The sequence below is a fragment of the Zingiber officinale genome, chromosome 1B (genome assembly GCF_018446385.1).
Source record: "Zingiber officinale cultivar Zhangliang chromosome 1B, Zo_v1.1, whole genome shotgun sequence".
In the NCBI taxonomy this organism is placed as follows: domain Eukaryota; kingdom Viridiplantae; phylum Streptophyta; class Magnoliopsida; order Zingiberales; family Zingiberaceae; genus Zingiber; species Zingiber officinale.
In genome coordinates this window covers 127778775-127850863 of record NC_055986.1, presented here as the reverse complement: position 1 = coordinate 127850863, position 72089 = coordinate 127778775, and the positions used below count along the sequence as shown (strand labels likewise).

Genomic DNA, 72089 nt, shown 5'->3' with positions numbered 1-72089 from the left:
ATAGTTTTAATATGGTCAACTAAGTTAAGTTAGGTCATGTTATGTTTGATCCTTGTATTTAAGTGTGCAGCAGTGTAGGAGCTTAGGAACACAAGAAATCGAAAGGAGAACACAGCTAGTGAGAAGGATGACACGGGAAAGGAGGCAACAGACTCAGTGCATTCGAGGGGCGAGGTGCTGCAAAAGAGTACACCGATGGATGAGAAGGATATGTGTGACGTTTGAGGGACGATAAGCCGAGAAGGAAACTTGCTAAAGGAGAATGTTAGAGTTGGGTTCGGGTAAGCTCAACTCTAGTAAACTGGAGCATCACCTACGCAAAGAGATCAACTATGGAGTGTTGGGTCACTTTGAGTGCTAGAGGGGGGGGGGGTGAATGGCTGATGTTGTTGCAGCGAAAAACTTGAAACAAGATCCTCCAATGCTAACAAGATGGATTTACTTGGTATCCACCTCAAACGAGGTGACTAATACAATGTGTTGGTGCAGCGTAGACCGGCAAGAGGGGGGTGAATTGCTGAAAACAAAAATGGAAATACCCTCCTCGGATTTCAACTCAGAATAAACGCAGTAGTAAAATAATAAAGACAGAAACTAAAAACAGAAACAGGAATTTAACCTGGTTACAACCAAGGAGGTTGTTAATCCAGGGCAGTGAAAAGCGCACTAAGAAAATTCTCCTTCTCTGAAGGCAGAGAAGCCTTTTACACTCTAATTGCTCAGAACTACTGCTAGCAATTGCTTACAGATTGATTGCTTGAGTTGTTCTCTAATTCCTAGCTCTAGAGGCCTTTAAATAGCCTCTGGAAATTCTATCCCGAGAGTCCAAGGTGCCTCCAATAAGGTTCAAGGCGCCTCCACAGCTCGGTCAGCGGATAGAACTCTATCCGAACGCAAACGGTCATTTTGACCTGTTGAAGGCGCCTCCAGCCTGGCTGAAGGCGCCTCCAGTCAGGTTGGAGGCCCCTCCAAGCTGGCAGCTCAGCTTTTTTGACTTCGTTTCCAGCTTGTTGCGACTTCCGATGCTCCGATCTTTTGGGTGATTGTGGCCAACCGAAATAGGGCTCACCCGAACCCAATTTCCGGCCTTCCTCGAGCAGCCTTCCGTCCCGGCTTAACGTCCCTCGAACGCAGCGCACGCTCTTCACGCCCACCAGAGTACTCTTCCGCAGCTCTCTCGTCCTTCGGACGCACCGAGCCCATCGGCTCCCTTCCCGTGTCATCCTTCTCGCTAGCTGCGTCTTCCGCTCGACTTCCTGTGCTCCTAAGCTCCTACACACTCAGACACAGGGATCAAATACAACGCAGGACCTAACCAACTTGGTTGATCACATCAAAACTACCATGGGATCCAACAATCTCCCCATTTTTGATGTGCATCAACCCAAGTTCAAGTTAGCGACAACATAGACATAAATAGTAATTTTAAAGGTAAGTTAATAAACTGACAAGTTAAACATAATTTTTGCAATTAGTAAAATTGCAACACTTTTTATAAAAATAATAACAGGAATTTTAAATTTTTTCTAACTCCCCCTAAACTTGTACTTCTGTCTCCCCCTTTGATCACAGCAAAAATGGGGTCTTAAGAATTTTCAAGTAAGATTGAAGTTTTTGAAAAATTTCTAAGTTAAAAATGAATTTTTGAAAAAAATTGCTAAGTTAAAATAAATTTTTCTAAAAAAAAATTCTAAGTCAAATTTTTGAATTTTCAGAAAAAATTTTCTACCTCAATATGAATTATTTAAAAAAAATTTCTAAGTCAAAATAAATTTTTCCCAAAAAAAATTCTAAGTCAAATTTTTGAATTTTCAGAAAAAATTTTCTAAGTCAATAAAAAAAATTTCTAAGTCAAATTAATTTTTTTTTTATTTTCACAATCTGACTTTTTAGAATTTTAAAAAGATTTAAAAACTTTTAAAGCATTATTTGTTTCTAGTTTAATGTTTTTTCAGAAAGTTAATTAAACATTTTCTTTCAATATTTTAGCTTCCAGATCGTGGCGAGGCACTAGGCCTTCTTGGTTATTGGAGCAACAACCACTTCCTTAGACAAAGCTTCCATAAAGAATTTCAATGTTTAATTTTCTCACTTTAAGCTTTTAATTTTTGAAAAATTAATTAAGCACAAATTTTGGAACCCAATGGAGGTTCCTTCCTACAGGATTATTCAAAAATCTAGGGGGTACATAGTTTCTTGGTATTTTTCTAAGTTGACCTTGATGCTTCCTTATATACCAATTTAATTTGCCATAAATTCTAATTTTTGACTTTGGAAATTTCTTTAAGCATGCATCATTTTCTAATTTTTCAATTTCTAATTTTAAATTTTCATTCTCTGATTTTAGATGATCATACTGTTGGTGCAACCTTAGGTCAAGGTTGACCTGGTTGACCCGACTCGAGTTGACGTGACTCGAGTTGTATTTTGATGTTTGACTTGGGAAGATTGTCGGTGCAACCTTAGGTCAAGGTTGACCTAGTTGTGTTGCATGTTGATGTTTGACACTCGTGAGAGAGTTCTATTCTTGATGTGGGACAAGAATAGATGTTTGGGAGATTATTGGTGCAACCGTAGGTCAGGGTTGACCTGGTTGACCTGATTCGGGAAAAGTCCAAGTATGGAGACTTGGCACGGAAAAGTCCAAGTAGGGAGCTTGGCACTGGAAAAGTCCAAGTATGGAGACTTGGCACGGAAAAGTCCAAGCAGGGAGCTTGGCACGCGAAAAGTCCAAGTATGGAGACTTTGGAAAAGTCCAAGTATGGAGACTTTGGAAAAGTCCAAGTATGGAGACTTGGCACGGGAAAGTCCCGTGAGTGAAGCTGGGAAAGTCCTAACTGGGATGTTAGGCGGTTGGAAAGTCCGTGAGTGAAGCAAGGGGAAAGTCCTAACGGGATGTTAGGCGGTGTAAAACGTGAGTGAAGCGTGGAAAGTCCGGTGAGTAAAGCCGGGCAAGGAAAATCCAGATGGATCAAGGGTGATCGGACATCCGGTGTTGAGAAGTCCAAGTGAGTGAAGCTTGGCATATGGAATCGGAGAGGGCTCGGTAGCTCGTTCTCCGAACTAGGTTAGAGAGGGCACTCTAAACCTAGGAGTTGGATCGGACTGGTGACCGATCCGGTGATGTGCGTTGCCACGATCGGTGCGGTGACCGATCGAATCGATCGCTGGCTCATCGATTATAATCGATCGGCCCGAGACCGATCGAGGCAACGCAACTGCGAGAAGAAAGCCGTGGATCGGTCCGACCGATCCACCCATGGCTCGATCGGCGCACCGATCGTGCATAGATCGATGGCGTGAGGCGAAGCTCGATCGGTCTATGGACCGATCAGAGGTTCCTGATCGGTCCACGGACCGATCAGGGCTTGATCGCGACACCTGATCGGTCCGGGACCGATCGGTGACAAATGAAGCTTCACGCGCTAGGCGATCGGTGCGCAGATCGATCAGAGTTCTAGCTGCGACGCAACGGCTAGTTTCTTCGCTCTTCGCGGTATAAAGGGGTCGAGAGCTGCACTACTTCTTCTTCCTCTTCTCTTCTTCTCTCAGTGCACTGGTGCTTGAGCTTTGTTGAGCTCTTCTTCACAAGCTTCGCGTGAGCTTCTCGACTGGGATATCCTGCTGTTGTAGGTGTTCTGAGGAGCTGCTGCTTCAACGAATCCAGTTGGCGAGGAGGCAAGAAAACCTGTGTTTTTACATTTATTGTTCTTGTCTTCTTGTATTTCTTGTTGTATTCCTTTCTTGCTGTTGCAAGAATATTGTGGCGAGGTTTCTCCACCCACAAGGAGTATATTGTATTAGCCGGTTTTCCGGGGACTCATCCACCGACGGATTGATAGGCTTCGTCCACCTTACGGACACGCCGAGGAGTAGGAGTTTCATCTCCGAACCTCGTTACATCGACGAGTTGAGGTTTGGTTTGTTTTGTTTTCATTTCCTTTTGTTATTTCCGCTGCTAACCTAATTTGTAGAAAGAAACGAGCAAAGATTTGGGGTCGGCTATTCACACCCCCCCTCTCTAGCCGTACGAGTACAAAGGATCCTAACAAGTGGTATCAGAGCGAAGGTTCGCTCTTCATCGGATCAACACCCGTGGGAGCAAATCTAGAGAATGGATCTCTATGGAGAAGACGTCACCATTCCACCCTTCTACGAATGCGGCGACTTCGCGTATTGGAAGGTAAGGATGAAGTATTTTCTTATGACTAACATAATGAATTGGTTTTGTGTACAAGAAGGATTTACTCCTCCGGTGGATAAGGAAGGAAAACCACTTTAGAAGAAGGAGTGGACAAGAGAACAAATTCACAAATCCGAAATCAACGAAGAGGTAACGAAAATAATTGAATTTTCATTGCCTACTAACATCTTGTGTAAGATAGGTTACAACAATGCCAAGGAATTATGGGATAACTTGGCCAAGTACCATGAAGAGAGCTCCACTTCAAGCCATGAAGAGGAGCCTAGTGAGCCAAGTAGCTCACATCATGAAGGGAGCAAATTGGAAGTTGAGGGTTACTCAACATCTAAAGAAGAAGAGGAAGTGAGTTCTTCTTCAAGATCGGAGCACGAAGAAGAAGCTTCTACCTCCGGGAGGGATGAAGAAGAGAGCATCCATTCATCCTCAACCCTAGGTAACTCAAACACTTTAAGTTCAAGTAAATTGCATATAATGTGTTTTGAGTGTAGGGAATTTGGGCACTACAAGAGTAAGTGTCCAAAGAGGGTTAGAAAGACTCCACCGGCGCCAAAAGTCAAGGGAGCCGGAGTCCCGACACGCAAGGGCAAGGAGCACGTGGTGTGTTTCCAATGCAAGCGAAGGGGACACTATAGGAGCCAATGTCCGAGGGGGAGGCAATCTCACAAGGACAAGAGACCGAGCACATCGATAGGGGGAGCTAAGGCAAACCCTAAGGTAATCTCTAAGGTTCATTATTGCAATTCTAATAAAACTCATGCTAGTAGTTTTGTTGCAATTGTTAATAATGATAAGCATGTTAACTTTAGGAACCAATACATGTGCTTAGGAGCTAAACATGTTAGCCTAGGTAAGGATAACACTAGAAATACCAACCCTAGGATTAACGCTTCTAAAGTTAAGGAAAACCTAGGTAGAAATCCCAAGAAAACAAGACACATGCCTAGGAATATCTCAAGAGAAAATGACAAATCAAAAATTGAGGTATTAGAGAAGGAGAATCAAGTCTTGAGGTCAAGACTTGATACTTTGGAAAAGGCTCTTAAGAACTTGGAGAAGTCATCTCTAGGGTTTAAGGGTCAAAAACCAAAGCCCAAGGACAAGAAAGGTTTGGGTCACAAACCTAAGTCCCAAGTGGTCAAGCCCACTTACCACAATGTTCCATTCGATTATGGAATAAAACCTAGGGCTAGGAAGACCATTACCAAGGTTACAAGGGGAGTCACCCCTATAGTTGACCTTGATGAGACCCAAATGACCAAGGCTTCAAAGCCTAAGAGGGTCATTAGGAGGGTTGCTAGGGAAGTCATCCCTAGTGAATATTTAGTGAACCCAATGAGCTCAAGTAGGTATTGGGTTCCTAGGAGCATCTTCTCTACCCCATAGATGAGTTAGAGAGTGTCAACTCCAATAAGAAGGGTAGTTAACCCAACTTTGAGGAAATTGACACTCAAGGAGCATTTTCAAGGTTTTTGGGAACCTTTGAAAATGAAATGGAATAATCTTTATCATTCACTCCTTGGAAGAGTAAAGTGTGCCAAAGTGAGAATATATTAATCTTACTTTAAATTGACACAATTTGAAAAAACCTAGAGAAATATCAAATTGGGATTTTGATATTCTCTTAGGTAATCAAGGCAATCCGGGCCTTAATTTAGAAATGCTACTCTTGTAGAATTTTAAATGGTATAAATCAAACAAGAGATCAAGAAATGCCAATTTGGGTTTTGACATTTTCTTGGAGCACTTTTGGCAATCTAGGATTAGAATTTAAGTTAGCTAAGTGATTAAGGATACTTAGATAGGTAATCTAGGTATTTTATTTGTGTTAACTTACCATGGTTGTTTGCCATATGTCATGTCATGACATCATATTTAATTTATGATCATTTGAAATGTCATGATAATGCTTAGGTTATTATATGTCATGCTCTAGTTAAGTTTCATACTTTATGCCATGACATCATGACATTGACACATGTTTTCCATTTATGATATCATTTTATGTCATGTCATCATCTCTTGCATTAATAATCAATTGAATTGATTTAAGGATGAAAAACACATTTTGATATTGAGATCAAATTTGTGTTTAGAAAATGCATGAGACCTTAGTCTAAGATACCTAAACCCATATCTCACATCAAAATTGACATGGATGTGTTTGATACACTTTAGATGTGTGTGAGATATTAGGATCATGAGTTAGGATCAAGGTGCATAGTTCTTGTACCTAGATGAGCCTAATTCAAGAAATGGAGGATCATAGGGAAAGCTTGTGTACAAGTCATGTACATTTAGCCCTAAGATTATGGTCCTAAATTAAAAGGTTTAAAATCATTTTGAAATTGATTTGTAAAACCTTGATGAAGCCATCTTAGTGATAGCATTCATCATTGAACATTGTGATACAAAGTTGAGTTAAACTTGAAATATTTCAAAGTTTTTGAACTTTGTATCAAGATTGAAAAATGGAAGTTATTTTCATAGAAAACTATTTTTCCATGATAATATATGATATGAGGAATGTATCCTCAAAATTTTACGATTTTTGGAATTTTCTGAAATTTATTAGGAGTTTCTGAATTTCCGGGAAGGGAAATCAGAAATCTCTGATTTCAGAGTATGGATCGGTCACCGGACCGATCCAGGGAAGTTCTGATCGGTCTGGTGACCGATCAGTGATGATCCAGTGCGATCAGTGAAGGGTGGATCGGTCTGGGGACCGATCCAGGGGGATTCTGATCGGTCTGGGGACCGATCAGTGCATGACTTTCAGCTGTTGGTCTGAAATTTCAGCTGGAAGTTGGGTTTTGTGGATTTCTAAAGGTTTGAAACTCGCCAAGACATTGTTGGTGCAATAGTCAAGGGGGAGTTGACCTTTAGGGGAAGTTTTACCTAATTGTCAAGGGGGAGTTGACTTTTAGGGGGAGTTTTTACTCCAAAAGACTTTTAAGGATTAGTGATATGGGATTATCACTAAGTTGATTGTTGAGTTTAGTATCAAGGGGGAAATTAAGAGTTTCAAATGAAAGGTATGGGACTTTCATTAGGAAGAAACTCTTGACCTTGATACCCTCCTTTTTCTTTTTGATGTGTGTCAAAAAGGGGAGAGTGGTCATTGGAGAATTATTGGGGAACCCAAGTTAGGTTATCGGGTTAACCTAAGCTAGGGGAAGAATGTCAAGGAATGTTCAAGGAAGAATATTGGAATTCTTTTTGATGTGTGTCAAAAAGGGGGAGAATTATTGGGGAACCCAAGTTAGGTTATAGGGTTAACCTAAGTTTGGGGGAGAAACGTTCAAGGGAGAATATTGGAGTTTGGAAAGAATGTTCAAAGAAGAACATTGGAAAACCTGAGTTAAGGTTATCGGTTTAACCTAACTTGATTATGGTTTTGTCAAACATCAAAAAGGGGGAGATTGTTGGTGCAACCTTAGGTCAAGGTTGACCTGGTTGACCCGACTCGAGTTGACGTGACTCGAGTTGTATTTTGATGTTTGACTTGGGAAGATTGTCGGTGCAACCTTAGGTCAAGGTTGACCTAGTTGTGTTGCATGTTGATGTTTGACACTCGTGAGAGAGTTCTATTCTTGATGTGGGACAAGAATAGATGTTTGGGAGATTATTGGTGCAACCGTAGGTCGAGGTTGACCTGGTTGACTGATTGAAAAGTCCAAGTATGGAGACTTGGCACGGAAAAGTCCAAGTAGGGAGCTTTGGAAAAGTCCAAGTATGGAGACTTGCACGGAAAAGTCCAGCAGGGAGCTTGGCACGAAAAGTCCAAGTATGGAGACTTGGCTGGAAAAGTCCAAGTATGGAGACTTGCTGGAAAAGTCCAAGTATGGAGACTTGGCACGGGAAAGTCACATGAGTGAAGCCAGGCAGTGGGAAAGTCCTAACTGGATGTTAGGCAGTTGAAAGTCCCGTGAGTGAAGCCGGGCAGTGGGAAAGTCCTAACTGGGATGTTAGGCGGTGTGGAAATCCTGGTGAGTGAAGGTGGAAAGTCCCGTGAGTAAAGCCGGGCAAGGAAAATCCAGATGGATCAAGGGTGATCGGACATCCGGTGTTGAGAAGTCCAAGTGAGTGAAGCTTGGCATATGGAGTCGGAGAGGGCTTGGTAGCTCGTTCTCCGAACTAGGTTAGAGAGGGCACTCTAAACCTAGGAGTTGGATCGGGCTGGTGACCGATCCGGTGATATGTGTTTCCTGATCGGTCCGGTGACCGATCAGATTCGACTCAGTAGCAGACCGATCAGGAGGCACTCAGTAGCAACTGAGTGCAATCTGATCGGTCTGCGGACCGATCAGGTGATAGATATCGCGTGAGGGAAAGGGAGTTCGATCGGTCTATGGACCGATCGAGATCCTCTGATCGGTCCACGACCGATCAGACCAGCCTCAGACCGATCAGGCTGATGACTGATCGGTCCAAGGGTCTGTGATCGGTCTGCGGACCGATCGAGAGTTAAGCTGACGGCTAGTTTCTTCGCTGTCTTCTTCGCAGGTATAAAGGGGTCGAGGGCTGCTGCTGCGTGTGAACTTCTTCCTCTTCTCTTCTGCTAAAGAGCTGCTGTTCTTGTGCTTGAGCTTTGTTGAGCTCTTCTTCGCAAGCTTCGCGTGAGCTTCTCGACTGGGATATCCTGCTGTTGTAGGTGTTCTGAGGAGCTGCTGCTTCAACGAATCCAGTCGGCGAGGAGGCAAGAAAACCTGTGTTTTTACATTTATTGTTCTTGTCTTCTTGTATTTCTTGTTGTATTCCTTTCTTGCTGTTGCAAGAATATTGTGGCGAGGTTTCTCCACCCACAAGGAGTATATTGTATTAGCCGGTTTTCCGAGGACTCATCCACCGACGGATTGATAGGCTTCGTCCACCTTACGGACACGCCGAGGAGTAGGAGTTTCATCTCCGAACCTCGTTACATCGACGAGTTGAGGTTTGGTTTGTTTTGTTTTCGTTTCCTTTTGTTATTTCCGCTGCTAACCTAATTTGTAGAAAGAAACGAGCAAAGATTTGGGGTCGGCTATTCACACCCCCCCTCTCTAGCCGTACGAGTACAAAGGATCCTAACACATACATTTCTAACGGGCATGCTCTTGCTAAGTTCAACTTTAGTTCAGCATTCTCTTTTTCTAATTGATCTAACTCTTTAGAAATATACTTGATAAATTTGAAAGATTAAGTTGGGGTTAGATTGCGTACCTTACTTACCTGGTCTGGTGACGCTCCCCCTTCACTGCTGCTTTTTTCTTCTGAGGTTTCTCCCCCTTCATCGATGCTCATCTCTGAGCTTGAGTCTTCTTCCGGTTGATGGTTCGCCAATAGCGCTAACCCTGAGAATTCTTCGATGTCCGACTCAGAGGTTGACGAATCTGACCAAGTAGCCTTCAGATTCTTGTGTTTGGAGGGTTCTGGCTTCTTGTATTTTGGCTTTTCCCTTTCTTTCTCCTTTCTCTTTAGCTTCGGACAGTCATCTTTGATGTGCCCCTCTTCGTTGCAGTTATAGCAGCGAACCGTCCTCTTCTTTCGATGATGCCTCTGCGGTTTAAATTTATTAGTACTAAAAAACTTATTGAAGCGTCTTACCAGTAGTGCCGCTTCGGATTCGTCGACTAAGGCTTCGGAGTCAGAACTGTTCTTCTTTGCCTTTAAGGCAATATTCTGACTTGTCTTCTCTGCTCCATTGGGTTCTGAAACTCAAGACTCGTGAAGTTCGAAAGTGGAAAAGAATTGTTCTAACGTACTTACCTCGAGGTCCTTAGAGATGTAGTACGCATCTACTAAGGAAGCCCACTCTGGAGTTCTCGGGAAGGCATTGAGCGCATATCGGATAGAATCCCGGTTGGTTACCTCTTCTCCAAGGTTCGTTAGTTGCGTTATCAGCTCCTTGATTCTCGCCTGGAGTTGCGCTACCTTCTCGCCTTGGTTCATCCGGAGGTTCGTTAACTGGTTTCGGAGGATGTCGCGCTTCGCTAGCTTCGCTTCGGAAGTACCTTCGTGAAGCTCCAGGAATTTCTCCCAGAGATCTTTCGCTGAGTCGTAGCTTCCGATCCGATTTACCTCCTGCGACGGCAGCACACTGAGCAGGTGGAACTCTGCCTTTCCGTTGGCGACGAAATCGGCTTGCTCCTTCTTGCTCCATGTGTTTTCTTCTTTGTCTTTCGGCGCTGCAAAACCATATTTCATTGTAATAAGAATATCAAAATCCGTTTTAAAAAAGACCTCCATTTTGCACTTCCATGTGGCGAAGTCTCCGTCGAACTTCGGGGGATGGATGTTCGCTGCGGCCATCGTCTTGATCGTAGTGCTTCAGTTGGCGATTAGTCCTTTTGAGGCGATCAGACTCTGATACCACTTGTTGGTGCAGCGTAGACCGGCAAGAGGGGGGTAAATTGCTGAAAACAAAAATGAAAATACCCTCCTCGGATTTCAACTCAGAATAAACGCAGTAGTAAAATAATAAAGACAGAAACTAAAAGCAGAAACAGGAATTTAACCTGGTTACAACCAAGGAGGTTGTTAATCCAGGGCAGTGAAAAGCGCACTAAAAAAATTCTCCTTCTCTGAAGGCGGAGAAGCCTTTTACACTCTAATTGCTCAGAACTACTGCTAGGAATTGCTTACAGATTGATTGCTTGAGTTGTTCTCTAATTCCTAGCTCCAGGGGCCTTTAAATAGCCTCTGAAAATTCTATCCCGAGGGTCCAAGGCGCCTCCAATAAGGTTCAAGGCGCCTCCACAGCTCGGTCAGCGGATAGAACTCTATCCGAACGCAAACGGTCATTTTGACCTGTTGAAGGCGCCTCCAATCAGGCTGAAGGCGCCTCCAGCCTGGCTGAAGGCGCCTTCAACCTGGTTGAAGGCGCCTTCAAGCTGGAGGCGCCTCCAAGCTGGCAGCTCAGCTCTTTTGACTTCGTTTCCAGCTTGTTGCGACTTCCGATGCTCCGATCTTTTGGGTGATTGTGGCCAACCGAAATAGGGCTCACCCGAACCCAATTTCCGGCCTTCCTCGAGCAGCCTTCCATCCCGGCTTAACGTCCCTCGAACGCCGTGCACGCTCTTCACGCCCACCGGAGTACTCTTCCGCAGCTCTCTCATCCTTCGGACGCACCGAGCCCGTCGGCTCCCTTCCCGTGTCGTCCTTCTCGCTAGCTGCGTCTTCCGCTCGACTTCCTGTGCTCCTAAGCTCCTACACACTCAGACACAGGGATCAAATACAACGCAGGACCTAACCAACTTGGTTAATCACATCAAAACTACCATAGGGTCCAACACAATGATCCATCCCTCTCTCACACATCCATTATCAAAATATTCCTTCTCTGAAACACTCCGGAGGTGGAGAAACCTCGTACAAGACTCCAATACAAAAAGAAGAAAAAGATAAGCTAACACAAACAAATCTTACAAGATTTACAACATTGAAAACCTAGCTTGCTCATTCTTGCTTGTCCATCTCTTGATCAACCTGGAAATGCAACAACACTTCCCTCTAAGTCTAGTGGTAAGTTGGAGAGAATCATTGAAGAGAGTGGGAGAGTAGAATTGCTTAAACAGTGTTTGTGTCCACCTTTTTCTTTGACTCTTTGGGTGCCTTAATCGATTAAGAATATCTTTAATCAACTACCATGTCAGCAACCTACATAACGGCTATTTTCTAAAGCTTAATCGATTACTCTAATCGACTATGCATATCTAATCGACTAGCTTGATCAATTAGGCATGCTTCTGCGTGTGCGATCACGGTCCGTAACCGATTAAGCAACCTTGCTTAATCGCCTACTAAGGCTTCTGTACATTCATGAATTCTTGGCTTTAAGGGATCAAGGTAATCACTTATCAGGCGTAAGCAATTAGGGTAATATCTTAAGCTATGACAATCAATTAGCTTAATCGATTACCAAATTCTAACTTCCAAACCTAAGTCTAGGTTCCTCTATCCAACATCCAGTCAACCGTGACCTGTTGGGACTCCTCATTGCCTAGCATCTGGTCAACCTTGACCTGTTGGAACTTCTTCATCAAGTGTCTGGTCAATTCTTTAACCTACTTGGACTTTTCTCCTCATGCCAAAGGTCCGGTCCTCCATGACCCACTTGGACTTTCTACCTCGTGCCAAAGGTCCGGTCCTCCATGACCCACTTGGACTTCCAAATACCAAGTGTCCAGTCAACCTTGACCTACCTAGATTTTCTCATATCTGGCTTCACTCACAGGGCTTTTCATCATCTAGCTGTACTCAATTAAGCCTAGTGAGTAATGGCATGGCCAAAGGGTCGTCGGTTGACGACATGAGAGGTCGCCAAATGGATCGACGACATAAGGGCCGCCAGTGGGTCGCCGCAAGGGCTGCCTAAGAGGCCAAAGGGCCGGGTCGTTACAATAAAAAGGCGCCTTTTTATTGTAACGACCCGGCCCTTTGGCCTCTTGGGCTGCCCTTGTGGCGGCCCTTATGTCGTCGGCCCATTTGGCGACCTCTCATGTCGTCGACCGACGACCCTTGGCCGTGTCGTTACTCACTAGGTCTTTCCACCCCTAGCAAGTGGATTTTTGCCTTCCCCAGGATTCGAACTCTAGACCTCCAGGCTTAAGTACTAGAGTTTATGAATCCTGGTAACCAAGTGAGATTATTGTAACGACTCGGCCCTTTGACCTCTTGGGCGGCCCTTGTGGCGGCCCAACTGGCGGCCCTTATGTCGTCGGCCCATTTGGCGACCTCTCATGTCGTCGACTGATGTGAAGCTCGAGTGTCATGCTACGGGAGCTTACATCAAATTACAATTAATGTTTACCGAACCCCTCTACACTAAAGTAGTATAGAGATGACTCGGGTCGTCTCCCCAAAGAATGTAGCGGTAAATGATAAAATTAGGATCAATTATTGCTTTGAGTTTTAACGTGAAAATGGAGGGGTTGGGTTTGAGTTTTAAACTACGATATAAAAAAAAACAAACAAGTATGAAATTACAAACAAGTATGAAATTAAACCTAAATAACAAAAGAGCAATGCAAGTATGAAATCTAATTCTAATTAATAAAAGACATCCTATCTATCCATTAGTAGTGATCTCATAGCGTATTGTCACTCTACGCTACGATTTCACTAATAATAGAATTAAACTAAGGAATGAAATAACAAAACATTAAATGAAACCTATTCTAGTAAATGAAAGACGGTGCATGTAAGAAAACCTAGTCTATCTTAAACTATGATTGCAAAGAAATTACAGACAACTCAAAGTAAGCATCTAAAGAAATTAAGCATAGAACGTAATCTAGAGCATTAAAGAAAGGTAATCTAACCTAATGACATCCAAATGAAAAACAAGCATATGGAAACATAAACCACTAAACTAACAATGCATTGCATGCAACTAACTAATAGAATTACCAATTAAATTCTAAGAAACATTTCAACAAACACGTTGCATACATGATTCAATTCAAAACTAAGTATATGAAATCCTAATCATGGGGAACTTGAATCCAATTACATTTACTCCAACAACTCAAGTAAGCACTCAATCATCAACCAAAGAGTAAAAATTAGCACCATTGTAGACCAATCAACACACGGATGAAGAACAACTTGGAAGATCTGTTGCTGCTCCTCTGCTCTGGATGAAGATATGAACTAGATGGCTGTTGGAACCTAGAAACTGATGTGTTGTGGTGGACGATCGGTGAGGTGCTGTGAGAAGGGATAAATCACCGCCGCTACCTCTCTGTCTCTGCTGCCCGAACCCCAGTAAGAAGAAGCTTTGAAAGGTAGTCGGAAGGTGAGGTCACACCGGAGAAACCCTCTCCAGTGAGGTGAATGATCGGAGCTGAAGTTTGACGCCTGGAATTGCTTGCCGTCGTTGCTGCCCTAACCCGCGCGCCGCTGAAAATCCCGAACAGAGGAGGCCGTGAAGAGGTGGAGGAGAAGTCCGACCGGCGGCGATGGATGAGCAGAGATGGCCGCCGGCCGTCAGTGAAGGAGAAGAAGTGGAGCGAGGTGTTGGCGTCGGCACGTGTGAGAAGTCGCGAGCAGATGGTTACCAGGAGCCGAGAAGAAATCTGTGCTTTGTGGATTTATTTCCCCAAATCTGATCCAATGGTCCTGATCAACCCAAATCTGATGGAGTGACTGAGATCAAATCAGAGTAAATGGTCGAGATCAACTAGAACCCATTGAATGGTCAGGATGGCTAGATCAAGATGAGCGGCTCAGATCATTCCAGATCTACACAGATTGGCCAGAATCAACCAGATCTTGATGAACGGCTAGAATTAATCAGATCTGAATTTCTGCTTCAGATTTGATCCAATGGCTCAGATTTCTTCAGATTAGACTTCTCATTATCTCAAGCCTTTATGTTCAATTTGGTTCAACTTGAGCTCAATCCCTAGAAAATAAAAGTGCACAATTATTAGTAGAAATCCATAAAAATAGGAAGAATTAGAATCTAACTCAATAAACATGATAAGAATCAACAATTAATCATATGAAAGAATTATAACATGAGAATTAAGGGCAGAAATAATGCATCAAAATGATAATTATCATCGACCGACAACCCTTGGCCGTGCCGTTACTCACTAGGTCTTCCCACCCCTGGCCAGTGGATTTTTGCCTCCCCCAGGATTCAAACTCTAAACCTCCAGGCTTAAGTATTAGAGTTTATGAATCCTGGTAACCAAGTGAGATGACTCATTTGGTTACCAGGATTCATAAACTCTAATACTTAAGCCTGGAGGTTTAGAGTCCTAGTGAGTAATGGCACGGTCAAGGGTCGTCGGTCGACGACATGAGAGGTCATCAAATGGGCCGACGACATAAGGACCGCCAGTTGGGCCGCCACAAGGGCCGCCCAAGAGGTCAAAGGCGCCTTTTTATTGTAACGACCCGGCCCTTTGGCCTCTTGGGCGGCCCTTGCGGCGGCCCACTGGCGGCCCCTTATGTCGTCGGCTCATTTGGCAACCTCTCATGTCGTCGACCGACGACCCTTTGGCCGTGTCGTTACTCACTAGGACTTTCCACCCCTGGCAGTGGATTTTTGTCTTCCCCAGGATTCGAACTCTAGACCTCCAGGCTAAGTAGTAGAGTTTATGAATCCTGGTATCCATCTCACTTGGTTACCAGGATTCATAAACTCTAATACTTAAGCCTGGAGGTCTAGAGTTCGAATCGCGACTTCTCATGTCGTCGACCGCCGGCCATAAGGGCCGGCGGTCGACGACATGAGAAGTCGCCAAATGGGCCACCGGCTGGGCCACCCAAGGGGCCGGTCGACGACATAGAGGTCGCCAAATGGGCCGCCCAAAGGGCCTAAAGGGCCGGGTCGTTACAATAAAAAGGCGCCTTTTTATTGTAACGACCCGGCCCTTTGGCCTCTTGGGCGGCCCTTGTGGCGGCCCTTATGTCGTCGGCCCATTTGGCGATCTCTCATGTCGTCGACCGACGACCCTTTGGCCATGCCGTTACTCACCAGAACTTTCCACCCTTGACAGTGGATTTTTGCCTTCCCCAGGATTCGAACTCTAGACCTCCAGGCTTAAGTACTAGAGTTTATGAATCCTGGTAGCCAAGTGAGAGCTCCCCAACTCAGACATAGTTAGGGTCGAAATCCTTCAAGCTGTGGTAACAACCTCCTCTTTGTACGAGGGTCGAGTGCGGACCATATCACCTTATCCTTTTCAGGGCTGAAACTTCATAACACAGTGCCACCTTTCACTTATGGTCAAGTTTAACATTCCTTCCAGCTCCGATGAAACATGCATCTTGCTAGAAAAAGGGAGGCAACTCAAGATTTCATTGAATTCATAAGTTTATTATAGAAAAGGAAATTCAGGATAAATTAAACTTATCACTGAGCTCAAAAGATTTTTTTAATTACATATAGATCAAAAGGATAGTTGAAATAATGTCAAGTTAAATCTACTATGTCCTTCTCGGGGATGTTGTCGGTGATTCTAGATAAGCTAATATGGGAGGGGGACGTCGGCGAAGAGGCGTCCATTCTCCAACAGTTGATGAATGGTGAAGTCCATTCCATATCGAATTATACGAATGAAGTGGGTGCTAATCAAATAATAAAATTCCTTCGAACGAACGAATTCTGCCTTCTTGGTGGCCGAGCGCTTGTTCTTCCCACCTTGATACACTTGGAGCTTTACCATCTTACTCTCCAACTGGTCGCTTTGAGCCACCAAGGCTACTTGCAGTTCAGACTGGGAGACTCCTTGGGCCTCTGCCTTAGTATTGGTTGCCTCCACTTTAGCGTGAGTCGACTCCAGCTCCTGCAACTAGGCATCCGCTAGAGCCCTAGCAGATTCAGCTTCTTTATAGGTAGTTCTTAGCTCTACCTTTAGTAGCTCTCATTCTTTTAGGCTAGCCTCCAGCTCGGCCTTGGTGGTTCCCGCCTCTGCCTTGGCAACATCCAGCTCAGATTTTTGATCCTCCATCGACTTCTTCAACTTATCCACCTCCTTCCACTGCTTCCTCTTCCCCGACTTCAGTTTGTTATTTTTAGGCTCGAGGGAGTCCACCTCCTTCTTCCACAGCTCCAGGTCATGTGTAGCCCAGAGGTGATCTCTCCTACCCACCAAAACTCCCTTCAGTCAGGTGATCTCCACCTACAATGTGTTTGGGTCGGCTTGTAGATTCTTCAGGCGAACAATCTGTTGGATTGTAATGCACGTGAGAGGGGGGAGGGTTAATCACGTGATTTTGAAAAACTCATTTTGTTTTAAAAGTTAAAAGCAAAGTACGCAACGGAAAGTAAGAATTCAAACACAAGAAAAACACAAGCGAGTTTTACTTGGTTCGGAGCCTTCGGCGACTCCTACTCCAAGGTCTAGGTCTTGCGGATCTATCGATAGGCAATCCACTAAAAACCTCTTCCAGTACCCATGGAAGAGAGAGTCAAGTACAAGAGACTTAGGTCAAGTGCAACACACTGTACTTTTCCTTTTATAGAAATTAAATATAGAAAATAAATATTACCAACACTTTTAGAAATCTTAATGGAGCACTTCGTGTTGATGTCTGTCTGTCGGGTGCGATCAGAACTTCTAAGAGCAGTCGTCGGACTCAGCAGCATCACTGTAGAGTAGCAGCAGTAACTGAAAGCAATCGGAAGCTCGAATGTAAGCGTAGTAGATCGAATATTTTTGATGATCCAATGCCTCCTCGAAACTGCCTTATAAAAGGCTTGAAAGGCACCTTCCATAAGCATGGAAGGCGCCTCCAATGAGGCAAAATCAATCCTGAAGTGATCGGTGCTTATCCTTAACTTCAGCCAAATTTCATCCAGTGGAAGGCGCCTTCCATAGCCATGGAAGGCGCCTTCTATGAACAATACTGAGGCGCCTTTCATAGTCATGGAAGGCACCTTCGGGTATTGTTCACCCGAAGGCAACTTTGCTTCTTTGTTTGCTTTCTTGCCCTGTAACAAATGTGTTAGTCCAAAATATCCTGCAAAACAAGTGTTAGCACAATATAAAAAATAGAGTAATTAGTTCCTGTCCTCCTAGGACCAGGAACTAGTCAAGGTCTCAGTCTAGGGATCCCAAATGGACCTAAACTAGACCGACGCTTACTATCCCTCAATTGGGACTCATCCTCACGGTCACTCTCCTCCAATGACTTACCTTCACTTACCTTTTGTCAGACATCTGGTCAACCTGTCAACCAGTATGGACTTCGTGTCAGCTATCCGGTCGGTCCGTTGACCTAGCTGGACTTCCCTGCAACACTGAGTTAGCACAATAGATACAATAGTAAAGTAAAACAGTATTAACAGAATTCAAGATTCGCTGGTCCGGTCGACTGACGAATGGAGGTATTTCTTAAAATAGATTTTAATATTTTATTAATAATGAAATATGGTTATGAAGCTCCAAAGAACACAAACAGAGAAGAAATTGAAAAATACCTTTGGACCAAAAAGTAGCACGACGACTTTACGTCAAACGGTAAGGCTGAATATCATCTAATAAGCGTACTACCGGTGGAGGATCTCGACAAAATTGGCAACTACCAAAGTGTGAAAGAACTTTAGGAAAAGTTCTTGAAGCTACATGAAGAGCCAATTGAAGCCAAACCCAACTCCTCGATGGACACCGAGTCGTTGTCAGAAGAATCTGAGACCGAAGAAATTGTCGGGATAACCCTTATAGCCGAATTCCTTCCTGATGACACAGAAAGTTCATCCCAGATAAGCATCGATGAAGGGGGAGAGTCTTCGGAGGAAGTAGCTCTACAGGAGTAGCATCAAAAGTCGACAAGGTAAGTTAGGTACGATCTCTACCTCCTGACCAAATGTTTAAACTTATAAAAATAGTATCGAAAGATGCTTGTAAATTAGAAATTGAAAATAAAAAATTATTAATAGAGAATACTGAGTTAAAAGAAATTCTAGCAACAGCTTGTCGATTAGAGGATTTCGACAAACTAAAAATAAGAAATAAATATTAAAAGAACAAATACAAATTTTAAAACTTTCTGCATGTTCAAAATTCTCTGTTTCGAATTTTAGAAATTATAATAGATTAAATTAGAAATTTACATTTCATAATGGACAGATTAAAAATTTATCAAGAAAGCATGCACCTACAAAATTTCTTGTTAATCCGGTAGGAAGAAATCTATTTTCGATTTTAAAATCATGCGAGTATTAAAAAAATTTTGTAATTGAATTTTTTTTTTCTTTTTTGTTTTAACTTGGTGTTCAAAATAAATTGGATCCCAATTTTTTAGAAAAAAGAATTCAATATTCATCTTAATGAAAAATCTCAAATTTTTTTTTTGTATCATTTGAATACTTTAAAATTTTAATTATTCTGCAAGAGTTATCCCTACTAACTTTTCTTTATCTAAGAAATTTTTTTTAATGAATTTTTGTTGAGTTATTTAAATACAAATATTCAAATATTAAGAATATTCAAAATTTAAATTTTTAAAATATATATATATGTTTTTTTCTAAATGAATGCTTAGTGGACTTACTGATAAAACAGTCAACTGCGTTAAATATTTGTCAAAAATTCTATTAGATTTTTTTCACTTAGATAAATATAATTACTTTATATAATTACTTTAAATGTTTATCTAAATGTAATTTTTTATAAATCTTGAAAATATATTTTCTTCTGTCAAAATGCATGCTCTATTTTTTCAGAAAATATTTCAAGGTTTTCAAAATTGTCTTAAGGCTTCCAATTTCATTTTTTTTAATTATTCACTTAAATTTGTATTTTAGATTCACAAGTCATTTATTAAATTCAAAGTTTCTTTTAAAACTTTAAACTTTCTTACTTTTTGAAAAGTTACCCATATATTTTTTTTTGGTACTCCATTTTTTATATGATCAAAGGGGGGAAAGGGACGATTAAGTCTAGGGGGAGGTAGTAATTTCAAATTTCACTTTTTTACACTTTAATTGTAAAATTATTGATTTTATTTTATGTTGGTTTATCCTAACTTAACTTGGGTTGCTCACATCAAAAAGGAGGAGATTGTTGGTACTCCAAGGTTGTTTTGATGTGATTAAACAAGTTAAATTAGGTCCTATTATGTTTAACCCTGTATCTAAGTGTGTAGGAACTTAGAAGCACAGGGAGTTGAGCAAAAGACGCAGCTAGCGAGAAGGACATCACGGGAGAGAGTCGACGGGCTCGGTGCTTCTGAGGGACAAGGTGCTGCGGAAGAGTAGCGGGCAGACGAGAAGGAAGCGCATCGCGTTTCCGAGGGACGAGAAGCCGAACCGGAAGGTTGCTCGAGAAGGCCGGAAGTTGGGTTCAGGTGAGCCCTATTCTGAATTGTCGAAATCACCCAAGCGAGTGGAAAAACTAGGACCAAAGCAAGCGGACCCGAAGCTGGAGGTCCGGAGAGAAAGTCAACAAAATGTTGACTTCCCCCTTCAGGGCACCCGGAATGATTCCAGGCGTCCGGAGCAGCCCGAGTGCTCGGAACCCAAGTTTTAGCCATTTCGACGTGGTCTTTGACCGTTGCATTGGGGATAAGTTTTTATCCCACTCTAGGCACCTGAAACCTTTCTAGACGTCTCGACCAAGACTATAAATATAACTTTGGTCCCAGAAGCGACCAAGACTATAAATATAACTTTGGTCCCAGAAGCTATCAACAATAAGTATTCTTGCAACAACACTTTGCATATCTCAATTTTTGTTTAGCTTCTTATTTTCTGTGCTTTCACTGCTTTAAAGAGGCGTATCCGTCTAAAGGAGAAACTAGTGCTATTCTATTCCTTGGATTAACAACCTTTCCATTTGTAACCAAGTAAAACCTCTGAGCCTCTGCTTTTCAATTTATTTATTATTTAATGCAAGTGTTCTTTAATTAAGTTATTTGTCCAAGAAAGGTTCTTTTGTTTGATTTTGTGCAGGCGTTATTCAACTTCCCTTCTAGTCGGCCGCCAACGGTCCTACAAAGTTAGGCTCTATGTATTTAATCCTTGTGTTTAAGTGTGCAGGAGCTTAGGAACACAAGAAGTCGAATGGAAGACGTAGTTAGAGAGAAGGATGACATGGGAAGAGAGTCAACTAGCTTGGTGCATCCGAAGGTCGAGGTGCTGTGAAAGAGTACACTGATAGACGAGAAGGGTGCGCACAGTGGTCTGAGAGACGAGAAGCCAAGGAGAAAGATTGCTCGAGGAGAAGACCGAAAAATGGATTCAGGTGAGCCCTATTCTGTTTGGCCGAAATCACTCAAACGAGCGGAGCACACCCTTCTGGTGGAAGGTGCCTTCAATCACTTGAAGGCACCTTCGACTAGGCAAAAACTGTCATTGGCGAAGGATAAAGTTTTATCCTTTCTTGCCTTGCTGGAGGTGTCTTCTAGCTTGTTGGAAGCACCTTCTAGCTTGTTGGAGGTACCTTCCAGCCTTGGATAAGATTTTTCAGGGGATATAAAAGGACCCCTAGACCTAGGAATTAAAAATCAACTCTTGTATTCATTTCTTAGCAACTGTCTGAGCATTCAACGAGTGTAAGAGGTTTCTCCGCTTTCATCAAAGGAGACTTTTAGAACTTTTCATTTGTCTTGGATTAACAATCACCTAGGTTGTAACCAAATAAATCTTGTACCTCTTCTTTCATTTTATAGTTGTTTAATTTACTTGTTATAATTATACTGTTGCTACTAATCTGAGTTGAAAAAACATGAATGGTATTTCATTTTATAGACAATTCACCTCCTCTTGCCGATCCCGTTGTGACAACAGAAAGTTCAACCTATCACTGAAGGAGCTACACCTTCATGAGCCGGCTTAAGAATGTTTCCCGTGGGTTGGATTGACTTGACCCCTAGTGGAGCTCCAAGAAAAGGATAAGATAACAATTATAGGATCGGTGCAGTCGAGAGAGAGGGTGAATCTTGATTTGTTACTTTCTTTTTGTTTCATCATGTGTTCATTCTATCACAAGAGTTAGTAGTGGAAATATAAAAATAATAACAAAATACACAAGCGTTTACTTGGTTCAAAACCCCCCATGATAAGTATATCTAAGGCCTAAGTATAGATGGTGCTTATCTACTAGTTTTTCTCCTTTCTGAAACTTTTCTAGAGGTGGAGAAATCATTTACAGATTTGTATCAAACACAAAGATAATAAATTAAAGAGTAGATACAATAAATAAAAACTAAACTTATAGTCACGGTCTGAGAGTCCTAAGTCAGCACACCCCTCTTGGAGCTTCCTTGGTCACAGAGCTTTGCAGTACATTTTCTTCAAGCATAGAATAGAAGAGAAGTATAGAATTGTTGTACTTGAACGTAGAGTCTTCATCTCCTTCTATAGAGTTGGATCATATCCTTATCTGGATCAACTCGTATATAGATGAAGTCATATTTGGATTCAACTTTATTTTTATCCAAATCATCTGGCTTATCCTTATCCTCATCTAAATCATAAAGTTTAACCTGATCTTTTTCCACTTCAGCTTCCATGTCAACTTCTTTGACAACTCAACAATCTGGTCAACCTAACATAGTTGATCAAATGAATTAATTTTTTCAATCGACTGAACCAAGACAAGTCACTGATTCAAGTCCGAATTGAACCTAGTTAATCTACCGATCCTTGGGATCGGTGTACCAAACCATTGGTTTAGTTTATTGAACTAGTTTGGGTCTGATTAGACCTAAATCAAGTCCAGTTCACCCCAAAACTTGGTCTATTTGCATTCCATTTTATTTATCTGCTCTCTGTTTTGCTTCCAGCTCTAGGTTCCTACAAAATATCTATACAAAACATAAACAAACAACCTAGCCTAATCCTATAAGTCTACCTGATTTACTAGGCTTACCTTTTGCTTGGAGTCAACTCCTCCAAGACATTACCACCTAAGGTCTACTTCTTAGGATTTCACCACCTAGGGTTCACACCTCTAGGGTTTTCCTTTGCCAAACCTCTAATCCTCTAGACCCACTTTGACTTACCCTTACCTAACTTTCAGTCAGGACTAATTACTCGGTAGACTTTTCACCTGCCTAACCTCCAAGAGGACCTCACAAGGTGGTCCTAACCCTCTAGGAAGTTAGGGCCCAGACGCGAATGCAAAGTGTGGACCCCAACCCAAATGCGCCCTGACTTGGCAGGAGAAGCTATAACACTTACGCTCAAGGCTACAGTTAGGCTTAGTGGTCAGGAAAAATTAACCACAACTTGCTGGTTCCCTGACTCATCAAGTGGAGTTGGGATTTGAACTAGTGTTGGAGAAGACAGACCTGAGGGGTCAGTAGGAGTCCTCGATGAGTGGCGCCTCTTCCTCAAAATTCGGAGGGTGTTCCCGACTCTTTGGAAAGAGTCAATTCCACAACTTCCATTGGGTTAGCTGGAGGTATCCCCGACTACATGGGGGGAGTCGATTCTCTGACTGTTGTTTAAAGGGTCACCTTTGGTAAAGCCATCAATGCAGGCGATGCTGCTTCACCCTTTGGCACACCTCATCCATGATAAGGTCCACAATCTATGTGCCACGTCCCTCCAGCCCAACCTCGATCAACTTCACTATTTCGTTCATAGACGCCTTCAAAATGGTAGCAGATACAAAAAATGATACATCTTCAGTTAGATATCAAAACTTGTAAAATGAAAGGCCTTACCAAATGAAGCTTTGAGGGGAGTCGATATGAGACTCAATCCGAACATATGCAACAACCCTTCTTAGGGTAGAAAGTTACTGTTGAACCTTAAATCCAGCAGCTTCTGTGATGCACTAAAATAACTCCACTCTAAGTGATGATCTTTCAGAGTGGACAAGTGGGCAATTCTCGTTGCTACCGGAACGACCAGGATATCATACTGGGGGGTTTGATGAAGAAAAAAATGGGGTTTTCATACCTTGTGTGATGATGGGAGCTCCTTAATAAGGTTAAGTCCAGCTCTGGATGAAAAGAAGGATACCTCATCCTCCATCTTCTTTGAATAAAAGAAGAAATGAAATATCCAAGAAGATAAGGGAATTTGATATAACCAAAATAAGATGGCTACTCAAGTTAGAATTTGGAAGGAATTTGGGCCTAACTGAGATAAGGGGATGCGAAATATTAGGATAATTCTGTTGGTGCAGCGGGCTCGGCAAGAGGAGGGTGAATTGCCTGCACGATAAAAATACCCTCCTCGTTCTTTCAACTCAAAAAAATACAATAATAATAAGGAAATAAACAAACAAAAATAAAGAAGAGACAGAGAATTTAACTTAGTTACAACCCAGGGAGTTGTTAATCCAAGGCGATGAAAAAACTCAGAAAGATCTCCTTTTCTGAAGGCGGAGAAGCCTTTTACACACTAAAAGCTCTAAATTATTGCTAGGAATTGAATACTGACTTAATTGATTAATTCCTAGCTCCTGGGGCCTTTATATAGATCATGGAAAGTCTATCTCGAGTGTCGAAGGCGCCTCCAAGAGGGTTGAGGGCGCCTCCATTGAGTTTGACCGGATAAAGCTTTATCCTATTTGTAAATGGTCACTAGACTGGGTCTGAGGTGCCTCCAATGCCCTTGAAGGCTCCTCGGACAGGTCTAAGGCACCTTCAAGTTAATGGAGGTGCCTCAAAGCCTGCAGGCAGCGCAGGCGCCTTCAGGACTTCGTTGAAGGCGCCTCTAGCTAGCTTTTCCAGCTCCTTTTGACTTATTTACTCCTTCCGAAGCTCCGATTGCTTGGGTGATTGCGGCTAACCGAAATAGGGCTCACCGAACCTAATTTCCGGCCTTCTCCTCAAGCAGGCTTCCGACCCGGCTTCTCGTCCCTCGAACGCCGTGCACGTTCTTCTCGTCCCTCGAACGCCGTGCGCGTTCTTCTCGTCCATCAGTGTACTCTTCCGCAGCTCTTTCGTCCTTCGGACACACCGAGCCCATCGGCTCTCTTCCCGTGTCGTCCTTCTCGCTAGCTGCGTCTTCTGCTTGACTTCCTGCGCTCCTAAGTTCCTGCACACTTAGACACAGGGATCAAATAACAAGCAGGACCTAACCTAACTTGGTTGATCACATCAAAAACACCCACGGGGTCCAACAATCTCACCCTTTTTGATGTGCATCAACCCAAGTTCAAGTTAGGGAAACAAAATAAACAAACAGTAATTTATATAAATTACTAAACTAGTAGTTCAAGCATAAGGATTGCAATAGAATTTGCAACACAAGTTAAAAATAAATTTTAAGTAAAAAATATTAAAAATTCCCCCTAAACTTGTACCTATCTTTCTCCCCCTTTGATTACAGCAAAAAGAATAGGGTAATAATTATCAAGTAAAAAAAAAATGATTTTTAAAATCCAAGTGCAGCATTTTCAAAAATGATTTCTAAGAAAAAAAATTATTTTTTAAAAATTTTCCAAGTAAAACTTAGGTAAGACAATTTTTTGAGAAAAAGATAAATACACATTTCTAACTTCAGAAGAAATTTTAACTTTAAAAAATGTTATTTGAAATTTTTTTTAAGTAACAAACATTTTTCTTAAGACAAAAAAAAATATTTTTGAAGAATTTTAAAAAATATGTTTGAAAAACTTTTTAAAGCATTATTTAATTCTAATTTTAATGCTTTTACCAAAAAGTTAATTAAATATTTTATTTCGATATTTTGGCTTCCAGGTTGTGGCGAGGCACTAGGCCTTCTTGGTTATTGGAGCAACAACCACTTCCTTAGACAAAGGCTCATAAAGAAATTTTAATGTTTAATTTTCTCGCTGTAAGCTCTAACTTAAAAAAAATTAAACTAGCAAAGATTTTGGAACCCAGTATACGTTCCTTCCTACTAGATTTTTTAAGAACTTAGGGGGTACATAACTTTTGAGAACTTTTCTAAGTTGACCCTGGTGTTTTCTAATATACCAATTCAATTTTTCATAAATTTTAATTGTTTTATTTTGGAAATTTATTTAGGCATGCATGATCAATTTTCAATTTTTCAATTTCAATTTTCAATTTTCAATTTTCAATTTTTCATATTCTAATTTCAAATTATCATACATTTCTAGAGGGCATGATTTTGCTAAGTTTAATTTTAATTCAATATTTTCTTTTTCTAATTTTGTTAGATATTTCGTAAGCACTTTGATAAATTGAAAGGACTGAGTAGGAGTTAGAGCACATACCTTACTTACCTCACTTGGTGATGCTCCCCTTTCATCGTAGCTTTCTTCTTCTGATGATCCTCCCCCTTCATCTATGCTCATCTCCAAGCTGATTTCTTCAAAAAGATGGTTGGCCATCAGTGCTAATCCCGAGAAGGCTTCGACTTCAGATTCCGAGGATGAAGATTCATCGCATGTAGCCTTCAGACTCTTGCGTTTGGAGGACGTTGGTCTTCGAGACTTCTCCTTGTCCCTTTTCTTTAATTTGGGGCAGTCATCCTTGATGTGTCCTTCTTCATTGTAGTTGTAGCATCGGACCGTCCTTTTGTTGCGTTGATGCTTCTTCGACTGCGATCTAAATTTATTAGTTTTAACAAATTTATTCAACTTCTTTACCAATAATGTCGCTTCAGTTTCATCGATTGCCGCTTTAGAGTCGGGATCGCCCATCTCGGCTTGTAGGGCAACATTGAGACTTGACTTCTCTTTAGGTTCTGCAATTCTTGATTCGTGAAGTTCAAATGTAGAGAATAAACTTTCTAAAGTACTTACCTCAAAGTCCTTAGAGATGTAGTAAGCATCTACTAAGGAAACTCACTCTGGAGTTCTTGGGAAGGCGTTGAGCGCATACCAGATAGAATCTCGGTTCGTTACCGGTTCTCCGAGATTGGTCAGTTGAGTTATCAACTCCTTAATTCTCGCCTGGAGTTGCGCTACCTTCTCGCCGTTGTTCATCCGGAGATTCGTCAGCTGAGTTCGGAGGATGTCGCGCCTTGCTAACTTTGCTTCTGAGGTGCCTTCGTGGAGCTCCAGGAATTTTTCCTAGAGGTCTTTAGCGGAGTCGTAGCTTCCGATCCGACTTATCTCCTGGGGCGGCAAGACGCTGAGCAGGTGGAACTCCGCCTTTCCGTTGGCCACGAAATCAACTTGCTCCTTCTTCGTCCAGTTGTATTCTTCTTTGTCTTTAGGGGCTACAAAATCATATTTCATAATAAGAAGAATATCAAACTCAGTCTTAAAAAATATCTCCATTCTTCGCTTCCATGTAGCGAAGTCTCTGTCAAATTTTGGAGGATGAATGCTTGTTCCGGTCATTGTCTTAATCTTCGTGCTTTAGTCGACGGTTAGTCCTTCTGAGACTGTCGGACTCTGATACCACTTGTTGGTGCAACGGGGCCGGCAAGAGAGAGGTGAATTGCCTGCACAATAAAAATACCCTCCTCGTTTCTTTCAACTCAAATAAATGCAATAATAATAAAGAAATAAACTAATAGAAATAAAGATGAGACAGAGAATTTAACTTGGTTACAACCCAGGGGGTTGTTAATCCAAGGCGATGAAAAAACTCAGAAAGATCTCCTTCTCTGAAGGCAGAGAAGTCTTTTACACACTGAAAGCTCTAAACTATTGCTAGGAATTGAATATTGAGTTAATTGATTAATTCCTAGCTCCAGGGGCCTTTATATAGCTCCTGGAAAGTCTATCTCGAGTGTCGAAGGCGCCTCCAAGAGGGTTGAGGGCGCCTCCATTGAGTTTGACCGGATAAATCTTTATCCACTTTGCAAACGGTCACTAGACTGGGTCTGAGGCGCCTCTAATGCCCTTGAAGGCACCTCGGACAGGTCTAAGGCGCCTTCAAGTTAATGCAGGCGCCTTTAAGCCTGCAGGCAGCGCAGGCACCTCCAGCCTACTTTTCTAGCTCCTTTTGACTTATTTACTCCTTCCAAAGCTCTGATTGCTTGGGTGATTACAACCAACCGAAATAGAGCTCACCCGAACCCAATTTTCGGCCTTTTCCTCGAGCAGGCTTCCGACCCGGCTTCTAGTCCCTCGAACGTCGCGCACGTTCTTCGTGTCCACCGGTGTACTCTTCCGCAGCTCTTTCGTCCTTCAAATGCACCGAGCCCGTCGGCTCCCTTCCCGTGTCATCCTTCTCACTAACTGCGTCTTCCGCTCGACTTCCTGCGCTCCTAAGTTCCTGCCCACTTAGACACAGGGATCAAATAATAAGCGGGACCTAACCTAACTTGGTTGATCACATCAAAAACGCCCACGGGATCCAACAACTTCAGTAAAAAAAATGTCAAAATAGGAAAATGCAACCCACTCAAAAAATAGCTCCTGAAGAAGGTTACAAAACTAGGGGAGGATGATCTGACCAATTGTTACCATTTGGGAGCCTTATGAGATAATCAGTCAAAATCTCATAGGTAGTTTTTAATCTATCCAAGGCATTATCAGCAAAACTAGATTCAATTGACCTATACGAAGGAGCAAAAAATGATTCTCCAGCTATCAGGATAGACACTACCTGATTACAAAGGCTATAACCAAAAAATATCTAATCGAAACCAAGAGCAACAGGGAAAAACTAAGAGGCCCATTGAACAAGGAGAGAACCCAACAACTTACTAAGCGAGAAGACGCTGGAAGTTCAAAGAGATGAAGATGAAGAACGACGAACGCAGGAGTAGCGATTGCAAGGTTAAAGGTAAGGGCATCCTTATTTAACCTAATATATCCTGACTTGATCAACTAAGGTCGTCGGATCTTTACTGTTACATGGACGGGATAAATTTCCAACCATAGATTAAGTGCATGAAATAAATTAAATTCAAGTAATCATTACCTGGTAAAAGATGTTTAGTCTTCTCTATCGTGGCTCAAATCACATTAATGTGATGTAACTTTGAGGACACACTGGTGCATTCTAGGCTTGAAAATCGAGGCAAATGACACAGGTAGCGTGTTGAAAAGGAGTGTATGTATTTAAAGACACAATGTATGAGATGTGCTGACATTTAATGTTTAATCTCTTCAGAAATATGCAAGGGATCTACCACGTTGCTTGGGTAATTAAGGCAGCTCGAATTATTCCATTATCACACAATAGTCTAGTCAGTTAAACTTTTGCCTCCTTCGACTAGACTTGAAGGGAAGACTTGGGGGGGTGGGTAATCAGAGAGTGCCACGTGAATAAGAAGGTTGGTGGTATTGCTCAAGTGTCGGTTCAGGACAAGGGAAAACTGAGCCAGCTTCGTCTTCCTGGCAACCTCAACTCCTTGACACCTTGACACTTTCCCCGACTCCTTGGTGCCCCGACTCCTTGGTGATTCAGGCAAAGTAAAAACCGAGTCAACTTCATTTTTCTAGCAATCTCAATTCCATCTTCTTGGCAGCCTTGACTCCTTGGTACTCCGACTCCTTGGCACTCTTGATTCTGTGGCACCCCGACTCTGTGGTATCCCGACTTCTTGGCGGTTCAAGCAAAAACAAAACCGAGTTGACTTCATCTTCCTAGCAACCTCGACCCCTTGGCACCCCGACTTCTTGGCACCCTCCACTCCATGACACCCCCATCTCTTTGGGCGCTCATCTTCTTGATACCCCGACACGGAATCTCGAATTATTTTAGGAAAAGGATAAACAATGACATAAACCCTGGATTATTTCAGGAAAATGATAACAATCATACAAATTTCGGATTATTTCAAGAAAAAAATAACAATCACACAAATCTCATATTATTTTATGAAAAAGATAACAATGTGAATATCAAGAAGGGGGAAAACGTCAACCATCATTCTATAAAAGGCGATCCGCCCCTACGGGCAGTGGCGTAGCTAGGATCAATCAGGAAGGGCGATTTTAAAAAATTCTAAATATTAGTGTAAATCTATTTTAACTATCCAAAAGCCTAAATTTCAAATTTAATAAGCTGAAACAAACTTAAATTGGAAATTTTGACTATAGCTTTTGGTTTAGTTGAAACAACAATCCGTCGATCACCAAGGCTTATATATTTCTCAAAGTCAAAAAATCATTTGTGATCTCGCTTCCTCATAATATTTAGCATTCCTACATATGAGGCTTTCATTACAATCTAAATAATAATCATAACTAGCAACCTAATAAAATAAAATTTATATTTTACAACTCTTCTTCAATTAATGAAACATAGAAGAAGAAGAAAGTAATAACTTACTCCTCTTGAAAGATCGTTACTTTCGAGAAAAATAGAGAAGAGAAGATAGGGAGGAAGAAGCAAAAGAGAAAAACTTTACCATCTATATTAGCAACATCGACTACTTTCGGTGAGCTTAGCAATGGCACAAAGAGAGTAAGGTAAGGCAAAACATGACTATTCTTGCGGTATCAATAAAACCCTAAAAACACAAGAAGAAGAAGAAGAAGAAGAAGATGTGAGGGTTGAGTGCTTGTCTTGTTGTTGGAAGATGCTAGCAGCTAATGCTACATTTCTTGTTTGCTGGAGAAGAGAAAGGAAAAGAAAAAAGAACTGTTATGCTTAGGAGAGGAGAGAAAAGAAAAAAAATTATAGGTTTACTATTGCCGGAGAAGAGAAAGATGAAGAAGCAAATGAGGAAGAAAATGAAGAGAAAAATAAAAGAGAAGGATGAGCAAAGGGGTGACATTTGGTACGGTGGGTTTGCAACGTCTGTATGGAGAAAAGGGAGGGAAAAAATGAAATAGAAGATTTACTTAAAAAAATATCTTAATTCGTTTTAAATTGATTGAACCCTTTAAACCTTAAACTTGGTTCGGTCAAAACTTGACCAAATCAATTTCAAATCAATCTCGATTTGAACCAACATAATTCTTATCTTTGTACCTATCCATTGGATTTAATTTGAACCCAATTCAATTTTATTTTAGTACACTCACTTCGCGTCCTACGATATAGTTCATCTATTTATTATTATGTATATTTTTTAAATTCAATACTTAATATTTTAAGTTGCAATATTTCCTTATAAAAGTGATATCAATTGATAATTTAGGTCATGAGCTTTCCAAATATGTGATAAATTTCGGTTCCGGCAACAAATAGTAATAAATCCACCAATCAAAATAACGATGAGGGCTTTCAAATGTATAGTATTATTTTTTTTAACAAAATATGAGAGGGGGTGGTCTCCTCCACATGGTTACACCCCTACCTACGGGCATAGGTACGCGTGCATATGATATCTAAAATCCTAAACATCTTTTCGTTCTACTTCTTGCTCCTCCATCAAAAATTTACTTAAGCATCGGAGTGACTATGCCGGGAACCCTCGTTGGGGGACTCCTCCTCTGATCGTCATTTTAACCTTCTTTTTTTTATCTTCTTCTATCTAAGCTCTAACAAATCTACCCATCAATTGTCATTGTGTCTAGGTGATTGACGACCAAATTAACATTCCTGTCAACTCACGCATGTTCATTAGTCGGGTTTCCATGGCAGGATCATCAACAATTAGATTTTCTGTTTCTCTTTCAATTCGCATCAAATTTCATGTGTTAAGGTATTAGTTATTCTTTTTAGCATTCAACAATTATATATAATTTAATAGAAAAAAACTTAAATAGAAAAATCTTCCCGTTAATATTATTAATGTGTGGACAAATAGTCAAATCTATATATTAAAAGAAAATTAGTTGTTAATGAAAAACAAATAGTCTAAGAACTCTTTGAAATGGAAATAAAATACAAATAATTTACCCGCGTGATATTTTTATTTATTTATTTATTCATTCATTCAAGAATCATCATTATCAAAATACTGACCCACGAGGCTCTCTTTTTTAAAGAATTCTTGGTTTGCTTTAATCGACTTAATCGTGCACTTCTCTACTAAACTAATTCTAAAGTACGAGCAATCGAATTGATTCGATTTAGCAGTCGCAGACAACAGAAAATAATTCAAACACAATTCTTTTTAGATTTTTTTTTTAGTGCTTTTCCGTGCATCCATTCTCCCTTTTAATATTATAACTAAAAGACCATTTAATATTATTATATTAAAATAAAATTAAAATCTATTAATTATTCTTTTCATTTATTACTTTATCTATCAATAGAGTCTTGTAATATTTTTTTATTTATTACTCTATCAATTGATGGAGTTTTATAATATATCTATAAATTATTTAATTATTTTTTAAAGACAAACTAAATCAATAAATAATAAATTTATTATTACTCTTCTATTCCTGGTGAGTCTCTTCCCATTCTTCTTCTTTCAATAACAATATTAATTTTCTTTTATATCTTCCATGATTGATACAAAACTTATAACGTTCACGTTAAATATTCCTCATAGTCAGAAAAATAAATCAGGTACCTAACGGCTGAAAATTTATTTACCGGCAGTCAAGACTAAATCCTTACCCATTAATATAAATCTACCACCAGAACTAACTCAACTCAGCTACGTTCTTCCGTGATGTTCTTCGTCGTTGATGCTTTTTACGCTGTCTACTCTGATTTGAATTACAGAGGCTCTTCACGTTTTTTTTTTCTTTTTAAAAAATTCTAAAGTTGGCAGACCCATGTGAGAATAGCAGGGAATCTCTTTGCTGAATAAAAAACGAGTTTTCATCGTTGTTCTCTGATTTAATTTTTTTTGAATAAAATAATAATTCTAAGAAGAAATAAAACAAACAGAAATAATTTATAATGACTCCTTCAACACCTATATGTGGAACTTAATCAACTAGTTACCCTAATTTCCAATCAGCCATCTAACTCTATTATTACAATTAGTATAAAAATTGACATTTTCAATTGCTTTATGCGATATACAAATATAATCAGCAATTAATGATCTATTGTCATTGAAGATATATATTGGTACCATTATCCTCATTTTACAATTTATAATCAAATATTATTTTAATATAAAGTAATTCTTTTAGCGTAGCTTATGAGTGAATTATATTGAAATTTTTAATTTTCAATTATGTGCATTGTATTAACGGTTAATTAGAGAAAAATTTATAATCACAATTTCAACGTTACAAACATTCCACCGTGTCCAATGGGTGTACGCGATTGGCGCCGGCCGTCTTAGTTGGATGATGGCTAGATTTTCTCTTAAATTTGACTACGTTGACTGACTTTTTAAATCGATATATATTTTTTTTGCTATAAATAGAAGTTACTCCGCGTCCCAGTCCATTCCAACAACATTGTACTGTTTCCAGATATCTATGGCTTCATCGGCACCTTGGCTCTTCTTCCTCTGTTCTCTTCTCCTTTTCTCGCTTTCATCTTTCTCCAGTGCGGCCACTTCGCGACCTCATGCCCTCCTCCTCCCGGTCACCAAAGACGCCGCCACCCTCGAGTACCTGACTCGCGTCCGCCAGCGTACCCCCTCTGTCGACGTCTCCCTCGTCGTCGACCTCGGTGGCCGCTTTCTCTGGGTAGACTGCGACTCCGGATTTGTCTCCTCCACTCGCCGTCACATCCCCTGCGACTCCCCTCAGTGCGCCATGTCCAACTCCGGCATGTGCGGCGACAACGTTTGCGGCCTTCTCCCCGGTAACCCTTTCATCGAGACTAGCACCGGCGGATCCCTCGAATCCGACGTCCTCTCCGTTCTTTCCACCGACGGGTATACCTCCGGCCCTCTCGTCACCGCCTCCAGCTTCCTCTTCACCTGCGCTCCCACATTCCTGCTTAGGGGACTTGCCAGGGGCGCTAAGGGCATGGCCGGCCTCGGCCGGAACAAGGTCGGCGTGCCTTCTCTGCTCTCCTCTGCCTTCCACCTCCCCCGGAAGTTCGCTATCTGCCTCCCTTCGTACGCTGGGACGGGCGCCATCTTCTTCGGAGATGGACCCTACAAATTCTTAGGCACCTACAACCCCGACGTAGCGCAGTATCTAGCCTACACGCCGCTCTTCGTCAATCCGGTGAGCACCGCCGGCGCCTCCTTCGGAAATGAGAAGTCGGCTGAGTACTTCATTGGCGTCAGGGCGATCCGCGTCGGCGAGAAGGCCGTGCCGGTGGACGCGAAGCTGCTCGCCATCGGCAAGGACGGTGTGGGCGGGACAAAGATCAGCACGGTGACGCCCTACACGACCCTGCATACGTCGATCTACAAGGCGGTGGTGGGAGCCTTCGCGTCGGCGCTGGCGGGGGTTCCGCAGGTGCCGCCGTTGGCGCCGTTCGGGCTCTGCTTCGAGGCAGCGAAGCTGGGGAGCACTAGGGTGGGCCCGGCGGTTCCCGCGGTGAACCTGGTACTGCAGGGTGAGGGAGTGAACTGGACGATGTGGGGGGCGAACACGATGGTGGCGGCGGGCGCCGGCGGGAAGGCGCTGTGCCTGGGATTCGTGGACGGCGGAACGAAGCCAACGACGTCGATCGTCATTGGGGGGTATCAATTAGAGGACAACCTGCTGCAATTCGATCTGCGGAGATCGAGGTTGGGTTTCGGCTCCTCGCTCTTGTTCTATCAGACCACTTGCTCCAACTTCAACTTCACCTCCAGGCTGTTCTGAGTCTCTGACTTCCACAAATTGGCACTTAATATTCTCCGTAAAATAAATGAGGTTAATTAGGAGTGCTTTCGATCGTAACTAAGGTTTGTAGTGTCGGACATTTGAAGTTATATGTAGTGAATGGTTTTGTGTTGATGTTTATTTGAAGGCTTTGAGATGAATCACGAATTCAAATCAATGTCAAGCTTAATTTAGTCACAAACAAGCAAAACTACATTTCTCAAAAAGTCAAGTTGCTTCGTTCTTTAAAAAAAAACAAGTTTGTTTGGAAAAAAATGACAGGTCAATTCTTGTCCAAGACATGTCCAATCAGTCTCTTACAAAGAAGTGCTTGGCAAGCTCATGAAGGCCCCCGCGGGCTGGATCAACCGATTAAGGTGTGACATCCTTGCACAATGAGTTGTAGGGTCGAAGGTCCATGGACGCGCACTGGATGAATAATCTGGGCCGGCTATGTTAAATTCCGGAGACACCACGCTTTACCCGGGCCAGCATTCACCGCTGATTTACCTCCTCCTAGGATCCCTGTGGGGCCAGGCCTAGGGGGCCGCTGGGCGGCGGGACCCGCCTTTTGCACAATTGGCAAGCTCATGAAGGATTCAAAACAATTGTGGCCAAGGCACAGCGTTCACTAGATTGTCTAACATTTGGTACTAAAATGGCATGTTGATAATGATGGTCAGTGTATAAAATACTAATGGAAATCAAGATGGGTTCCAGGAAGCATATTCACTTGGCCAGGAATCTCATTTGTAAGTGTCCAATCCAGCAAAAGTTTGGAGTTTTTTCTATGGAAGATGGCACTCAATGCTTTACTGTCAAATGCTGAGAGGAGGCAACTTTTAAGACATGGGCAGGATGAAAGGAATACTCATAAATGACAGAAACAAGAAGGCAAAGGAAGTGTGCAGGAAGCTGCTACCGAGTGGATTGCCAAGATTCTTGTAGAAATCAGACTAAGAGGGGTGGCTATTGGAGAAACAGAGTATATGATTAAAAAGGTACATGAGATGCAGAGTTAGCTGGGATTGAGACGAGATTGGAAGCAACCTGGAAGTTGTGTTTCAGGACTGGGTGGGAAATAGCTACAAAAATTTGCAGTAGATATCATCAAATGGGCATGACATAGCACACTACGTGCAACAGAAGGATTGGCAAGATAAGGAAACAAATGAGCAGTCTGACAAGTGAGAATCTCGCATTGCTCTAGAAAAATGTACACAAGGAAGCTATTAATTTTGAATCAAACAAATGAGATTTTACTCATTAAATTTAAGCCACTAACCCAGATTTCAAATTGAAGTTTGGACGAAAACATAATAATGTTAATGCATTGCTGAATCTTGAACTGGATTTACAGTAAACTAACTTGCCTTAGGAAAGGCATTCATGTTGTACGCTGAACATTGCCTCAAGATCAGAGTCTGAATTTACAATAAACTAAATTGCCTTAGGAAAGCCATTCATGTTGTACGCTGAGCATTCCTACATACTTGGATTCTGTGACTGAAAAAATTGGCCTTTTGGGATGGAAGGGCGAAACATTATTAAAAAAAGACTATTTAAGCTGGAAATGTGTTTCATTCATTTGTTAGCCTCAATAAATTCCCGGTATTCCTTCTTCATTTTCACACCTGAGATAGTCCTGCAGGTACAGCCACCAAGAGAATTAGCAACACTTCATAAAGTAGCAGAATGATACAGAATTACCTGCACTAGTTTCAAAATCAGGCAAACACGTGAAGCTATTTTTCTCTTCTACATGTTCTTGATCGTAACTAATTAGCAAACAACCATATATATTTGAGGTACAATTAAACAATTACCAAAAATGATCAGTATCTGTCATCAGTTTAGAGCGTTACCTTAATCTTACATTTATTATGTTCATTGCTTTGACGAGGACACTGAATGGGAAAGAAAATGCTGGTTCTTAAAATAAATTATAACAGATCAAGTTTAAAGCATACGATGCTTAGAAATTTAAAGGCAGATTTCCAAAAGCACAATTTGCCCACACTAGGCACCTCTCTTCATAACCCAAAAAACCCTTTGTCCGGTTGACTGAACCTCTTTTTTTAAAAAAAAAAAATACCCATTTTCAGGAAAAGCAAATGTACCAGTGGATTTGTGAGAATGAGAGATAGACCCCAAACTTTTTTCTAGTTGAAATGGATAATCAAAATTATATTATTTTGGCTAGAAAACTACTAGAGACTTCATAGGAGTCTCAGAGAGTTCAGATGCTTTTTAGTGGGACATTGACAAAAACTTCTCGATGGCCCATTCCAAGTCAAATACATCTGAAAAGCAAGAAAGCATGTGATGAAAATTATTTTTTTCCAAATTGTTTTTTTTCCTCCAGCCATCAAGGTGAAGAACCATTTTCAACCAAAACCCACATGAACCTTCAACCTAAGACCACCCTGAGAAGCCTCTTGTATGTTTTCATCCAAAATGACAAGTTTTGAACCATCAAAGAGTTCTTGTCAATATTCCTTGATGGATTCTTGCAACTCCAAAAAAAACATGAATGCTGGATCTGAAGCTTCTACAAAACCTCTAATATGCTTTTTTAGTCAAAACGTCATGTCTTAGACAATCAACAAGTTTTCCATCAGAACTCCAAAATAACCCCTTTCAACTTTTAAAAAGAGTGGATTATTTAAGGAGCATGCTTGGGCTGTCAAAATAATAGAAAAAGAAAAAGAAGCTTTAATTCACCAAACCCAGGATATTTGGGGTACCTAGAAAGAAGGTGCAGCAGGTGTGTTGGTTTAAACAAGGCGGCAAACATGCTTGAAAGGAAACAAGTATAAAACTTCACGACAGTGCTTTGTAACATGAAATTGCAATGGTTCCAAATCTCTTGACCCTACAGACATGCTAACATTAAAACTATGCTAGAAAGATATGTGAACACAATCCTATCCTTAATCTCTTGTTATTATAAGAAGAGACAATTCTAAACTTTGTTAATGCTGCCAAGAAAAGTGAATGTCTATGAAGATCCATATAATGTATACATGACAAAAAGATACAACCTTCCAGGAATTTTTTGGCCTATTTTTATTTTTATAACCAAGCAGCAGAAACAGACAAAAAGCTCATCAACAAGCATACATACAAGAATAATAAGCAAGTTTAAGAAAGTCCAAGCATTAGATTTCAACATAAGCAGACAAATAAAGATTAGAACAATCTAACCTGATCATTTCCTTGTTTTTGAAAAATTGAACACAAGGTGTTCCCATAATTCCAGCTGCTTCTGCAATTTCAGGGTCTTCCTCAATGTCAATTTCAACCAAGTGCACATCCAGATCAAATTCATCAATCACCTGCCATAGGACACAGATCCATCTTATACTAACAGAACTAAGAATCATATTCATGTTGAGGCTTCTTAGAATTGACACAAAGAAAAAACACGAAGAGTACAGGCCAATATGACAAAGATCTAATAGTGATTGTGCCACTTTCCGTGCTTCATTATGATTACACATTGACCCTTATTAAGCTTAAAGTCAACCAGCCAAGTTGAATGAGTTGACAAAGAGGGCAAAAAAAAAGATATTTCCTAGCCCATAAATCTGAAACATAAAAAAATAGCTATACACATTCTCTTGATTTGTATGCAAAAACCTATTTAAAAATTACAATCTTAGAAAAGCATACAAAGAAGGAAACAGAAAACTTAGTTTCTCTTAAAAGAAATTGTATATGCTAGTTGTGTGGAATTTCTTCTGACTTCTAACCTGACTACAAATCATCATAAATTACATATGCTATGCAATAAAACATTACTATATTGTTAGCAGCAACTATTAAGAGTGAGAAATCATCTCATTAACTGATATAGAATGCAGGGTTTAGTTTGGTTCTGTAGAAGCGATGCTAAAAGCAAGGTTATAGATTTTCAAATTTAAATTTCATATATCTTCCTTTCTTTTGGTAAAAAATGACTAAGGAGCAATGCTTATATACACAATGATCACGTTCTATCAGGAACGAGTCTTCCTGTCGCTGTTGGAGAATATAGTAAAGATGACAAGAAATATGACAATAGTGGGTATCTGAGATTAAATACTTATGCACAGTAGTATCTTTATTTTAACTAAATTATTTGAAATTGTACCTTGCTTAAAATAGGTTTCAGTGTACGACATGGACCACATGTTGGTGCAGTATATAGAACACACAACAATCTTGGACTTTCATGGTATAACTTCCGTAGCGCATACTGCAAAAACCATTACCAAGTTAAACAACAGAGCTAGTTCTTAAGTTGCTGGCATGCTATAGAACCTCTGTTACCTGTCCTTTATGCTTTGTCCTTGTAATATCAAAGCCCATTTCTACATCCTTGTCTGTAAGTTCCTTCTTGACCTCTTCAGGTACAGGCTAAAAATTGAGAATGGAAAATTATAGCAGATACAAATATCGTGCACAGTTTTAGCCATAATGGAAAAAAATGATGTGGTTGAATTGAGATTTGTTTTAATCTTTCCATATCAACACATTGGTAATATATCACCAAAAACAAACAACATTTAGCAAAGCAACTCGAATGACAACTTAACTCAACAAAGGGAAAAAAAGATGAAGTATGTAACCGAAATATTTAGAATTTCTTTATAATTAAAACTGTTATCTGTTCGTATTTAATGTGTTTACCTGATGAAACTCAACAAGTAGACCGTTGGAGACTAGATATCTTTCAACAGATAAAGCAGCAATACATCCAGAACCCGCAGCAGTTATGGCTTGCCTCCATTCATGATCCTAACATCACAAAAAAGGTGAGAAACCTACACAACTGATTGCTTCATCATCAAAAACTATTTTTTTTACTTGATCATATTTTTTTAAAATTATATTATTGACTAGGAACATAAGCTCCTTTATCACATGCAAGAGAAGTCCTTATATGTTGTTAGCTTTGGATTTGTTTGAGTAGGAGATAACAGATGAGCATTAAGTTGGTTGAGGGGTTTGATTCTTGGAACAATATCCCAATAAATCAAGGATAAACAGACATTTTAATGGATTATTTCCACTCTTCCATTTGCACCAACTTATGCAGGCAACCAGTCACTTAGCAATCAATAGGAATAATAGTATGAAACACTAGATAGTGGGCATATTAACACAGTTAATTTGACACCAAACTAAACACAACTTTGAGGCATCCCAGTGTGCTTGGAAGATGAATTTGGAAATAATAGCTAGGAGTGGTATCAAGTTGTTCAAATAGTGCAAACAAGGATAAAACTTGAAAGCTAAATGATAACTCGATAAAACAAAAGGGTTGGTTCAGTCTTCGACATTGTGTATGTTGCTCTACTCTTTCACTAGATATATGGATGTTTGTATTTAGAGATGTATTCATACTGTTCAAATTTTGCTTCCTGCCTGGAGCTTGGAACTTCTACAGACAAACATTCAAGCATTCAACTACAAGGAGACATGCAGAAAACGAATGTAGTCAAAAGATTAGGGAGCAAGATTGTATTGAACAAAAGTAATGTAGATAGTTGTTGCATGCTATCACAGCAATAAAATTTGAGAAAATTCCTGCCTCCCTTTGTGTCTGCTATAGCCCATACGCCCAGAATTTTTTTTAAGAACAAGCATGGAAACTGCATTTTGCACAACTTAGGGACTAAACCCTGGCTTTAGTGGCAAGCCACTCCTACCACAAAGGTGGCAGTGCATATGTTCACCACAACCTAACGCATTTTAACTAGTAAAACAAACATATTAGTTTTGTGTGATTGCTAACATCCAAAATATAATTCAAATTTATCTGTCTTGAGCGTATCTATGGCTAACTCATTTTTCCAATCTTAATGTGAAACAGCAATAAGAATTGCCCAGCAGCCACAGCATGGTGTGTTAAACATAACCAAAATTCAATCTCAAGCTAGTATTTTCATTTTCTGGACTTGCTTTGGATAAAAAGTTATTGGAATCTGAACATGACAAGAAGTCAATTGTTCTAGGACAATGCGAGGCAATTTTAAAGAATCACCTGTACATCACCAGCAGCAAAGACACCTTGAACTGAAGTTTTTGCAGTGCCTTCCTTGACTATGATATATCCAGAATGGTCAAGTTCAATTTGACCTTCTAACAACTGGCTGTTTGGAGTATGACCTATACCATAGAATAGTCCTTTAACCTCAAGTACTGATTCTTCGCCTGTATCAACTCTTTTTGTTAGAACTCCAGACATCTGGCCTTTGCTATTGCTAACGACATCCACAGCTTGAGTATTGTAGTGCAGCGTGATATTTGGATTGTTGAGTACTCTGTGAAACATTCGCCATAAGCAACCTGTTAAACAAACGTTCAGGGAGTTGAATATTTACCATTATCAATGCTCAACCAACAGGCATGTGTAGAAGAGCCATCGAATAGGCTTAACTGAATTCATTGACATATGAGCATTGATCTACTAGTCAGGCATAACTGGAATACCATTTGACAGGTTATAAGATGCAGGGTAAGACAATAATTAACAACGAGTGTTTCAAACCTAGAAATTTCTAGTAAATCTAACAATATAACTCTCAGTAATTATTGTTAACTAAAATCAGTAGAGGTATTTTTTTAATGTAGGCAATAATATTCTGACATAAGGAAGTCATAGGTAAAACAGAACAGGTTGGGGTTCTCATATCAAAGCGGACCACATTTGATCCAAGGTGAAATGACATTTTTTTATGACCTGATATTTGACAACCACATCCTTGTTTCTGGAAGACAGCCACTGATCTTCCTTACCATACGCTAGTGAAATAGGGAGGCACAACAATGGTGGTGATCATATAAAAGCAACTAAACAGCCTTTCCTTCAAGCATAGTATAATCTTTCACAGATGTGTTTGAAGCATGTTACTTGAGTTTCCAGTTTATCCTCTGTTTCCTTTGATATACTATTAGAATTATGAATGTACCACAAAATAAAAAGTGCCTGCATCAAAGTTAAAAATCTTGGTTGATCATTTATTGATCAGTACAATAATGATGCTGGTCAGCACAGGAGACTGGTTTAGGGTGGGGTGTTTTTCAGCCACCAGCCAGCAATCCTTGTTTCCTTGCTCAATCACTTTGTATTGACCAATCTGTATTACCAACCCCATCCCTGTGGTTCACTACACACCATAGAACCAATCTGGATAACCCCATCCCTGTGGTTCACTACAGATCATAGAACCAATCTGGACTACCTTGAATTAATCCCATCCCTGTGGTTCACTACACATCATAGAACCAATCACTACAAATTATTTCCATCCAAACAATCATCTTTCTTCAAATAAAACAGAGGTCATATCCTTCAGATAACATTATTCTCAAGTAAAATACGCCAGCATTCACACATTTGAGTTGTAAGTTCATTTCTGCACAATTCTGTGATTACTTTCTTACATTGTTTGACGACTACAAACAAATTTCTGGATGTTCCAAAAAAAAGCTACTATCGATAACTTCAAAATTATCCAGGGTGAGGTACTAGGCTTACTATGGATGGATAAAAATTTTATTCCTGAATGAAGTCACACAAATCTAAAATGCAATCACACTACTCAAGCCAAGTGGCTCATTGTGGCAGTGTGTAAAAATAGGAAAAGAGACTACTCAATCCGGCCTAGTTAATTAAAGTCCCTTGAGTCTACAAGTATAAAATTCGTTAATTTCAAATTATTAGCATACAGAATTTCAATTTTTTTAAGATTGAAGCTCATTAAAGCTCATTAAAAATTGGATAATGATGAACATTGAAGCTCATTAAACTGGACATTCATTATTGCAAAGAATATACAATATTAGAAAGTTTCAAGACAAAATGTTAGGTAAATTAAATTTGTGTTACTTGCTAAGCTCGTGGCCAGAAACAGAAATCTGTGTTCAAGAGACAAATCCAAGGACTTCAGCTAAAGACTTTGAACTTTGGAGAACAAAATAGTTAAACAAACTTAAACAAACCTGTCCTGCATTGCTTTAGATGCCCGCAGTTCGTTTTTTCTAACAAGCAAGTGTACATGGCCAGCATATTTGGTCAAGTATATTGCCTCCTCAGTAGCTGTGTCACCACCTCCAACGACCGCCAAATCTTGCCCCTTAAACAACGGAGATGCTCCGTCACATATTGCACAAGCACTGATCCCTCGACTCCAAAATTCGTCTTCACGAGGCAACCACAGTCTCTTAGCATTGGCTCCTGTTGCTATGATAAGGCTGTGGCATTTTACCTGTATATGATAACCAAGAGAACGGAATTAACTCACAACCTTATAGGAAAAAGAAATACAACAGCGATGTTGCAACATTAGCATCCTATCTATGCAAGGGAACCATAGAATAAAAAAATTAACATCAGGATACTATAATGTGCACCAGAAATAATTGCAAGGTTGCCTTCAAATAAACTAGCTTACAAAAACCCACTACTGCCACAAATGCTTTAACAGTAAACTTGTGTCGTGAATGAAGTTATAACTTAATTGCTCAGTAACCTTCTTATCACTCATTTATCTTTCAGAATCTATGCACAAACACGATGATTGATGGACAATGAAAAAAGTGGTTTCACAATCTCGCGGATCACATTCCACTACTGTCTTTAGGGCTTGACTCTGCTACTTCTACAACTCATCATTTGCCATTTTGCTATTCGTTAAAGCGTTTACTGAAATTACAAGCAGATTTAATAAATGAGAAAATACATAAATTAAGAGTTCCAGACTTCCATATTTCTTATGCAAGGATATAGAATCATTGGTGAAACACTTGCAAACTAGCCACCATAACATTACTTTTCTAGTTGAACTAATGAAGGCAACATGCATATAAATCCTGCCAGAATAAATCAAGCAGACAAAATGATCGTCACCTCATGTTCGCTACTGCGGACAGTGAAAGGACTACTCTTTACATCAAGAAATTCGACATCTTCTTGAAAAAGTTCAGCACCCCATCGTTCAGCTTGCCGGCGCATTCTACGTCAGTATAAAATACATAATCAAGTAAGGATATAATATTCAAATGGCTATAGTCATTGAACTTGTTAACTACGAATAAAATAAGGAACCAATGGATGGAAAGGAAAGGTCACAAACATAAATTAATAATGATTAGTGTAAAATCAGGAAGCTTTGAGTATGTAGCATGATGCTCATACCTATCCATTAGATCAGGGCCAGTTATTCCATCAGGAAACCCTGGAAAGTTTTCAACTTCTGTAGTAGTCATTAGCTGCCCTCCTGGAACACCACCTACTTGATATCCTTCAAAAACAACTGGCTTTAAATTTGCACGAGCAGCATAGATAGCTGCCGTATATCCAGCTGGACCAGAGCCAATAATCACCAGATTCTCAACTCTAGCAGAAGAATCTGCAACAAACATCTTCAACTCTTAAAGAAATATGCTGATAGTTTCTAACAGCTGATTGAGAGTATCTATACAGTACCTCATTGAATTAGGTTAAAATAAATATATATAAAAACAAGATAATGTATTAACCATGTTATTCTAATCTCCAACAGATCATGCGAGAATAAAAGAAAAGATGGGAAGCAGACTGACATTTTCCTAAAATGAATCAACCATAAATTAACACTGTTATTATTGTTGCTAAAGTAGATTGGTATAAACTTGTACGAAGCAACAACTGTTAGTGAAATAAAGAAATTCAAATTAAAACCAGAAATAAAGTCGAGCATTTGTGTCAGTAGACATCAGTTATGGTTCCCACGAAGACAACCTATTGCAAATATTCGTGTTTGTCAACTATCCATCTTTTGGCAATATGATCTAACAATCATGCCTTTAAAACATGAGAATATAAGAACAGTCAATAGTCTTTTTTTCTAGGAGAATTTCTTCAGATACTATCACTAACTTTGCTTTAAAGTAATTGTTTTTTCTCATTTATGAGCAAACTACAAAGACGAGCGATTGACTGATGCTGATGACACTCCAGCATATCCAAACAAATGAATTAAAGAGAACTAAATCCGATTAAAATGAAACAAGAGAGTAACCGGAGATCCTTCTAAAAGGAAATTTAGAAGCGTCCTCTATGACCGGGTAACACGAAACCAATTGTTAGTCCGGTGTAGCACCGAACGATTCTCCAGAGGATTCGAAAGCAGAAGCGAGACAACGCCCGCCTTATACCTTCAGCAGAGGCGACATCGGCGGCTGGGGAGGCCGTCAGGGCAGCAGCGAAGGGAGTGCCGGCGCGGCGACCGACTGAGGAGTTCAGACCCGAATGACGGGAGGAGCATCGAGGCAGCGCAGCGGACACCCGAAAGAGGAGGGGCAGCCGGGCGTAGAGAGAAGCGGTGGAGGGCGACGCCACGGAGACGAAGGCCGGCGACATTCCCACGCGAAAGACGTCCATCCGCGCGGAGGAGAGGGAGCGGAGGGAGGAGAGCGGGGAAGAAGCGAAGATCTTGGAGGAAGCAACTTGCCCAGTTTAGGGTTCCAATGGTGGAGAGCGCCTCGGCGTCATCCGTTATCCGATCGCCCAACCCAACAACACCGTCCTCACGCCTCTCTGCTTGTGTTGCTTGTCGTTTTTATTTCCTTGTTTTTTTTTGTCTCGATGCGTTTCATTTGGTTTCATCTCGCTTACGGACATCGAGTGACGTTCTGTTGAAGATATTTTATTGATGCAGAGAGTATTAGACCGTGTTTTAATTACGGTAAAAAGTTTACAGTTAAGTTTATCTATTATCTAATAAGTATGATTGAGATTACAGAAAAATTTTAGTGGATTTTAGTTAGGTAAAAAATTGTAAGGAGAGGTAATCAGATCCTAAGGGTGATAATTCTAAATTATAAAAAGTCTTAATTATGATTAGGTAATGAAGTCTTGACGAGTCAAGCACTTTGAGCGAAATTCTAAAGTCAGGTACCCTAGGTGAAAATTCTGGTGATCACAGACTAGGTAAAAGTATGGATGGGTCATGGAACGAACGTTCAGCATGGAGTCCTGAAGTCTCGGACGCTAAACAAAAGTTCAGTCGGTCTGGAGGATCGGTCTGGCAAAAGGTAATTTCTCCTAAGAGAAATAGGTGAGGACGCGTTCCCCGTTGAGGGAACAATAGACATCGGTTCGACATAGGATTTCTGGAAAATCCGAAAGTCAGAATCGGACAGTCTGGAGGCTATCGAATAATTTATTATTCATATTTTATTATGCTAACTTTGTCTTGCAGGGTATACTTTGTATTTGGACTAATATGTCTTGCAGGGAGTGAGATGCACAGAAAAAAGCTCGGAAGAACCGTGTCCGAGGCGCCTCCAGGGTTGTTGGAGGCACCTCGGCTGCTTTGGCTGAAGGCCCGCGCGGAAGAAGTGCGGAGGCGCCTTCGAAGCGCCTAAAGGCACCTTGGATACCAGATGGAAGGCGCCTTCGAAGAGATAAAATTCATAGAAAACAGATGTTATCGACGACCGAAGCTGTGGGGATAAGATCCGAGCTGGAGGTGCCTTCAAAGGGGCTGAAGGGGCCTTCAACAGTTAATAAATGTCCTCTTCAAGCAGATGGTAGGATATAACTCATCTTCGCAATCTTTCTTCTGTGTGCTGCTTCAAAGATGATCCAACGAAGTTGTAACGCTACTCCGACAACTAGAAGCTCTCAATTTCAACACTGCTATTGTCAATATAACTTTAAGTTGTACTACTTTAATTATAAATATGTTGTACTCAGTTTTGTAATATTCCGGATTAATAGTGAATTGTCCAAAGTAACACTTAACGAATGTGAGCCTTGGAGTAGGTGTCATCACAGGCTTCGAATCAAGTAACCAAAAATGTTAGCGCTTGCTTTATCTGTTTACTTATTTCCACTGTGTTTTATTTTGTTTGCTTTCCGAAAAAGTGTGAAAAAATCACGGATGTTATTAACCGCTCAGCACACATCGATCCTACAAATATCACTCATCCCAAACTTCTCAATATCACCGACCTCATGATAAGATACAAACAGATAAATCATGAGGAACATTTTGCCCTAGCGCAATGGCCTTTTGCATGAGGAGGTCATGCACTCAAGGCAATTTGCATCCGTTAAAAATTGATCCCAAAATCTATTGGAGCAAACACTCATGCAGTATTAACTATGCCAACTCGTAGGGGCAATTTGGGACTCATCTAGCTTTTCTTTGTGGTAGGACGATTCAGTGGTTTACTCGTCCATTGACTAATTTTTCACCGCAATAAAAAAATTAAATTATATCCATTTTTTTTTGTAGGATAGTAAATGAATCACATGTTAGTGAATAAATTTGGTATTCGACTTGCTAAGAGTTTGTTTATATTCATTCAATATACACAATATCAATTATATATTCATCTCGTTAATATTCATAAATAACATTTATGAATATTATCCATGGACTATGTTTATTAATAAAATTTTTATTAATATACTCAATAACATAAAGAATTTTTTAAAATAAATAAATAAGTTTAAATTATCAAATTCAATAATGAATCAAATAATAAAAAAATTACAAACAAATTAAATAAGCTTGATAAAATACAAATGAAACAACTTTAAACTAAGCTTGAAACAAATTAAGCTCGTAAAAAAAAATCAAACTAAGTTAAAAAAGATTATTTTAATGATTTAATTCATTTTAGGACTAGTTTAGCTTAGCTCGATTACTTTATTAAATAAGTTTGAATACTTTAAATATAATTTGAATACTTTAATATTTAGTTCAACTTGACTTATTTACTGTCCTATTTCTTAGTCCCATAAATTAATTAAATATAAAATAAATTTATATTTTTAATTAACAAATTAGTTTGCACTAAAAAATTTGACTGAAAATAATAGAATGCTTTTAGAAAATCGTTTTAAAGTCAACCTCACTAAGATTTATATATATCCTAAACTCTAAATATCTAAAATATTCAAATTGAAGCATTTCAAAGTAAAAATATAGAGAGAAAATTCATATTTTTTCACAACACAAACAAACTTACAAATTAGTTCCCACTTTGAATATATTATAGAATAACATAAAAAAGGTGCCTAAAGCTGCTAAAATTGTAAGCAGGACTTAGGGAGCGATAGAAAACTTAAATATCTAAATTTATGGTTTAGATTATTAAACTAATATATAATCAACGTGCCTTATGAAAAAAATAATAAAATATAGCACAAGTTGGTACCTGAACTATTTCACTTGGTATCACCATAATTTGCATCTTTGTTTATAGAGATGCAAGTTGGCCAGAATACGCTTATGATTTTTTATTTTATTTTTTATACCAGGCCCGACTAATTAAGGGATGAACAGTTGGAATATGCTTACGGAGGATTGGAGCCGTCACCGTTTGGAAAAAGTATTGTTATCACGCGACGGCCTAGGGATGGTTAGAATATTCTCTTAATTAAATGGTAGGTTTCTGGATTGTCTCTCACGCGTGGTTTTTAAATTTATCTTAATAATAAATGACAAAATTATATAAGACTGGATCAATCATTCCATGACTAATCAATATGGTTAACTGTATTTATCATATATGATGACACTCTCTCTCAGGATAATATGGTGATTGAGATATAAAGTATTACCACATGATGTTTTAGGGTCGAAATTTGACACATTCGAGCATATTTTCTTTATACCTTGGTCATCTGTACTAATAGCTAATAGTCATTCGTGATTTACCTTAGCTTCTCTGTGTTGACTTAAGGATGAGTTAGACGGAGACACTTGGGGCGAGTGAATTGTCTTTTACCATATATATGATGACACTACTTGTCCCTTCAGGGCGGTGTGATGGTCAAGGCATGAGGTGTTGTCGCATAAGGTATTGGGGTCAAAACTTGGTGCATTATGTCCTCCCCTGTGTCTTGGCCATTTGCACTAATGACTAGTAACCACCCGTAATTTACCTCCTTCGTGTTGGCCTAGGGAAGATTTGGCGAGAGCGCTGGGGCGATCGAATCGTCTTTTGCCACATATATGATGACACTACTTGCCTTCCCTCATACCTTGACCACCTGCACTAATGGCTAGTAGCCATCCGTGATTTATCTCCTCTATGTTGGTCTAAGGAGTGTTGGCGCGGACGTTGGGGCAAGCGAATCATCTTTTACCACATATATGATGACATTACTAGGGACATGTTGACGGGGGTACTGAGGGTGAACGAATCACCTTTTGCTACATATATGATGACACTACTAGTTAAAGGTTAAGTTGTGTTAGCCTACTTTTTTTTACCTTCCCCTATGCCTTAGCCACCTACATTAACAGTTAGTAGTCACCGGTGATTTATCTCATCCGTGTTGACCTAAGGACGGATTGGTGGGGACACTGGGGGCGAGCGAATCACCTTTTCCCACATATATGATAACACTATTTGTCCCCTCAGGGCAGTATGGTGGTTGAGACATGGTGTGCTGCCACATTAGGTTATGAAGTTGAAACTCAGAGCATCCAAGCATATCTTCTCCCGTACTTAGTCACTACACTAATGACTAGTAATTATTCATAATTTATTTTCTCTGTATTAATCTAACGATAAATTGATGGGACGTTAGAGATAAATAAATCACCTTTTATTTATCACATATACGACGACACTATTAGTTAAAGGTTAGGTTGTTTAAGATCTTTTGCGCTCTAACAAGGCTTAACCCTTGGCCCTTATCTATTTATCTTATCAAATAAAAAATATCAAAAGGGCCTTAGATGATACTTTTCAATAGAAGTCCATTCAAAGTTGTATAAATCTTGTTAGTTGATTAATTAATTAATGATACATGTTAATGCCCGTAATAAATTTGGACTCAAGCGGTTGTTGGAGCAATCTAAATCTATTTGTTAAATCTTTCATAAATCTACCATTGTCAACTGAAATTAATTTCCATTTCTTTGCGTGGTGGATTAACATGCCATTGTATTTTATTGACTCATAACATATTTAACCAAACACAAACCCAATAATCCAATGTAAATTTTCAAAATATAATTACTTTATAAGTTATAATCTATATATTAACATATTATACAACTATTACTTTTTAAATTATAACTATTCTATATTAAAACTGATTAATAAGAAAATATTCATATATATTTTTAATTAGTTTAGCATATATATACACAATTTTATTCACAAAATAAAAAAAATGATCATGCATCCAAATCGTTAAAAATTAATTAATTAAAAAATAAAAAATAATCTTCAATAATGTTTTCCAATATTGACGGCTTTTTTATTTTTTGTTTTTTTGTTACGATGCCGTGTAGTCTTTAATTGAAACGTATAATGATGCGTGATACGGTGGCTGATAAGGAGTCTCAGGTGGGATCCGAAAGTCAACAGATGAGATTAGTGGCATTCAAAGTTTAAGGTAGATTAACCTGAGTAACTTGACCGATAAATTTTCCTTATGTCGATCGGCTCTCAAATATTCCAAGGATTTAGCTCCCCGCTAAGCTATTTATGAGGTTCTATTCCTCATCATATGCTAATTAGTTAATACCGATTAGACATCCCAAGGATCTATCTCCCCACTTGGAAGCCATTAGAAGCCCAACTCTCCAATGAGTTACTTGTGGCCTTGTCACCCCCAACCGAAAACTAGGCTTCTTGTCCACGACCCATCTCTCTACTAATGGGATAGACTATTGACGATAGAATTCACACATATTATTAATGATAACATACTGTATATATAAATATTATTACAAGTGAAAATAGAAAAATACATAAATTAGGAAAATAATAAATATTTCCTACTAATAATTATTCTCTAATAACTAGGAAACAAATAACTATTTTCTAATAATAATTATTCCTTAATAACTAGGAAATAAATAACTATTTACTTATAATAATTATTTTCTAATACACCCTCTCAAGATGATGTCCCAGAAATGACACCAATCTTGTTACAAATAGCAAACAACAGAGGTCGAGAAAGCAACTTGGCAAGTACCTCAGCCAACTGATCCTCAGCAGAAATATGAGTAACTCGCAGTTCGGAGCCCCAAATTATCAGTGAAAATCACAACAGGCGTGGTAATTGGAAGAAGCAGATTTGCCAAAAGTGACTTAATCCATTGGATCCAGATGTCGCAGAGGCAATGACGTGATATTCAGCCTCAGTCGAAGAGCACACAACCGTGCGTTGTTTAGAAGATGAATCAGAAGTATTTGTGAGAGATAGCCGATGAGTGATGTCGTCAGCGGCAACCATTGTAGAAGGTGGCCGATAGGTATTCTTTTAGAGCAAAATTTACTAGTGCGATCAACGAAACGATGATTTGTTGAACTTTGTCTTTGATGAAAGAAGACAACAACTAGAAGAAGACGAGGTGTTGTTGTTTGAAGGCTGGAATCTGACTTGTCATTGGAATAAGAGAAACAGAGAGAGAAGGCTACATTTTGGTGGCTGCATATGTTGGAGCATATGTAGAAAATCTGCTATTGAACAAAACTTGAAGAAAAAAAAAACTTGCTATTTGGCCTATCAGAAGATGGCTAAAACAATACTCATAAAGGAAAGACGGCTATAATGCGACTGCTGCTTAAAAAAAAACAAAGAAACAAAGGAGAGGAGGAAGAGAATGATGAAATTTGATGTCTTTAAACTTAAGAAAAAAATAATAATATTGCTCTTGCTACGAGAAAAAACAAGAAGAGAAAGAGAAAAGAGGAGGAATTGAACCTCGTTATTAATGGACCTTTTGAAAGAAGAAAACAAAATTATTATACGGTGGAAAAGAAGAAGTTAGAAAAGAGATTTTTTTTTAGGACAAAAAAACATAAGAAAGGAAAATAGGGGAGAAAGAAGATTCTAAGAAAGCTAAAGAGATCACAGAAACGGCTGGACAGAAAGCCCGAGAAAAGGCAACACCGATGAAAGAGGTGTCACAGGATGGACTTGAACCTGTGAAGGAGAAAGCGAAGGAAGTGGTGGAGTCACTAAATTTGTAGGGAAAGGGGGGTTGGTGATACAAGAACATCGGTGGCGGAGGGACAGCAAGAACTTTTGTTTTTGACGGTGATAAGGCAATGGTGGGCTGCCTTTGGACGACGCCGCCTCCTCTGGCCACAGCATCATGTGAACAGTAGAAAAGATGCGACAGCGACGAATCCCGTTGGCGTCAGTGGAAGAGAAAGGAGAAGAAAGCTAAGTTTTTTTTTTGAACCGTGAGAAAAGCAAACGCGGAAGAGAAGAAAAAAAGAAAGAAAAAAAAATTAAAAGAAGATTGTTGTTAAACTTATCGCTCTAATATCATATTGACGATAGAATTTACACATATTATTAATGATAGCATATGATATATATAAATACCATTACAAGTGAAAATAGAAAAATACATAAATTAGGAAAATAATAAATATTTCTTAATAATAATTATTCTCTAATAATTAGGAAACAAATAACTATTTTCTAATAATAATTATTCCCTAATAATTAGGAAATAAATAACTATTTACTTATAACAATTATTTCCTAATACAGACAATCAGGGGCCCATTAGGCATCCTAGCCCATAGACCCATTTCGTAATTAATACCTCACGTGGATTTGTTCGAAATCAGGGAGACATTATCTCTATGGAGATACAAAATACTCATTATACATATATAATATGACTACTTTGATACGATAAGTGGTTATTAGGCATGCTGTTTGGCAGTGATGTGATGCCTTGTTAATGCAGAGATTACATAAACATTATAAAAGGGGCCCCTCTCCGCTAGCACAGACACGTGAGTCCACTATCCTTCTTCTGATATTCCACTATTCTTCTTCTTCCCAGGATTCTGACTTGACCATCGAAGTAGCCGCACTAGAGACCCCCCAGCCTACTTACTAATGATTTTCTTCCTCCTTCTGATTGTGCTTGCAAGCATTCCCAATTTGAAGTCTTCTTTTAGTCAATCTCCAAGCTAGCTCACCGATAGTTTACCTTTCACTGCTTTTAGATGGGATCAAATTTGGCATCGTTTATGAAAACTTCTCTACCTGATTTGGAATGTGAAGATGGACGCTGCCGAAAAATTTACAATCGTCACCTTGTCACAAGAAGACTTAGATTTGCTAATAATAGCCAAAGTACAAGCATTGACACAAAAACAACAAGTAGCGGAGGCTACCCTCTCAAAAACACTAGCAGCTTCATCTGAAGGACCACATGCCACTAATAGAAGGTCCAAGCTAAGGTAGTAGGTTGAGTTCCCCAAAGCCTTGCTTGGAATGCCTACGGAAGATTCTGCTAAAGTCGAGCAGTCTTAAGCATCGCCTATTGGAGATTCGCGCCCTCGTGATCCTAAGCGAGGTAAGGCCCCTGCTATCAATGATTCACCCGAGCAGTCAAGTGTGCCTTTCTCCTAGGATATCCTCGAAGAAAAGCTACCCAAGCATTTCCGACCCTCGTTGGTCGGAGAATATGGAGGCTCTATCGATCCCGAAGACCATATTCGTATATTCTAAAATGTCGTTTTATTGCACCAATACACGGATGGTGTCAAGTGTTGGCGCAACGGGGCCGGTAAGAGGGCACAACGTTTGTTAAAAAATAAAACAAAACCTTTCTCTATTTTTCCAACTAAGATTAGTAGCATTATCACAATAGTTATAAATTCAAATGAACAACTAATACAATTAAAAGAGGCTAACAGATTTAACTTGGTAGTTGTTAATCCAAGGTGGTTACAACCTAGGTGGTTGTTAATCCAAGATGGTTGCAAAGCTCCACTAGAAATACTCCTTCTTGTAGGCGGAGAAGCCTCTTACAATCTATGAAAAGCTCAGAAAAAACTAGGAAATTGATTACAACCGTTGTTGTGTTATTTCCTAACTCCAGTGGTCTTTTTATAGCTCCTGAAAATCCTATCCATAGCTTGAGGGTGCCTCCAAATGGCTTGGAGGGCGCCTCCAGTGAGGCGCAGTGGATAAAGTTATATCCACTGCGAACGACTACTTTGACTGGCCGACGGTACCTTCCATACTCATGGAGGGTGCCTTCCATGCTTATGGAGGGTGCCCTCTATGTTTATGGAGGGTGCCTTCCGCCTGAAGGTGGCGGAGGTGTGGGCGCGCCTCGGAGGCGCCTTCAACCCTTGTTGAGGGCACCTCCAGCAGTCTTTACAACCTCTCTATACTCCACTGTTGTTCCAATCGCCTGGGTGATTGCGACCAACCGAAATAGGACTCACCCGAACTCAATTTCTGGCCTTCTCCTCGAGTAGGCTTCCCCTCTGACTTCTCATCCCTCTAACATCGTGTACATTCTTCTTGTCCACCGGTGTACTCTTCCGCAGCACTTCATCCCTCGGATGCACCGAGTCCGCCGACTCCCTTCCCGTGCCATCCTTCTCACTAGCTGCGTCTTCTGCTCAACTTCTTGTGTTCCTAAGCTCTTGCACATTTAGACACAAGGATCAACACAAAAACAAGACTTAACTTAACTTGGTTGATCACATCAAAACAACCATGGGGTCTAACAATCTCCCTCTTTTTGATGTACATCAACCCAAGTTCAAGTTAGGGTAAAACAAACAGAAAAAATAAATTTATAAAACTTTGTAAGTTTGCAAAACATTTTAAGTATTAAGTTGCAATATAAGAAATTGAAAATTTAAGTATAATTTGTAAGCAAAATCAAACATAATTGATAAAAAAAAAAATGTAACTCCCCCTAAACTTGTATCTATTCCTTCCCCTTTGATCACATCAAAAACTAGGGTAAAATAATAATTTAAAAAAAATCTAAGTAATGAAATTTTCAAATAATTGACAAATATTAAAAGCATTATTTATCTAATTTCACAAGTTTATCAGTTTGTCAATTAAATATTCAATTCAGTAATTGACTTTCAGGCTGTGGCGAGACACTAGGTCTTCTTGGTTATTGGATCATTAACCACTTCTAGACAAAACATTTAAAAGAATTTAAACATTTAATTTTTCTGAAAGCTTTGAATCTAATTTTTTTTTATAATCTAAATAAGATTTTGGAACTCAATATAGGTTCCTTCCTACTGGGTTAATTAAGAATTTGGGGGGTATATATCTTCTTGAAATTCTTCTAAGTTATCCTTGATGATGTCTAATATACCAATTTAATCTACTATACTTTCCATACTTTGATTTTTGACAACTGTTCAATTTCAAGCATGCATGGTCATCCAAGCTTTTGATGTGAATTTTTAAATTATCATTTTGTGATTTTAAATTATCTGTTGGTGCAAGTTGCACCAGAATTAATCCTGAGTTTAGATGTTGTCAAAGGTTCAAGTTAAGTCTTGTTATGATCTAACAAGTTGATTGAGTGTGCAAGATGTTTACTCAACCGGGAAAGACCTAGTTGGAGGCTAGGCAGGAGAAATCTTAGCAGATCGTGGAACCCAGGTGTAAGTCCAAGAGGGTCGAGGGGACCTGATGCTTGGCGGTACGATCGAGAGGTCTGGAGGATCGAAGATCAAGAGAAAAGTCCTGGGGAGCCGATCAAGGCTGAGTGAAAAGTCCAAAATAGATCTGAAGGATCAAAGTTTGGTAGGTAGGTTGAGGTAAACAAACTGGAGGAGCGACAGTGAGGTCTGGTTCCCAAAGGAACAACCTTAGGTCACTGATCCAACTGAAGAAATCGGAAAGATTTTCAAGTTGAGATCAAGACAATCCTACTGTCTTTATATTACTCATGCTTTTTATTACTGTGCTAATATCTGTTTTGCAGGATATTTTGGCTAACACTGTTTTGCAGGTCAGACATGATCGATCGACCGAACCAGAAGATCGGCCAACCAAACCAGGTCAATTCAAACCAGTAATAAGCATAGAAAAGATCAAACCAAAGTCCGATCAAAGCATGATCCGTCGACCGAACCGTAAGATCGGTCGACCGAACCTTAGTGACTCAGCACTGCCAGCACCGATCAGAAGCAAAGGAAAGAAAAGCCGATCGGTCGACCAAACAAGGTGATCAGTCGACCGATCCAATCAGCATTAAACAACATTAAAAGAAGATCTCTGCAGATTTCGACGAACATGGAAAAGGCTTGTTCGGTCGACCGAAAAGATGGTTCGGTCGACCGAACCATTAAAGACCAATAAATGCAAAAGATCGAGCTAGCTTCGGACTTCAGCCAGGAAGGAATGGAGCGGGTTCGGTCGACCGAACAATGGGATCGGTCGACCGAACATTCAGTACACCTATAAATAATGAAGGCTCGAAGTCAAAGGCTTAGCAACTTTTTCTGATCTATTCAAGAGTCCTTTTGCAAGCTTGCCGTGCTACGAATTTTCATCAGTCCTACAAAGCTACTCCATCCGACCGAGCTTCGACTTTAAAATTTCATTGTCGGTATATTTCTTTTTATATTGCACTTAATTCTATAAGATAGTAGAGTGTTACTATCTTACATCATTGTACCTGTACGATCCACTTCTCTCCGAAGGTTTCGGAAAGAAGTGTCATCGTGGTTTGCCCATCGATGCGGTCAAGGACCGCGAGCCTTTGAGTAGGAGTCGAGCTAGGCTCCAAACGAAGTAAACAAACGTGTCTCTCTCTTTACTTTCCGCTGCACATTTTTGATTTCAAAAAGGAAAAGAAAAGTTTTAAAGCAAGCGATATTCACGCCCCCACTATCGCTAGCATTCGATCTATCATTATCTAACTATCTTTTTAAATCAACGTTCTTTTTTTTTTTTCCAATTTTACTAAATCTTTCGAAAGTGCTTTAATGAATTGAAAAGAATGCTCGGGTGAAAGAGCACATACCTCACTTACCTTAAGTTCTGATGCTCCCCCTTCATCGCTGCTTTCTTTTGATGATCCTCTCCCTTCATCAATGTTTATTGCTGAACTGGTTTCGTCTTCCTCTTGATGGGTTGCCATTAGAGCTAGTTCAGCGTAGGCTTCGATTTCGGATTCGGAGGACAACGACTCATCCCACGTGGCTTTGAGATTATGTTTGGGTCGAGCTGGCTTCTTATTCTTTTCCTTGTCTTTATTCTTCAGTTTTGGGTAGTCATTGATAATCATGATTTTACTATACTATTCTCATTCACACAATCATGGTTTGATGTAGTTTTCATATATAGAATCCACATTTACACTATATTTTTATACTTTGTATCAATTTTGGACCTAATTACAAATTAGTCTATTTTCATGGTATTTGATGCTAATATTTGCTTATTATTTTGTAGGCATCAAAAAGGTCATGGACCCGATCAGATCAGGCTGCATTTGGGCTCAAATCAAGGGCTAAACAAGAAGATCAAGCCTCGGAGCATTATAGGCCGTTCATCCAAGATTGAGTAGATCTGAGCCATCCGTTGAAGATCTGGCCAATCCAACTTAAAGGGGAGCAGATCTGAGCCATTTATGAAGATCCAGAAGTTTTGATCCAGATCTGAGTTAATCCAGCCATTGATCCAGCCAGATTAATCTGGACCGTTCATTGAAGACTGGGATGATCTGGACCATCCAGTGATGATCTGATCGATCCGACCTACAGGAGAGTAGATCCAGCCCCTAGATCAACATCAGTACATTCAGATCGGATTTTGGATGACTTTCCACCGTTGATCTAGCCCAAATGAATCTCAGCCGTTGGATCTGAACTGAGGAGGTTTAAAAACCTGCGTGAGAAGCTACAGTAGCTGAGCTCGGCGTTCGCGATTTCTTCCACTGTAGCAGCTTCTCCTCCGCCGCAACGCCGCAGCCTCCCATTCCTCGATCCAGATCCGTGAGCTAGATTTCTTCGACGACGATGATCATCAGCTGCCGGCGTTCATATTCCGATGACCAGAGAGCATTGAAGGAGGTTTCCCGATGGCGACTTGAATTCTGTCCGCCGCCGCGTTCCTGAGGGGAGGTTTCCCGTTCAGCGAATTTCACATCCACCAGAGCTTCGAGGGAGGTCTCCTGAGAGCTTCTGATCTTGTTCCGATCTCCATTCCGAAGCGAAGCTAAGTAGATCTGATCAATCGACTTAGTTTTGCAATCCACAGAATTCTTGCTCTGATTCTCGGTTGATGAGATTACCAGGCGGGTGTGAGCTGAGAGGAGGTTTCCCGGAGCTATGAACATTCCCTGGTAATAGAAGGAAGTTTGTTTGATTGTTGTTGAATGCTTATAGGGGTCCCGAGAGCATTTCTGTCGTTTCACAACAGATTGGAGAAGTTGAGTTCGGGATTTGGTTGAGGAATGCTTAGGGTTTAGATTTATTTGTTTTGTCTTTGAATTGTTGATGTTCCTGTTCAGATCCTCAGATCTGATCCATTACTTTGCTATTTTAATTTGTTTGAATTTTTCTTATGCAATTCTGTTTTGATTTTCTTTGTTGCAAAAACCCAGTTCTTATTTCTGATTCGAATTCTAATTCCTTAAGATTTCTGCAATTACAGTAATGTTAGCTACTAACTTGGTTTGCAATTTTATTTTACTTGAAATTCTTTGCTTCGGTTTCTATAAGTTAGGATTAGTCAATTCATGAATTTAGGAAATACTTGTTTGACTCATTGAATGTTGAGGTGGCTGTTAATGAGCTTGATTGATGAATGAATCAATTAAACTTTTCATTGTTCACCTTTGTAGAATGTGGTTGATTGTTAGTGAGAAGTGAAGACTTGGTGGATGAGTTAAGTATTGAATTTGAATGCGATTATGAATTGATTGTTGATTGAAGATGAGGGAATTGCATTAATTGATTCAATGGTGCATTTAAATCTGAATTTAATTGATGCTTATTTGATGAGAAGGAAATGGATCATGTTTAGATGAGAATGAACCTTATTTGATCTTATTCTTTGATCTTGTGATGTAATACTTTGATTGGAACCAACTCTAGAATTTACACACTTTTACTAGTTAGTCCTCGGAAAAATACGACTTGGGACTCCTTACTACACGCATTGTCTTTAGCTTAAATGGGTTCCAATCTTTATTAATTTGGAGCGCCTTGTGACATGCAAAAAGGCCGACACCAGTCATCCTTGATGTACCCTTCTTCGTTGTAATTGTAGTATTGGACAGTCCTTCTATTTCGAAGATCTTTCTCATCTGCGATTTAAATTTATTAGATTTAATAAATTTATTGAACTTTTTTACCATAAGAGCCGCTTAGACTTCATCGATGGATGTTTCGGAGTCTTGATCTTCCATCTTTGCTTTTAGGGCAACATTGAGATTTGTCTTTTCTATTTCTTTAGGATTACAATTCGAGATTCATGAAGTTCAAAAGTAGAAAACAAATTCTCTAGCATACTTATCTCAATATCCTTAGAGATGTAGTATGCATCTACTAAGGATACCCATTCTGAAATTCTCGGGAAGGCGCTGAGCGCATACCGGATTGAATCTCAGTTTGTTACCAATTCTCCGAGATTGTTTAACTGAGTAATCAGTTCCTTGATTCGTGCTTAGAGTTGCGCTACTTTTCTCCATTGTTCATCCACAGATTTCTCACCTTGCTAACTTCACTTCCGAAGTGCCTTCATGGAGTTTTAGGAACTTCTCTCAGAGGTCTTTGGCGGAGGCATAGCTGCCGATTTAATTGACTTCCTGGGGCGGAAGAACATTGAGCAGATGGAATTCAGCTTGTTCCTTCTTCGTCCACTGATATTCTTCTTTGTCTTTTGGAACTATAAAATCATATTTCATTATTAATAGAATTTCAAAATCTATTTTGAAGAATACCTCCATCCGACATTTTTATTATGTGAAATCTCTCTCAAATTTTGGTGGGTGAATGCTTGCACCGACCATAATCTTGATCTTGATGCTTTAGTCGGCGGTTAGTCCTTCTGAGGTGGTTGGGCTCTGATACCACTTCTTGGCACAACGGGGCTGGTAAGAGGGCGCAATGTCTGTTAAAAAATAAAACAAAACCTTTCTCTGTTTTTCCAACTAAGATTAGTAGCAGTATCATAATAATTATAAACTCAAATGAACAACTAATACAATTAAAAGAGGCTAACAGGTTTAACTTGGTTACAACCTAGATAGTTGTTAATTCAAGGCGGTTGCAAATCTGTAACACCCCTAGAGTATTTAGCAAGATTTTAGATATTTTTATCATGAATAATAAAAAAAAATAGGCCTTATGTGGAAATTTCAAAAATAATAAAAAAAAATAGAACCAAAAAGAAAGATGACCAAGGCTTGAACCTTGGATCTCTTACTAGATATATACACGTATTAACCAATAGACCAAGAGAAGTTATTATTAAAGAGAGAAGTAACAATATAATTAAGAGTAAGAGAAGAGCTTTTTCATTGAGAAAGAGAAGTTAGAGTTGCCTTCTCCCTCTCAAAAGAAAAGATGATTCTTGCTTTCTCTTTTCTTTAAGGAGAAATAAAAGAAAGGAGAAGGAAAAATACATTTTCCCTTCCTTCCCTCATGATGAATAAAAGGGAAATTTAAGAGGAAAACTCATTTTCTCCTCTTCCTCATCCCTCCTTCTCCTCACCGTGACCAAGAACCCTCCCCCACCTCTCCTTGCCGAAATCCAAAAACAAAGAAGACTCCTCTCTAGGAAGGCTCCACAAGCAGGATCCCTTTTCCTTAAGCAAATAAGGATGTAAGTATTCCCTCACCTATGGTACAAGTTGCTTACGGTGTTTTCGAAAGATTAGAACTCTTGGAAATAAAAATAAAAAGAAGAGAAGAAACCATGCTCATGAATCTTAGTAGGAATTTAGTTAGAAAAGAAATTATGTGTGTGATGTTAAGCTTGATCTTCTTATTAAGATGTTTATTGACCTTCTTTTCTTTTTATAAGTTTCGGCCATGATGAAGATTTAGAGTTCATGAGGCTTAAAACTTAATCTAACATGCTCATGGATTTATTTATGATGTGTTATGAAATTGGCTAGAGATTCATGTTCATATGTTGTTTAGAAGTTATGTTCTTGCCTTGAGAAAGTTTCGGCCATGATGAAGATTTAGAGTTCATGAGGCTTAAAACTTAATCTAACATGCTCATTGATTTATTTATGATGTGTTATGAAATTGGCTAGAGATTCATGTTCATATGTTGTTTAGAAGTTATGTTCTTGCTTGAGAAAGTTTCGGCCATGATGGAAATATTAGGGTTCATGAAACTCAAAACCTAAATTAGTATGCTCATAGACCTCCATGTGATATGTCATGAAATTAACTAAGAGATTTATGTTTACATGTTGCTCATAAGTTTATGAAGTTTCGGCCATGATAGAGATTTAGGGTTTCATAAAGCTCCAAATTTAATTTAGTATGTTCATAGGCTTCCTTGTGATATGTTAACAAATTGGCTAGGTATTCATGTTAAAAGGTTGCTTAGAAGTCTACTTCTTGTTGCATGATGTTTCGGCCATGATAACTTTTTAGGGTTCATGAAGCTCAAAACCTAAGTTAGTATGCTCATAGACTTCTTTATGATATGTTATAAAATGGGATAGAAACTTATACTTATATGTTGCTTAGAAGTTCATTTCCTACTTGATGAAGTTTCGGCCATGATGAGTCCTTAGGGTTCATGAAGCTCCAAACCTAATTTAGTATGTTCATAGACTTCTTTATGATATATGATGGAATTAGCTAGGTGTTCATGTTACATGTTGTTTAGAAGTTTATATTCTTGGCTTATGAAGTTTCGGCCCTGATAAGATTTTAGGGTTTCATAAAGCTCAAAACCCAATCTAGCATGCTCATGGACTTCCTTATGACATGTTATCAATTTGGCTAAGTATTTGTGTTCATATGTTGCTTAGAAGTTTACTCCTTGTTATATGATGTTTTGGCTATGATAAGGTGTTAGGGTTCATGAAACTCAAAACCTAATTTAGTATGTTCATAGACTTCTTATGATATGTTATGAAATTTGCTAAGTATTCATGTTGTATGTTGCTTAGGAGTATTCTTTTGTTATGAAGTCTCGGCCATGAATATAACCTAGGATTCAAGAAAGTTTAAACTTAAACTTAGCAAGCCATGAATTTTCCTTGTGATATGATATGAAGGTAGTTGCTATTTTATGCTTATGTAGAACTTAATACTCTTAGGGGTTCGGCCACAACTAAGTTAAAAGGGGTTAAGAAGCTTAGAACCTACTACCTATGCTCATGACATTCTTATTAGCTTATGACATGAATTTGATTTAAAGTTCACATGCTTATATGTAGTTGTAACTTAAACTTAGCATGGTGACTCTCGGCCACCATATATAGCTAGGGTTAGAGACCCAATCATGATCTTACTAGGTGTCTCACATACTAGAATATGAACTAAGAGATGCTAGTATATGTTTTCCATGTATGATTATGGTTGCCTACGATAATTCATGTACTTAATTAAGGATACTCATGAATTATGCATGATGATGACCCTTATGATATGTTTTATGTTTAAGTATGAATGTTTTATGATAAGATCAGTAACATGTTGATTATGTATGTTATGAATTATGCATGATATGATTCTTATGATGACTATGTACTCAAGCATGTATGTTATCAATATGTTGCATGCTCATCTATGTAAGCTTATGAACCAAGCATGTTAATGATTTTATATGATGGCCATGTGCCAAGAATGTATGCCTTATGATATGATAAGAAAATGGCAAAGAGTTGCTTCCCTTAAGTTGGGATTAAGAGCACTCTTCATGTTAAGACAAGAGCATGACATTTATGATGATATGATATGACAATTATATGATATGCATGACATGTACTTTACTTTGTATGGCTTATACCAAGGGTGAGCTCCATAAGCGCCCCTAGACCGACGGACTATGAACGGGTCTAGTAAAAAGGGATGGGCTCCTTAGTACGCCCCTAGACCGACGGACTATGAACGGGTCTAGATCCCTAGTAGGTTCGGGGCTAGCTACCCTGTCCTAGGGATTGCACGCATTTATGTATGTATGTGGTACAAGTCGGACCCTCATGATGATGATATTATGTTCAAGTATTAGAAGATATGTATAAAGACATCTTGCACTCGACATGACATATGTTTTAAAAGGACATTTTGCATCATGCACCCATTTATATATGATATGTTCCTTTCTATGTTCCATGTAATCTGATGATATGTTATGCTTCTCATGATTCACCTCACATGATTCCTTTGTTTATGATATGTTAGAAACATGATTCATAAGGATATGTTATAATAAGAAACTATGCTCACATATTGATGATTATGTTTTCATTGATGATATGATGGTATGATTATACTTGAGATACGGATTTTATGAGTAGGAAAGAATCTTACTAAGCTCGTGTGCTCATAGCTTACTTCCTTGTACCACAGATAAAGGCAAGGGATGGATGACCTAAGGGAGCTGCAGGAGAGGCAAGGAAGTGTGTGGCAGTGGCTCGGCTGAGACAAATAAGACCTGCTATAATATTTTGTTATGTTTGACATGAACCATTGTATTTATGTTACATTCCAGTATAACTCTATGACATTTCCGCTGCTTTATGTTATAAGAAAGAAATTTTGAATATGTATGTATCCTGGAATAGTTAAGTAAGTAAGTAGCCTCGTCCCTTTGAGTAGCAGGGAGGGCGGGCGTTACAAAATCTCCACTAGAAATATCTCCTTCGTGTAGGCAGAGAAGTCTCTTATAATCTATGAAAAGCTCAGAAAAGACTAGGAAATTGATTACAGCCGTTGTTGTGTTATTTCCTATCTCCAGGGGCCATTTTATAGCTCCTGAAAATCCTATCCGTAGCTTGAGAGCTCCTCTAAAGGGCTTGGAGGGCGTCTCCAGCGATGCGCAGTGGATAAAGTTTTATCCACTGTGAACGACTACTTTAACTGGCCGAAGGCGCCTTCCATGCTTATGGAGGGCGCCCTCCGCCTGAAGGTGGCAGAGGCATAGGCACGCCTCAGAGGCGCCTTCAAGTCTTGTTGAGGGCACCTCCAGCAGTCTTTACAACCTCTCTCTACTCCACTACTGCTCCAATCACCTGAGTGATTACGGCTAACCGAAATAGGACTCACCTGAACATAATTTCTGGCCTTCTCCTCGAGCAGGCTTCTGCTCTGGCTTCTAGTCCCTCGAACGTCGCATACGTTCTTCTCTTCCACCGGTGTACTCTTCCGCAATACTTCGTCCCTCGGATGTACCGAGCCCGTCGGCTCCCTTCCCGTGTCATCCTTCTCGCTAGTTGCGTCTTCCGCTCAACTTCTTGTGTGTCCTAAGCTCCTGCACACTTAAACACAAGGATCAACACAAAAATAGGACCTAACTTAACTTGGTTAATCACATCAAAACAACCATGGGGTCCAACATCAAGTGCCTAGTATTTTTAACAACCCTGTCAAGCTCGACACAGAGATGGTTCGATTGACACCCTACCGCTTCCATCACATGCTTCAAAGATTTTAAATGGGTTTTCCTGCACCATTTTACCAGCAGCCGAAGGTACCACAATACTAACTTGAGCATATACTCCCTCAAGCAGAGAGCAAAGGAGTCCCTTAAAAGCTTATATAAGACAGTTCAATCAAATAGTTATGGATATTCCTTTTGCCACTTTTAAAATATAGGCAAGTGTCTTTTTACAAGGACTCATTAATGGAGATTTCTTCCGTTCCCTGGTGAGAAAGCCCTCCAAAGACTTTGATAGTCTGTTGGGGTGAGCGGTCAAATATATTAACGTTGAAGAAACTCAAACCGCTCAGAAAAAGGAAGTAGCTGCTCTGGCTCCCTCCTTCCAAGCTAAGCACAAGGCCCCTCTGCCTCCCATACGTCACAAGGAGCGTCGACTGAGTTCTCTCACCTTGACTCGGGTAGGGAGGGTGGTACAACACGTGGAAGTGACGTATACCTCATTTACTGAGCCTCACCAATGGATACCCACTTTTTGTGCATACCACAACTCCAAAACTCATAATACACAAGATTGTTATCAATTCATCCAGGATAAATGCCGAGATGATGAGCAAGGTCCAAATTGCTCTATAGTTAATCGTGTTGGATTGTAAAGACGCTAGAGGGGGGAGAGGGGATGAATAGCATTCGTCGCTTTTCCAAAAGTTAAGAATACGGAGCAGAAATAATCAAAGAGAAAAACAAACTCTAATATAAGTGTTTTACTTGGTTCAGAGCCTTCAAAGACTCCTACTCCAAGGCCTGTACTTGCTGAGTGCTTTCGTTGAGCAATAACTATAATCACAAAATCTCTATAAGAGAAAGTACAATGCAGGAATTTAGATTATGCCGACAATACAAAATTCCAGATTAGAGCATAGCTTATTAGAGCATCTTTTTGGTATCCCAAAGACTTTTTTGGAGAAGTGTGAGAGTACATAAGTTGTAGCAATTGATATCTATAAGCTGCTAGTTGAAGCCTCCTTTTATAGTCACATCTGAGAGGTTAGATCCCCTTTCGAGTGCTTGGACTGTGCTGACATGACGAGCTCTCATCGAAACTTCATCCTTGAAGTTTATCCACGTCCGGGCGCTTGGATCGTTGACATGGGTTGGCCAATCATGACACTCCAACTCAGCTTTTGGATGAACTTTGTTGGTCCCGATGTCTGGAGCAACTGTTCGGGTGCCTGGCCAAGTGCCCAAACCGCCCGGGTGCCTGGCCAGGCACTCACCCTGGCGCCTAGATCAACTTTGGGCACCACTCTTTTTCATCTTTGTCTTTCCTACAAAAAAGAGTTAGTTCAAGCAACAATATATTTAACATGTAAAACAAAGTTTAGCACAATAATAAAGTAACATTATTAATTAGATCCTGTCTTCCCGAGACTAGGATCTAATCATTGACTTAATTTAGATTTCCGAAATAGACCTAAATTGGACCTACGCCTAATGCCCCCAAATGGGATTTGTCCTCATTGTATCACTCTCCTCCAGTACTTACCTTAGTTACCAATCGTAGACTTCCTTGATGTCAAGTCTCTTGACCCACTAGGACTTCCTGCAAGATCTCAACCAATGTGGACTTCAGTCAGTTGTCAACCCATCTATACTTCCTTCTGTCAGATCTCAACCAATCTGGACTTCATCCAGTTATCAACCCAACTGGACTTCCTTCTGCAACATCTCAACCAAACTGGACTTCGTGCCAGCTATCAACCTAGCTAGACTTTAACCAGATATTTCGGTCCTCTAGACTCATCAAGTTAGTCAATCATGTGTGCTTGGTAACAAGGTTAGATCAATAACACATCTAACCTTAATCCATTTGTCATTTATCAAAATTCAGGTTTGATTATTGGTGCCAACTGCACCAACAGATCGAACTCCCATCGCCAAGTCCTAATATAGTTGGTCAACCAACTAATACACGACAAATATAAGGCCACCAAGCCTCCCCTAATGATGGCATAGAGCCTGCTCAGACCAGGTCAGAAGAAAATTTGAGCAATGCTACTATAAGAAGGGTCGATGTGATTTCTGGAGGCCCCACCGATGGAGATTCCAACTAAGCGTGAAAAACTCATAGACATTGACTCCAAATTCATATAGTTGGCTCCATTCGAGAGTAAGCAGAGTGCCCCCAAATCAGCTTTGAGCCCCAAGACCTCAAAGGAATAGAACTCCCCCATGATGATGCCTTGATCATCAAAGCCACCATTGTCAATTGTGAGGTGGCCAGAGTTTTTGTGGACACAGGAAGCTTTGTTAATGCCCTTTTCAAGATAGCCTTCAATAAGATGCAAATTGACCAAGGCGGGCTCTAGCATATGACCACTACCTTATACGGATTTACAAAAAATGAAGTACAGCTACTCGACCAAGTTTAGCTAGCCATCTTCTTGGGAGTCGAGCCCATAATGAGGACTCAGAGAAGTACTTTCATAGTGGTGGACACCTCATCTGATTACAATGTTATCTTGGGAAGACCCGCCCTACATGAATTTTGAGTGGCTGCCTCTACCTTCTACCAAAAGTTAAATTCCCTATAGAGGATCAAGTGGGCAAGGTGAAGGGAGACCAGCTAGTAACACAAAAGTGTTACGTGGATATGGTTAAGATGGAGTCGCACAAAGCTCAAAAGATATAGGTAGAAGGAGTGCACATACACAAGAGGAGTCGATTAATAACTATCATTTTGTCACATTACTTAGGATTCTATATGTTAGAACGGTGTTGATCGACTAGAGAGGGGTAAATAGCTTGTATAAAAATTTAAAATTTTTCTCTTGCTATCGGCTTAGCAAGGACACATAAATTAATTGATAACAAAACACATAAAAATAAAGTAAGAGACTAGAGATTATTTGGTTTGCAACTAGATAGTTGTTAGTCCAAAAACTATGTAAAAGCACTACCAAAAATTCCTTCTTCGAGCAAAGCATCGGAGGAGGAGTAGTCTCTTATAGAAGTTGAAGCCCAAACAAAATGAAACTATAGAATTTGGAAATTAAGAATTAAGAGTTGTCTGAACTTCGAATACCAGAGTTCTATTTATAGTCTACTAGTCGAATCTAGCCGTTTACTGACGTGACATTTCCCGGGTGCCTAGACCTGGTCGTGGTGCCTGGACTCAGTCAAGTCGATCCACTCCATAATGGTTTTTCTCCAATGGTCATGGACTTCTCAATCGCTTGGATTCGGTCCAGTCATTTGGAGTTTGCTGATATGGACTTCTTATTGATCCTCTTCGGCAACGACTCTCGCTAATGTGGTCGAACTATCCAGGAGTTCGGACTTAGTCCGGGCACCTGGAATGCTCAACTTCTAGATTGACCATTCTTTGGCCTCGATTCGCTTGGGTGATGTTTCAGTCATCCAGAGTTGAGCTAACCTGAACCCAACTCTGGCCTTCTCTTTGAGTAGATTTCCTTCCAGCTTCTTGTCCTTCGGATGTGCCGCACATGTCCTTCTCGTCCACTAGTGTACTCTTCTGCAGCTCTGCGTCCCTCGGATGCACCGAGTCTGTCAACTCCGTTCCCGTGCCATCCTTCTTGCTCGTTGCGTCTTCCACTCAACTTCTTGTGTTCCTAAGTCCATGCACACTTAGACACAAGGCATCAAATCTATAGAGCTTAACTTAACTTGGTCGATCACATCAAAACTAACCTAGGGTACTTCCAATCTCTCCTTTTTGATGTGCATCAACCCAAGTTAATTTAAGATTAATAAACAAAAAAATGATAGTTAAATTATAAAAATTATAGAATTAAATTTTGCAATAAATTACTCTTAACTTAATCCCTTTAATTTTTCCACTCTTTAATCACATAAAAAAAACATAAGGGAAAATATAAAGAAAAAAAAAGGAAAATATTGGAAAAATTGGCTAGGGGTGTAAACAAAATATTCAAGAATATATATTTTAAGCAAAATTATTTTTCAAGGAAAATAATTTCTAACAATTAATCCTCAGTTTTGCTAAAAATAATTTTAAAATTTTTGAAAAATCTTAAAATTTTTTATCAATGTTACACAGAAATATTCATATCAGAATAAAATTTTTAAACAAAAGTATTATTTTATTTATTATCAAAATAAATATTTTGAAATAGAAATATATATTTTTAAAATTAAATGATTAAAAATATATTTTGACTTTGAAAAATCTTACTAATTTTTCTGAGTGTCTAAAATAAAATTTTTATCCATAAAAAAATTAAGTTCTTCAAGAGTAAATCTTCGAGAATTTTTAATTTTAAAAATCTAATTTTTTTGTTAATAAATTCATAAAAAATAATATAATGGTCATAAAATTGTCTGTTATGAGATAATATTTTTGTCCATCACAAAAAACTTAAAACCTTAGCAAAAAATATTAATAAATCAAAACAATTCAATTTATAACTAACTTTATATAAACATCTAATATGTCAAGATGGATTTTGGAAACCAAAATAAGTTCCTACCTACTGGATTTATCAAGTATTTTCTAGGAAGATAATTTTTAGTAACTTTTTTAATTTAACCCCTATGATTTCTAAAATACTAATTAAGCTCTTTATAATTTATAAAATTTAAATTATTAACCAGATTTGAGTATACATAATTCTTTTCTAATAATTCTATTTTATCTTTTAACTTTACATTTTCAATTTTTGAGCTTATCAAAATATTCTAAAGGACATGCATTTGCAAAGTTAATTTTTAAATCGATGTTATCCTTTTTTTAATTCTATATACTTAGATTTGAGTTTACACAATTATCTAGATAACAATTTAATACCTTTATATAATTAGTCAGGGGAAGAAAACGTACCTCACTGTGTTAGACGCGTAGTTCGATGCTCCCCTTTATTAATGTTCTCGATGCTTATCTTGGACGAGCTTTCGTTGTCTTCTTCTTCTTGGTGATTTGCCATTAGTGCAAGTCTGGTGTATGCCTCGACTAAGACTCTAATGCCAATTTTTCCCACGTAGATTTTAGGTTCTTGTGCTTCAATCATATTGGCCCTTTGTCTCTTTCCATTTCTTTGCTTTTTAGTTTTGAGTAGTTATCTTTGATGTGTCCCTCCTCATCGTAGTTGTAACATCGTACTTTTCTTTTATTACACAGAAGCTTCTTAACCTGTGACTTATCAAAATTATTAGATTTAAAAAACTTTTCAAATTTTCTTACCATGTATGCTTCTTTGTTTTTGTCGAGTGGTGATCCTGAATCCGACTTGATTTTCTTGGCCTTAAGTACTAGATTCTAATTTGGCTCCTTGTCCTTTCTTAGTCCTGCATATCGAGTTTCATGTAATTCTAAGGTGGAAAATAAAATTTTTAAGGTGCTTACCTCAAGATACTTAGAGATGTAGTATGAGTCGACTATCAATGTCCAATCCGGCGGCCCTGGGAAGGCATTAAGTGAATATCTTAATGAGTTTCGATTTGTTAATATTTCTCCAAGATTGGTGAGTCCGATGATCAACTCCTTGAGCTTGGCATGTAGCTAAACAATCATTTCTCTCTTTTCAAGCTGAAAGTTGTTGAGTTGGTTTATGAGAAGATCTCTCTTAGCCAGTTTTGTTTCATTGGTGCCTTCATGTAGCTCTAGAAATTTCTTCCAGAGTTTTTTTTGGCTAAGTCATAGATTCTGATCTGGTAGACTTCTTGAATTGGTAGCATGCTAAGGAGGTGGAACTCGGTCTTACCATTCGCTATGAACTCAGTTTGCTGTTTTTATTCCACTAGTGTTCTTCCTTGTCTTCTCCATTCTCATCCTTAGGTACTGCAAAACCATATTTAATAAAAAGTAAAATATAGAAATCGATTTTGAAAAATGTTGCCATTTGCACTTGCAAAGCATGAACTCCCGCTCAAACTTTGATGGGTGGATACTAGATCTGGCCATTGTCTTCTTACTTTAGTTAGTAGTTAGTCCTTATAGAGTGATCTGACTCTGATACCAATTATTGGAACGGTATTGACCGGCTAGAGGGGGGGTGAATAGCCTACACAAAGAGTTAAAATTTTTCTCTTTCTATCGTCTTAGCAAGGACACATAAATTAATTGATAATAAAACACATAAAAATAAAGTAAGAGACTAGAGATTACTTGGTTTGCAATTAGATAGTTTCTAGTCTAAGAACTATGTAAAAGCACCACTAAAAACTCCTTCAAGAGAAGTATTGGAGACGGAATAACCTCTTATAGAATTGAAGCACAAACAAAATGAAACTACAGAATTTAGAAACTAAGATATGAGAGTTGTATGAACTTCGAACACCAGAGCTCTATTTATAGTCTACTAATCGAATCTAGCCATTTACTGATGTGACACTTCCCGAGCATCAGGACTCGGTCCTAGCGTCTGGACTCAATTGAGTCGATCCACTTCACAACCATTTTTTTCCAATGGTTCTGGACTTCCTTGGCACCTGGACTGATCTGGTCGCCTGGAGTCTGCTAACGTGGACTCCATGTTGATCCTCTTCGGCAACGGTTCTCGTTCACATGGTCAAACTACCCAGGCATCTGGACTCGATCTAGGCGCTTAGAATGGGCAACTTCTAGGTTGACCATTCTTTGACCTCGGTTCGCTTGGGTAATATTCTGAAGGTTTAGAGTTGAACTCACCCGAACCAACTCCGGCCTTCTCCTCGAGCAGACTTCCTCCCAGCTTCTCGTCTCTCGATGCGCCACACGTGTTCTTCTTTTCTATAGTGTACCCTTTTATAGCTCCTCATCCCTCGGATGCAGCGAGCCCATCGACTCCCTTCTCGTGCCATCCTTTTCGCTTGCTACGTCTTTCACTTGACTTCCTGTGTTCCTAAGTCCCTGCACACTTAGACATAAGGTATCAAATCCGTAAAGTCTAACTTAACTCGGTTGATCGCATCAAAATTAACCCAAATTACTTACACTATACTCATATTTTTGAGCTAATTATATGTTTAAATTCACATTTATATCACATTTCATGAGTTTGGATTCATTTAGAGTTTTGATATGATTTATCTTAATTTTTAGAATTATGTGCTAATTTATGGAATTGATTATGTAGGCGATCAAGGAGAAGGACCAACTTAGATTGATTTAGACAGTTCATCTAAGATCCGAAGGAATCTAGGTCATTCATCAAGATTTAGTCCATTCAAGTCAAAGCTAGAGTATATTAGGACCACTAATTTAGATATATTAATCCGACAATTGATTAAGATCTAGAGAATTCTGGGTCGTTCATTCAGACTTTGGAGATTTACATGAGAAGCATCTTCAATTTGCTACAGGGTAAGCGTGCACAAGAGTGGAGGGGTGACCCGATCATCTTCACCATCGCCAGTCGTCGAAGCTCCACCCACAGTAGGGAGGTTAAGATTTTTTCCTTCCCTATCCACTCCATCCAGCTCTGATGATCCATCTTCTAGCCATCCGCAGACACCATCATTTGTCGAGCGTCAATCATCTTCCACCATAATCCATTGTGAGAGAAGGGTGGTTATTTTTTCCTTTCATCTCCGACGTTCATCATGACCACAACCTTCTCCTTCCTCAATGATTTCATCTCCGACACACATCCTCTGCGCATCAAATCACCACCAATCTCCTCTGTTGTCTTCACATCCGGTTAAATTTGATGCAAATCAAGAGAAGCCCTAGTTTGGTTTGTGAGCATGATTCTGATGTAGAAAATACTCCATAGCTTATTTTGTAGTTTTCCTCTTACTTATGTGATTGTAAAATGCATTGACTTCAATTCCTTCATGAATTAGAAATTGAATTTGTTTGAATTCAATTCTGTATCTTTTAGTTGCTTGGGACTATTGATTGTTTGTTAATTGATCATTTTATTCTCATGTTGATGTTATGTGGAAGTAGACTCATGTTTTCTGAATAAGATTTGGGTTTTAGCTTTCCTTTAGTTTTTATTTGTTGCAATAGGATTAATTTACTTACGGTTGAGCTAGTGTTTTATTAGTTTATGCATTCACGCTAGATCAATTCCATTAAAATCCTGTTTAGGTTACTTTGTTAATGTTGTTTACAATTTGGTTGAATTGTAGGATTCATGTAGATTAGCATGTTTTACTTACGGTTCCATGAATTGTTTTGCGATGCAGATTAGCAAGGTTTCCATTTCATTAGTTGCATTACTTTATGCTTTTCTTTATTTCCTTTGTGTTCGTAGATTAGTTTACATTCTTGTCAATTAAATTCATTGCTTTTTATTGTCATTAGATTTAGCATCTCAAAACCTAAAACCTCAAACCAATAACAATTTGATCCTATAATTTAGCATCGACCGGTCATGCAGAAGAAAATGGACTCCAGGGCGAATCAGAACACAATCATCTGAACGGAAGTAAAAAAATTGATGGAGACTGGGCATATTTGAGAAGTTCAATTTCTAGCCTGGCTCACCAGCGTATTATTGGTAGCCAAAACTAACGATAAGTAGTGAGTCTGCATTGACTTCTAGGATCTCAATAAGGCAAGTCCCAAAGAGTTTACCCTTTCCCTCGCATCGACCAGATGATTGATTCTACCTCTAGGAATGAGTTGATCTGTATGCCAGATGCTTACTAGGGATACCACCAGATTCCTCTTGCCCTGGACGACTAAGAAAATGTTAGCTTCATGACCTCTAACAGTACA

The 72089-nt window shown here is 39.5% G+C and overlaps 2 protein-coding genes across 2 annotated transcripts; one reads left to right on the top strand and one right to left on the bottom strand.

Moving 5' to 3' along the window:
* Positions 1-32748: 32748 nt before the first annotated feature.
* LOC121997824 (probable aspartic proteinase GIP2) lies at positions 32749-34239 on the top strand. The gene has a single exon (XM_042552494.1). The coding sequence runs from the start codon at positions 32776-32778 to the stop codon at positions 34063-34065; it is 1290 nt and encodes a 429-aa protein (XP_042408428.1). The 5' UTR covers positions 32749-32775; the 3' UTR covers positions 34066-34239.
* A 1137-nt stretch (positions 34240-35376) lies between these two features.
* Positions 35377-44655, bottom strand: LOC121978386 (thioredoxin reductase NTRC-like). The gene is made up of 10 exons (XM_042530741.1): positions 44254-44655; positions 43253-43466; positions 42965-43070; positions 42058-42323; positions 40097-40376; positions 38740-38847; positions 38380-38466; positions 38201-38305; positions 37273-37403; positions 35377-35710 (listed from the first exon to the last, which is right to left on the bottom strand). The coding sequence occupies exons 1-10, from the start codon at positions 44477-44479 to the stop codon at positions 35650-35652; spliced, it is 1584 nt and encodes a 527-aa protein (XP_042386675.1). The 5' UTR covers positions 44480-44655; the 3' UTR covers positions 35377-35649.
* Positions 44656-72089: the final 27434 nt, after the last annotated feature.

What these genes read in the sequence shown, in the direction of transcription:
- LOC121997824 (XM_042552494.1), top strand. Translation starts at nt 32,776, where the DNA reads ATGGCTTCATCGGCACCTTGGCTCTTCTTCCTCTGTTCTCTTCTCCTT.
- LOC121978386 (XM_042530741.1), bottom strand. Translation starts at nt 44,479, where the DNA reads ATGGACGTCTTTCGCGTGGGAATGTCGCCGGCCTTCGTCTCCGTGGCG. An exon ending in TCCGCAGTAGCGAACATGAG is followed by an intron (nt 42,324 to 42,964) that starts GTGACGATCATT and finishes TATCATATACAG; the next exon opens with GTAAAATGCCACAGCCTTAT. An exon ending in TACTTGTTGAGTTTCATCAG is followed by an intron (nt 38,467 to 38,739) that starts GTAAACACATTA and finishes CTCAATTTTTAG; the next exon opens with CCTGTACCTGAAGAGGTCAA.